The sequence below is a fragment of the Elaeis guineensis genome, chromosome 6 (genome assembly GCF_000442705.2).
Source record: "Elaeis guineensis isolate ETL-2024a chromosome 6, EG11, whole genome shotgun sequence".
In the NCBI taxonomy this organism is placed as follows: Eukaryota; Viridiplantae; Streptophyta; class Magnoliopsida; order Arecales; family Arecaceae; genus Elaeis; species Elaeis guineensis.
The window spans coordinates 116698623-116770711 of record NC_025998.2 but is presented as its reverse complement, the minus strand read 5'-3'; the positions used below and the strand labels follow the sequence as shown (position 1 = coordinate 116770711).

General features: G+C 37.6%; 1 non-coding gene and 1 pseudogene across 1 annotated transcript; both read left to right on the top strand.

Moving 5' to 3' along the window:
• Window positions 1-29058: 29058 nt before the first annotated feature.
• LOC105046727 (small ribosomal subunit protein eS12-like) lies at window positions 29059-69390 on the top strand (annotated as a pseudogene).
• LOC140858889 (small nucleolar RNA R71) lies at window positions 61588-61693 on the top strand. Its single transcript, XR_012142293.1, has one exon. It is a non-coding gene; the product is annotated as a small nucleolar RNA R71 (small nucleolar RNA).
• Window positions 69391-72089: the final 2699 nt, after the last annotated feature.

The window sequence follows — 72089 nt, the reverse complement described above, 5'->3', positions numbered from 1 at the left end:
GAATCCAGGAAAGAGCACTGGACTTCTGTGAAATGTATCATTAAGTACTTGAGAAGGACTAAGGATATGTTTCTAGTCTTTAGAATGGAGAACTCCAGGTTCAGAATTTACAGACTCAGACTTTATGTCTGATATAGATGATCGAAAGTCGACATCTGAAAGTTTATTCATTTGCAATGATGGTACAGTTAGCTGAAAAAGTTCAAGCAGACGGTAATTGCTGATTCCACCATAGAGGCAGAGTATATTGCTGCATCAGAAGCTGTGAAGGAGGTATTTTAGTACAAGAAGTTTACCGCAGAGCTTGGAGTGATGTCATCGGATGCCATCCCTCTTTACTATGACAATAATGGTGCCATAGCCCTAGCTAAGGAGCCAAGGTCTCACCAGAAATCCAAGCATATCGAGCGGCGATTCCATTTGATCCATGATTATCTCGAAAAAGATTATGTCGAGGTTAAGAGAGTCGACTCCATAGACAATGTGGCAGACCCACTGACAAAGCCATTAGGCCAGCAGAAGATCGAAGCCCACCTTGAGAAGATGGACTTAGATATGTAGCCAATTGACATTAGGTCAAGTGGAGTTTGTTAGATGTGTGCCTAGATGCCAGATTGGCTGACACGTTCCTCTACAAATGTAAAGGCAAATTTATAATTTTGACTATAAATAAATAAAAGGATTATTCTACTATCACATTGTGTACATTATGTCTGTGATACATCCTTTGAGTTAGTAGGAATGTTAATTCATATTTTCAAGAGCTGAAAATTTAAGACATGAATTTACATAACTAACTCATAAACAGCTCCTGACCATAGGATCATCACGAGGATGGTGATCAATCCAAAAGGTTGGTGTATGATCGTTTCCTAAAGTAGATGTGTCTTGAGTCTATGGTGTGGAGACACCGGAGCGAGAGTACAGATATTCATTGAGAACGAGAGTACTAAGCGTGACCACCTCGAGCAGTCATAAAGAAATCTACCTTCTCGTCGATGACTAGCTCGATGCTGCAGCTGTGTATCTAGTTTTTTGACCTGAGGTACATCGACAGTTCACCTTGAGTGTGTTATAGTTTGACTACATCATAACTCAATCTCCTACCATTCGAAACCCTGAGGTGTATGTTGGCTGTAGCATATTCATTGTAGGAACTAGATCGCACCAAGAAGGGATCTATCAACCTCGGTAAATGAGAAAAGTAGTCCTATGATGATCGAAAGATCGAGTCCTTAAGCCCATGGCCATGGAAGAGTGAAATAATGGAAAAGAATTTTCCATTGGGTTTCACATCGGACTCGGATCAATCAATTGATTCATATGACTGATGTTGGATTTGATGAGTTTACCTTAACCCTAATTCAGTCGGGACTCATGATAGAGGAACTCAATCACACAGGTAGCTGCATTGAGAGGTTCATCTTCATTTCTGATGGGTTGCCACCATACACTGCTAGGTGTCACTGATAGATTTTGGGAGTAATTAGAATGATTTTGTTGATCGATCATTCTAATTATCTGAATCAGAAGAGTTCTGATCCATCGAAAGGAGTTTCGATGATGTCGATGATGAGATCACGACATGTCTCATTACCATACAAAAATGAATCTAACTAGGTCACACAAACAAGAGTTAGAGTCTAGATGTCATCAATTGAACTAGCCCAGTTTGATTGATTTGGATTAGATCCAATTAGGTTTAAGAAAATCGTGTTAGCATACGATTGAGCCTAACTTTCTCCTCGTATAATCTTTTCTATCTCGACTGAGCCAAATATGATTTGACTCACCCAGAGAACCTTGAGAAGATTTTTCTCAGTCTGACTAGAGCTAGTCCAGCTCAAAAAAGTCTTATCTTAATTCATGAGATGAATTTAAGACAACACCTGCTAATTCCTGTCACCTGCCATTTTCGTTTTAGGTCATCGGTCAAACGTTGACCCATGGATCTTGGACTGAAGGCCACTTGACAAGAGGTCATTGGAGAGTTTTTATGGTGTGTCCACCTGCTAATTTTACCCTCAAAGTGGATGCCATAATCAGATATGACGTGTGCCCCAAGTGGATAAGGATAGAGTCCCATGAGATGAGGACTCTATGCCTTGATCGACTCAAACTGTTGGGTGCCAATCTCACTGTGTTTATCCAGTGTTGGCACCAACAGTAGGAGGGTTTGGTGGGATTCTTATCTGATATGATCAAATGACATCATTCCATCAATTAAAATTTTTTCAAAATTAATTAAAATTTTTTGATTGATCGAATGATGTGGCACTGTATGGCGCAGCAAGGTCTATTTAAATCCTGTCTGCGCCTAGGGTTGTGAGAATCTACTCAATACCCAGCAAAAATATGAAACCTCTCCACTTCTCTATGCCCCCTTTACTCCTCTCCCTCCCCTCTTCACATCCAAGAGGTTGGGCATCCATCTGGTGCTTGTCCAAGGCGTGGTGGCTCCTTGATCAGGAGGCTGCAGTAATCTGTCGAGAAACTGCTGCTCCAGCTTTAGAAGCTTTTTTGAAGAACTTTCAGATCAGATCCAGATCTAATTTTTGAAGTGAAGATTTGTAAGGAGAAGATGATCTAGATCCTACTCAAGTGGATACCGGTAGAGGTCAGGTGACTGCGTGGCTATTTTAGAACCTCGGGCATTGCTGCGATCATCTACAGGGTAATCTAGTTATCCTAGAGGTATTTCTCTATTGCTCATATTTTTATATTTAATTTTAGATTTAATATCAGATAATAAAAATTAGTTCTAATAGATCTTAGATCTGAAATAATCGTAGGATATTTTTTTTGTAATATTCCACCCCAGATCTCATTTGATCTAAAAGATCCTACAAGGAAAAAGCCAGTTTTTCCTTCACCATCAACTTACGAATGGGATCGAATTGACTTTCAACTTTGAATTTAAATCTATTTTAACTCTGTTTTTTATCCCATTTGATCTTTTTAAGCCTGCAGATTGGGCTCTTCATGTTGGTACACCTTTTTTCTGTAAAATATATGAAAAAATATTAATTTTAAAAGAATAAAAATAATTTAATCTATAAATTAATGTTTCTATGGATAAATTTATGCACTTATCATACCCCCCAAATTATTTATTGCTAGTCTCTTAGCAATGCAATATAATTTTTTTTTTTGGACAATATTTCATTAAGATCATCTTTTACAAAAGTAGACATAGGATTGAAAGTTAAAGAGTTTAAAAGTATCACTAACTAAATATTGAGTTTTAGAAGTAAATTTTATAGTTAGTACAATTAGTAACTTCTTTAGAATACATCTAAAAATCTATAGCACTTGTGTTTGTGATGACCAACTTAGCATTTGAGTGCTGGTTTATAAAAGACAAATGTATTTTTTCTTATCATCTTATTTTGATTAATTTTCTATACACCCCCAAATAAAGTTCATGAACTAAGATAGTTTTCATAATGCCTCTTTTTTTTTTAGTGCTGAGCATCCTGATCTTTCCTTCATCGTTTGATACGAACCTCCACACTTGACTTAGGTGTAAAAATCTGATTACTAAGCTTAGAGCAATCCACATATACTCAGTATTTTGTACTTTTATTTTAGATAGGTAGCTTTTTTCTTAAATTCAAATTTTTGGTTGGAGTGTATATTAATCATCAATTTTAAGTGATAATTGAATCCTCAGTTGGCCTTATAATCAGTATCTATTTTGCCTTGTTAGTATGCATGTGCAGTTAGAAGTGCTAATAGCCTTTAGGTGATCTAAGTAAATCGCTAAAAGTCTGTCCAACTATTTTACTCCTTAACTCGCTATAGTTATTTGCAAATACTTTCTAACTCTTATTATTCTTTTCCTACTCTATTTTGCTCATAATTCTCTTTCTTGGAATATATTTTATTCAAAATTAAATTTTTTTAATTTTAAATATTTTCAAGAGATATATTTTTTCAAAATTTTTTAAAAATATTTGTAGAAAATTTTTTCTACCTCTAAATTTAAATATCATTATCTCTAATGAAAGAAGAAAGAAAACACAATGTAAAAAAGAAAAAGAAAGATGTCACCTGATGAATATGTATTTTTTGTTGAAGGTGATCTGATGCGATGTTGGCTTGAAAGTCTGAAGCTTGAAGATTGATATCTCTATTTGTTCAATAAAAAAGATATTAGTTCAAAGAAATTGGGTTGCCTCCTAGAAGTGCTAAATTTAACATCTTCAGCTAGACTTTTATTAAGACGATGATTTTTATTAAGGCTATACCTAAGAGATTGGGTTGTCTCTCAAAAAATGCTAAGTTTAACGTCTTCAGTCAGACATTAAAAGAGTGTCTATCTTATTCCTATCCGAATCATAATATAGGTCTGTAATTTCCTATGTGATTTGGACTCTTCCTCAAGTTATTTTCTACTTGAGACCATTATGTGACTCATTCTCCTGATAACTAACAATTCTTCCTCTATAATTGGATCTAGATATAACTTAAGTATTAGTCGGGGTTTTAAGAAACCTAGATCTATGTACTCGATGTGCTGAGGGAGTATTTCTGGATCCCCTATTGTTGCCTCTTCCTTTTTAAAGAGAGGTTCAACCAGTGTCATGAGGGATTCAACAACTAATTTTAGTTTTAGCTGAGTGTAATGGTCACTAGGTGTGGATACCTCATTATTATTATCACTTCGGGTATCTCCTCCAATTCCTCAGACCTAAATGTTCTCAACTGATCGAACTGGGCTTTAAGTTTTAGACCATTTTGAGCTCTAGGGTCAATCTCTAGTTGGCTTGGTAATCTACCCTCTTCTAGTTTACTAACCGCTATAGCTGATTGGCCCAATTGTTTAAATAACTGGTCAGTGATTTGCATAAAATTATTGAGAGTATTTTTAATGTCTGAGGTTGATTACGCTAAGACATCTAAACTCTTTTCTAATGTGTTGACTCCTTTCTCAAGATCTAAACCTAGTTGATGATTTAGTGTTTGGTTGGGCCTTAGATAGGATTGATAAAAATTGTGGACTCCTAATGTTGCATCTTGTGACCATGTAAAATTGGGATGACTTTCTGATCTTGGATTATAGGTTGGTGTATAAGGTTCATTTATGTAGCTTTTATTGAATGCACTCTCCTGTATGAACTCAATTTGGGTTGGGTTCATCAAATAAGGACACTCCTCCACAACATGATCTGATGCATCGCATCCAATGCACATGGGTGCTAACACTTGATTAAATTGGATATGTCTTTCAAATTCTAAGGCTTCAATTCTATTGGTCAAAGTTACAATTCTAATGTCTTCAGACTCCTTTGAATAAATATATGCATCTTCAATTTCAGTGAATGTAGGATGCATGTTAATCGTTTGAGGGTCAATTATAAAATTATTAGCTGAGGATCTAATTCTAGATAGTTGGACAGAGCTAATCGAATAACACAGGTCCAGCAGGATTCTAGGTTGTCTATTAGAATCTATTTCTTCCTCAGTGACCTTATAGATTTATAGGCTTTAGATAGTGTCTGGCAATCGTTGTTTTGTCTTAGTAGAAATTTTTTAAATTTTTAATTTTTTTTATTTTAATATATGAGAGAAAAGGTGGAAAAGAAGAAGAGTCCTAGAGATAAGAGTCCTAAAGGGTCCTAGACTGATAGATGAGAGAGTTTTAGTTAGATTTAACTTTTAAAAGCAAGCAAGTTATCAAACAAATTAAAACTCTACATAGGGTTATTCTAATTCTAGACAACTCCTAACTGCCAAAATTGCCTTTGAACCCTCTAAATTCACAATCGACTAACAAAATCGGCCAGATAAGTGTAAGATCGGTGGGAGGCTCTCTATGCTTTCATAATGGATCTAATTAGATAACTACCTTTCTTCGAAACATAGTTCCTGAATCACTTTCCTAGATATCGACAGGCTAACCAACTTGAACTTGGTCCAACTCTGGGGTTTTCTTGTCCTAATGAGCTCGGATGTCCCTAGAGCTGGCGTCCAATCAATTTTATTTAAGGGTTAGGTTATGTAGATGCAAGGAAGTGATTTATGGGTTAAGAAAAAATGATCAAATTCCCACCTTATCTGATTAATGGGTGATGTCCTTAAAATATATTATGAAAATGTAATGCAAAGAAAGAAAGGTGACTAAATAAAGTGAAAGATTTTTAAAGTTTAGGTGTTTCTTTACATTAGTTAAATCTTATGTGATTAATATTTTTTATATTAATCTAATTATAGAAACTAAAGTAAATATTAAGTTTTGAATACATTAGTGAGTTATGAAAGAAACGAAGAGATCCAACTAAAAAGAAATTAAATTAACAAATAAGAAAAGAAAACTTATGCGATCTAAATATAATGTGAGAATTCTGATCTATGTTGGAGATAGAAAATTAACTAAGCAAATAAAGCAACAATTAAAGGAGAAATCTAAGAATTAAAAATAATAATTTTTTTTTATGCAAATCCAAATCTATCCTAGGACAATCATACAACGTAACTTTCTGTTACGCCAGGATAATCTTATGTCAAGGCAGATTTTAATTTGATTAAAATAACTAAAATAAGATAGAAAAAATTACTAAAACTAAAACTAAAAGTATGAAAAATAAGAATTTGAAATATAATTTAAACACACCAAATCTCTGACAACGATGCCAAAAACTTGATGTGTCTTAAATTTACCGCAAGAGCACGATGTACAATGTTGCACATCCGACGAGTATGGATCGATCTCATGAAGAATTGAATTTAAAAGTATATTCAAATACTTTCTCAGATGAGCTTTAAAGAAAATAGAGGAGAGATTGTTTGTTGAATTGCAAACTACCAAAGCAATAAATTAATCAAATATAAAGATAAATTATCTAAAAGCTCTAGGATTTTTGAATCTACTAGACCAATAAATTAGAGAACTTTCATATGGTTTCTCTTATAATGTCTCTTGATTAAAGTGTAAAATATGAACAAGCATGAATCATGAAGAGATTTAACTCAACTATGATTCATCAAGTATTTTACTTTCACCCTAATTAAGAGACTCTTTTTTTCTCCACTTTTCTTATATTATCCAAGTATGGACTATGAAGGAATTCTGACCCAACTATACTCCATCAAAGTTTTCATAAGGAAAGAGAAGAAAGAGTTTAAAATTTGTGAGCTTTCTACCAATCATCCCCTCTTGCACCGATCTAGCATGGCGTATGAAGGAATTCTGATCCAACGATAGTTCATTAAATCTCTTGACAAGAGAGATGAAAGGAGAAGGTCTCTAAAAATTAAAAGCTCAAAAAAAAATTCAAAAGAGAAGGCTTCTATTCATGATCTAGCTTCATCACAAACTCCAGAGGGATTGCTTAGCTAGACATAGTTGATTTCAAGCCAGAAATAAAATAAAATAAAATAAAATCTAATTCTACTTACTGAAATTTAACTTACGAAAATTAAAAATTACATAATTAAAAGGTACAAAAATTTAAACTACTCTATTACAGAAATTAAAATTGTAGAAATTAAATAGAACAAAAAGAACTCATTTATTGCTGAATAAAAATTTTGATACAATTTTTTTTTTAATTTCTAACCCATTAACGAGGCTTAGAATTGGAACAGAAAATAAAATAAAACTTTCTTACAGAACCTAGCTTTTTTCCCTCTCTTGGCTTGAGGCGGTGGAAGAAAGTGAGAATAAGATGGTTAAAAAAATTTAAAAGATGGGTATGCCTACCTATCACATAGCCCCTACAAGAATTTTGGTGTGGAGAGAGAGATTCTATGAATAGAGCTTTTAGACTTTATTAATAGATGTTAGGAGGAAAGAAGCTTTTGTTTGTTTAAGATGTGGAATTAAAAAAATTTTAAATATTTTTTTCATACGGCCCCATTCTTTCCTTGACGTGAACACTTGGTTCCTCGCTCGCATCTAGCATCTAGCTAGCCATTTCCTTGCGCGTAAGCCCATGACCCGTTCAAATCACACTCCAGCCAACTTCATGGACCTCACACACCCAGGTGAATTGAGTTTGAATTCTGATCACCCTCGTAAAGCCACCAACAGTGCAACTTGTGCAAGAGCTCAGCTTACCACCAACAGTCAACACCCGAAAGGACCTGCATAACTAGAACGATGGAAGACCGTTAGACTTAATATTTTTAAAGAGATTTAGATTTAGGTCTCATCTTTAATTAGTTATAATAGTTATGACTAACCTAGTGGCATGGGCTAGCTCAAATCATAAGGTAACCCAATTCAAAACTTAATCACCCAAGTTGGCTAGGCAACTGTGATCGTTGTGAGGATTCCAGATGCTTACCTCAGACACTATTTGTTCATGGCTAGGTAAGCATGATTCCAATTAAAAATCATGATCCAGACTTACCTTATACACCAATTAGTCAATAAGAATTGAATAGGTCAGCCTAGACTCGAGCTCGAACCACTAAGCCAAATTAGATCTTTAAGTTGATCAATAACATATGGCTGTTGATCGATCTGACCAAACTATAACTACTTGGGTTAATCATAAGCACACTTGATCCAGTCCTAATCAATTTTTGATTCGGTTTGATCAATCACTCAAACTAGACCTAATTGAGCTACCCACACCCATAATCCCATATTTTATGCAATGAAATTAAATCTTAAATTCTCAATTTTTGGATCTCTTCATTTCATATCTTAATTTTTAATTAAGTGCATTATGAATATGGGTTTAGTTTAGATGTCAAAATAATTTCAAATCTAAACTATATTTCATTGTATCTCATACAAATTTGCTATCTACAAAAATGAGTCGACTCACCTCGGACTTGAGTCGACTCATCACAGTGGGTCAACTCAACTTTGAGACTGAGTTGACTCATCGTGACGAATAAAAATCTGTAAGCCTCAGTCTACACAATTGAGTCGACTCATCAGCAAACTGAGTCGACTCATCAGTGTCTTGAGTTGACTCAACAAGGACTGAGCCAATCAACAGGCATACCAGCCGCAGATTTCAATATTTCACAACATCTATGCATCGTTAAAGTTCTAGTTTAAGCATGAAAATATTTTTTAGATCTAAACAACTTAAACATGCACCATAAAACAAAAGATCCTAGAATTTTTAGATTTAAAATTTTACAAAAAATTAAGTTTTTTCTCTTTTCATTATTCTTTTTCATGAGACATCATAAGCGACACCTCTACACGCCATAAGAGAATCCATCGATTGGGTAAGAGAAAGACTTTAATCCCTACTTTCTCTTATGATCAGACGGTCATGGTGATGTATCCAATCCAAGTACTAGGCTATTAAGAAAACAATCTAAATCTACATATCTCATATGCATCATTAGAACTATATATCTCATATGCAAAAACATGCTGATCCAATCTAAAACTCCTTTTAGATCTACATTCAACTTCAAATCTCATCTGAATAAGATCTAATTTTGATCTATGATCACATCAAATCTAACTCTGATACTAGTTAAAGGATCGAATCACACACCGGATGGATCAGAGTTAGAGGCAGCAAATTTTAAAACTTTTAATCTTGTGATGCTTAGATCTAAATCAAAACACAAGTAAAAAGACAGCATGCAAAAAGATTATTGTGATAAATCATTTATCACCTTGCACGGGTAGATGAACACTGTAATCCAAAAAAATATGGATCTGAAGGAGATTTGCTGTTGAGCCACGCACGTGCCCAGCCTCTATAGGTTTCTACCAGGATCAACCTTGGATCATCCTTCTTGATAGTCTTTTTTGACTTTCGATCAACACTTGATCTTCTTCCCTCGATCTCAATACTTGAAACTTTTTTGGCATAAGAGAAACTAGCCTAACAATCTTAAGCATGAGGAGATGTGGATGCTCAACTCTTTGGACATTGGACAGAGTAGAGAGAGAGAGGAGGCATGGACTCAGGGAGAGGTTATGAAAATCTGATTTTCATCTTTTTGCAAACCCTAAAGGCATCCCATTTTATAGACCCTTGATTCAAATTCGAAATTCAAACAAAATGAGATAAAATAGTTAGTTGTTATCTCATAATAATATATTCCCTTTATTCAGATTTTTTTCTCAAGAAAAACTCATTTAAAAGGGAATGTCATCTCTCTCAAACAGGTAGGTGAAGTGGGCGCCAACACTTGGCAACCACTTGTCCTCATCCAAGCAAGTTGAAATCACATGCCCCTCTCACTTCTCCATGCAATTCCATATGCCATGCACATGATGCGTGTTCTCCTCTTGATCTCATCCAAAGGTGGCATGCACCCTACTTGATTCTTTCCAAACAAATCTGCATCAAGTCATGGGAGAAAAAGACAAAATGAGCCAACTAATTGGCTCGACCCAATCCTATTAAGGCACCCAATATGATATCCCTCTTGACCCAAATAGATTAGGTAAGGATTAAGGCTGTTGATTTGATCTAAATCTTATCTAATAATGAATCAAGTCTAGAGAAAAATTTGGATTTAACCATATGCTAGCATGGTGCACATAAGTCCAATAGGATTTCACCAAATCCTAATCCAATTGTGACTTCACAAGCCTAATTGGATCAATCTAAGATTAAATCTCTTATTATGTGATCCCATAGGTTCAATTCTATCTGATAGTGAGATATACCAAGATCTCCATCATAGTATCATTGAAACTCCTTTCAATGAATGAAACAATTCCAACTCACACCCATCAAGGATCATCGATCCGAAATGATCCCAGCGAGCTCTCACAATCCACCAGTGACATCTAGCAATATGTAGTGGCAAGCCAATAAAACTAAAGGAATGAATCTCTAGATATAGTTACCGTATGATTCAGCTCTTCTATCATGAGTTCCAACAGGACAGATGTTAAGGATAACTCATCAAACCTCATTCCTACATATGTTAGAATCAATCGATTCGAGTTCGATGTAAAATCTTATGAAAATATCTTTTCATCATTCACACTACCATGGTCATGGGCTTTAGGATTCAATCTCATGATCTACATTCTTCTACCGAAGTTAATAGATCTCATCTTGATGCAATCCAATTCATACAATGAACATACTACAGCCAACATACATCTCCAGGCTTTATAGGACTAAGAGATCGAGTAATAATGTAGTCAAACTATAACACCATCAAGGTGAATTGCCGATGCACTTCAGGTCAGAGAACTAGACACACTACTGCAACTACAAGTAAGTCACCGATGAGAAGGTAGATATCCTTAGGACTACTTAAAATTGATCACGCTCTGTACCTTTATTTCTAACAAGTACTTATACTTTTGCTTCGATATCTCTATACCATAGATTCAAAACTCATTTATTCGAAAAAAACAATCATGCACCAAACTCACCATCTCCGTGATGGTCCTACGATCGAGAGCAATTTATGGTTAACTAATAATAACACATGTCTCAAATTCTCAACTCTTGAGAATATGTGTTATCATACTGATTCACCTAATGGATGATTCATAGACATAATAAACCCAAATATGAATGGATAATAACCTAAATTTTATTAATATAAAAGTTAATTTTATAAATCACGCTCTAAGAAAGTTTTACAAGTGTCGGTCAATTTGACTTCTAGGACATACATCTAAAACTTTCTATACTCAACTTATCCTTTGTGCTATATCTTTAACACTCGGCCTATGTTTTATAATACAAATAAGGTCTTCAAGTATTTGATACTTCTCATCCTTACCCCAAGTCATGACATCATATATAAGTACTTGATTGATCCATGACTCTTGACTATTGGCCTAGATGTGGTGTAAAAATGTCTCTTATATCTCATCAACTAAAAATTAAGAAGGTGATGGGATATACTTGGCACCATATCCATCCCTAATCCATTAGCTAAAGGGTTCCCTGCACGTGCTGAAATTTTATCAAGATGAATGTTTGTAGTTTTAGGAGGATGATGGGATATACCTTGTACCGTATCAATTATATTGATATTAAACTCCTTGTAGCTTATTTCATAGTCTAGTGTACCACCAATGCATTCCTATGAGGGGTAGCATCCTAATAATGAAAAGCTTCAAAGATATATGATGGTAGAACACACTATTTCTCTCGCTACAAGAAAAATTAAATGTTGCAACTGATATACTGATCGCAAAATACTCAAAATCGATCACAAATCAATTTTGCGATCAATTTGCGATCAATTTTTTTTAGTCACATAATTCTTTGTCACAAATATTTTGCGATTGATTTTTTCAGTCACAAAATTTTGTGGTCGATGTTGCAACTGACTAAATAAAAGATAATTGGTTGCTAAATTAAAAAAATAATAAAATCAATCATTTAGCGATCAATTTTGTGATCATTTTTTTATAATTTTTTATTTAAATAATTATTTTTTTTGTGATCAATTTTTTGGTCACAAAATTAATATAAATTTTTTTAATTACATTTATGATCGAATAATTGATCATAAAAAAAATATTTTTTTAAAAATATTTTATTATTTTTTTAATAAATCAACTGTAAAATCTTTGCAACTGATTTTTCGATCATAGAATCGAATTATAAATTTACAACCGAATAATCAATTGTAAAAAAGAATTATTAAAATATTTTTTATTATTAAAACATCAATAATAAAAGTGGTCATAAATTATTTTTAATATTTTAATCTAATAAATCAGTCATAAAATCAATCGTAAATTAAATTTAATACTTTTTATTTTCAAAAATAGATTGTAAAATATAGTTTTTGATATTAAAAAAATATTTATATTCATTTAATTTTCATCTATGAAAGAATCTGATATTTAGCAAATATTTAATGTACCAAATATAAATAATCTCATAAATGTCAAATATATTTCATAACTTAAATAGTCAACATAATTCAACATAATATCCATGCATATCCAAAACAAACCATAACAAACATAAATCTAGTAATGATCCTCCTCTTCCTCCTAATCAGCATTATCATCATGCTCCCTAGCTAGATCTGTAGGTTGAAACTATGGTCTTGATGCCTGAAAGGTCAGATATTGCTGAAAACCTGTAGATGCCTGGAAGTTCATCTTGACCATCTCATGCCGTAACTTGCTATTGATTTACAATTATTTTTTATTCTATTTCATCCTTCTTCTAAGTTCATCCCTTTCATGTTCTACAGATTCTACCTGAGCATTCCAATCAATTGCGTGTTACTAAAATTCTGGGCTTTGCATCCATTTTGATGATGATGATGAACATTGACCATGATAATGTGATGGGCCTGCCAATACAGTGGACTTCAATATTAGGCCATAAATTCATCCTTTCTTCTTTCTACCAACAGTTCGAATCCACACATCCAACTCTAATGAAGGAGGTTGCTATTCAGATGCTCTCTGAGATTGTGCATCTTCCATATTATGTGTAAATTCATCCTGCCATAGAAAATATTTCAAATTAGTAAGAAAACAATTAATATGATAATCATCTTGGAAATCAATATATCAAAACAACATGATTGTCCCAATCAGAAACCAAACCAATAGGAATTATCTAAAGATGTCAATGGGTTGGACCGGCATGGCATGGTTACTATACATTTCGGGCCCGGCACGGCCCAATAACATTGTGTGTGCCATGCTAGACCAAGGTTTTTAGGCCCATGCCATAGCATGGCACGACACGGTTGGTGAACATGGCATGGCATGGCATGATGATCCGTGGGCTGAAATGGCACAGTACCAACCAATAGGAATTATCTTTGCAAGGAACCTCAAATTAGAAACCAACCAATAGAATTTATCCTTGCAAGGAACCCCAAATTTGTGTCCAAATTTGTTTCCAAATTTGTATAGATTAAATATTGATATCAATATCTATTTTGTTATTTAATGGAACTAAAATAATCATAATTGTGATAAATTATTACTTACGCTTATATGCTCTGATCTCTTATCCGCCCAACTCTTATCCTTCTTCTGATGGGTGTGCACAAAACAGCTGAGATGGACTTGGCACAACACCAAACTGCAAGGCCTACAATATTTTAAAAGATACAAAACATCAACACTTATAAAAACTAATATTTATTGACTATTATAACTATGCGTGAAATATGAATTATAAAAATAAATGCTACACTTAACCATGTTCTGCCTGTGCTGAGATAAGGTAATGGAGCCACCAATATGAAGTGAAGCCCCAACCCTCCATAATCGGAAGCTCAATTTTGTTTAGCTTTTGCAGTACATTTCTCCTTATATTTGGTAGTACTCCAATATTGACATAATCTGTCCTACACAGAATCTCCAAGCCAAGGTGGTCTCTCCATATGCTTGCGAGCTACCAAAAATATTTTTCAATCGAGCTGCATCATGCATCTCAAAATTTCTTTTGGCCTGTCGATCATCCGATGGTATAAATCTATACTTCTTCTATAATAAATATGGTCAAATAAGTTAAATCTTAAAGAAAAGACATGGATAATAAAATAAAAATATAAATGTCATTACTTGCCTTGAACTCAGCAAACCACATATCTCTAACATGTTGAGGTATTCCTTTTCAAGTTGGCCAAGGCTCTCCAAAGTGACTCTTTATGACGTCAACAACAGCATGTGTGGCCGTGTGGGAGGGCAAGAAGCTGTAAATATCATAAATAATTAATTAGGATGTAATAATTAATCATTTTGATCAAGTAAATATGATATTCTAAAATAAATTTTTTATTTACCCATCTCCATCAAGGATGAAACTATCTTGCCATCACTAGTATGTGTCTCTTTCTCTGTAGCATCCTGAGAACAGCTAGATTCTGGATTAGTAGGATGGACAGAAGAAGATGCTGAGTGGACAGGAGGTAATCTAGAATGTACATAAGATGCTCCAAGACGAATAGGAGGTGCTTCGGTATATAAAAAAGGTGACTGTATAGAAGGCACCGCAGTGTGAGATGATGGGGTGAAAAGACTACGGTATGCATGCCACCCAGACTGTGGATACATGGCATCAAGTGGTGAATCAGCAAGAGGTGCTGAATAGATACCAGGCATCAAAGGTGGTGGGGTCAAGTGTGGTGCTCTAGGAGTGGTGGTCAGTGGTGGGATAGTCGCTGCTTCCTTGAGCGACCCTTACCAAAGGTGGTTCCTTTTCCATGATTTGCATCTAACATCTACAATAAAAGTATTATTAACAATTGCAATAAGTAAATAATCAAAAATTTTTATCATAAAAGTAATGAAATAGATGAAATCAAAATCATAGAATAACTAACCACAGTGACAAAGTTTCAAACTATTCATCATCATCTTCAAGATCATATTGGTCTTGATCTTCATTGTCATTTTTTGAATCATGATCATTGAAATCAAATTCTTCTTCCTCCACATCTTCTTCCTCATCTATATCTAACTATATCCCTCAACTTCCTTAAAACCACCTTCATTGTCTCTTAAATTTTCAAATGGATCATCATTTATTATGGTATTGATACGGGACACGGCATTATCTTGGTGAGCAACCTCCAATGTATATCGATCATCTACTGTACCTCTTGGTTTGATCTTGATGACAACCCACCATTCTACCTTATCCTTTATCTTTTCAGGATAAGGTACATAGTATACTTGAATTGTATTTTTTGCAAATATAAAGTGATCAAACTTTGCATACCTTCGAATATGTCGAATCTCTACAATTCTATATTATTTGTGCATCTTCATACCGCGATTCATTACCATATCAAACCATTCACAATTAAAAAGCACCAGCCATTTCATTGGTTCTCCTGGATACTCTAACTAGACCACCTCCTTAAGGATGCCATAATAATAATTTTCTTCCTCGCCGTGATCAGAACCCTTAACGCACACCCAATTATTAATAGTTTTTTTGCCCACACTCCATTCTTTTGTGTGAAATTTGTAACTATTGACAAAGTAAATAGGCCATGTATGAACATTTCTCTTAGGACCCTATGCTAAATCATGCAAATACTGACTTTGTACCAAGTTATCTCGATTGGGGACCTATTCATGATAAAGCAAACAAACCATTAATAAGTTAATAATTTAGGTGACATACACTGATATCACTCCTCAGGAGCATAAGTATACTTACATAAGGTCCAAACCAATATGGAAACTCAAATGCAATCCTGGCATTAATGTCTTTGGCACTGATATTTGGTGTGGACACTTATAAATATTAAACAAAATATCTAACAATAATAGTCTTATTAGCAATGTATTCATTAATAGGATATGAAGTTAGTTATCAAAGCTAAAATTTATACTTACTCAATATATGGTTAAACCTCATCATAATTAAGTAAGACATGTAAGTGTGCAACAGCTAGTTTTCTATCATTCAGATATCGACTTTTACAAGTTCCAGATAGGCATCCTGGTTGATTAAAAATTGATATAGTTGGTTGGATTATCTCATCTTCACCCCCATCATCATTTCGTCCAACTCTATTTCTTATTGATTATACATGAGAGTCAAAATAATAGGAACAAAAATGAAAAGTCTCTTGGCACAAGTATACCTCGCATATGGAGCCTTCCACACGAGCTTTGTTCTTAACCATTTGTTTTAACTTATCGAGAAACCTACAACCATTAAATTATATTGATTCTATTAATATCTAAATATTAATGCACCATATTAGTGTTATATAAAAATAAATTAATAATTGCCTCTCAAATGGGTACATCTATCGATATTGAACGGAGCCATCTACTCTTGCTTCATATGACAAATGAATAGGTAAGTGCTCCATTAAGTCAAAGAATCTAGATGGAAAGATACGTTTCAATTTGTATAGTATAACAACAATATTTTATTCCATCTGCAACAAGTCATTCTTCCATAATACTATTGAGCACAAGTTCTTAAAGAACTGACTTAACTCAGTTATGAGCTTCCACACCCGTTCTGGTAGTGCACTAAAGGCAATTGGTAGCAAACGCTCCATAAACGCATAACAATCATGACTTTTCATCCCAAATAACTTTTTTTTCTCTCAAATTTACACATCTACTCAAGTTGGAGGCATAGCCATTAGGCATTTTTAACTCACTGACCCATTTGCATATAGTCCTTTTCTGCTCCATGGTGAAGGTAAATTTTGCTTTCAGTTTTGTTGGTGCAAAAATCTGCTTGCGCCGGAGAAGCTGGAGTCGGAGAAGCCGCGGTCGCCGCCGGGACCTGCAAGGGAAGTCTAAACCGGAGGTGGGGTTGCTCCGGCAAGACCCTCCGACGCTCAAGTCAGTTCTCTGCCTCAACAAGAATGGAGTGCTCGAACAGAAAATTTAGCAGAGTTTTGGGATAAGAAAATGAGCTTAGAGAATAACGTATCTGAGTCTCCCTTTTATAGGCGGAGGGGGCAACGGATTGATGGCGACATTTGTAACCGTCTGGTAGTGGGCCGCCCATGGTCAGGAGAATTTATTGCGAAAGGTAGTGGGGTAGACCCGTGGCTATTGTCATAGCCTGCCACGTAGGGCCTGTTACAGGTAGTGGAGCGGCGTCCGTTGCCGCTAGTTGTCAGCGAGTAGTGGGATCGTGCAGCACCTGCCGCAGGGAGCGGAGCAGAATCGTGGCCGTTGACACAGCCTGTCAGAGGGTAATGGAGCCGCGCGGAATCCACTACAGGAAGTGGAACAGGATCATGGTTGTTATTGTGATCTGCCAAGGGGTGCGGATCTGTTGATCGAGGCTCGGCAGCGGTCGGAGTCCGGCCTCTGTAGAAGTCCGGGAAGGGTCCTCCTTTCGGTTGGGGTCGTAGGTGGAGTCCGGCTCCCGTAGGAGTCTGGACGGAGCTTACCTGTAGTGGATACTGAAAGCGAAACCCGGCTCCCGTAGGAGTCCGGGCGGAGCATTCTGCAATCAAAGTTAAAGATGAAGTCCGGCTCCCGTAGGAGTCCGGACGGAGCTTACCAGTAGCTGATACTGAGGGCGGAGCCCGGCTCCCGTAGGAGTCCGGGCGGAGCCGAGCTGCTCGAAGTCGAAGGCGGAGCCCGGCTCCCGTAGGAGTCCGGGCGGAGCCGAGCTGCTCGAAGTCGAAGGCGGAGCCCGGCTCCCGTAGGAGTCCGGGCGGAGCTGAGCTGCTCGAAGTCAAAGGCGGAGCCCGGCTCCCGTAGGAGTCCGGGCGGAGCTGAGCTGCTGTTGATATCGAAGGCGGAGCCCGGCTCCCGTAGGAGTCCGGACGGAGCTGAGCTGCTCGAAGTCGAAGGCAGAGCCCGGCTCCTGTAGGAGTCCGGGCGGAGCCGAGCTGCTCGAAGTCGAAGGCGGAGCCCGGCTCCCGTAGGAGTCCGGGCGGAGCCGAGCTGCTCGAAGTCGAAGGCGGAGCCTGGCTCCCGTAGGAGTCCGGGCAGAGCTGAGCTGCTGTCGATGTCGGTGGTGGAGCCCGGCTCCCGTAGGAGTCCGGGCGGAGCTGTTCTGTTCCGTCGTCGATTCTGCTGGGGGTTTCGGCTGTGGGTATTTTATACCCAACACTAGTCCCCCTACTTCCGAGTTTGAATTTCAGATGAAGGAAGTACAGAGAGAGAGAGATGGGTACGGCCGAAACCATCCCTTCGAATCTTGCGCACTGCCGCCTCCAGATATTTTGGCACTTAATGTGCATACGTCAGAGCCTGCTTTTTGGTGAAGGTGACCTGAAGAGTCTTTTTGAAACCCCTGTTGAAGCGCGATCCCAAGCGCCGTGCCACGGGAATTTACGAGCGATCAACCCTCGATAGCAATGAAGCGGATAAGCGTGACACGTGGCACACACCAGCTGGCCCAGGAATACACGCCGCCATAACTGCGTCAGGATTCGTCTGCTATTTAAACCCCTCAGTCCTTTCATGGCCTCATCCTGGCGCTTTTCTTTCCCCTGAGAGTCTTGCCTCCCTCGCACCAGTCCTTGCCTCCTTTAGCCCCCCAATTCTTCTCTGAGGGTTTCCACACCATGTCCTCTACTCTGGAGGCTATTCTTGAGGGGATTTTTAGGGCTTGGAGGAAGGTGAGGAGGAGAATGGCGGCCGGTGAGAATCTCCGTCGTTTTAAAAGGGGCCCGGGGAAGAATTCCTTCAACAACAGGGGTTTAGTAACGGGGGCTGTCGGTGAAGTTGTTCTGCCCGTGAATTTTGGAGCAGCAAGGTGGGGTGATACCGATCAAGAGGGCAGAGCTGCCGTCATAAGCCATGACGGGATCCTTGACGCCGTCGGGGCCGAGGGACCGGAGGCGGTCGGCATCGATGGCGAGGCAGTGGAACTTGTTGCGGGGACGGTGGAAGTAGCGCATGCCGACCTTGCCGGAGCAATTTGGGTGGCGGCTGTTGTGGGGCGTTCGGAGATGAGGCACATCTCTGGCGTCGCTACCGCTTCCGAGGTGACTCCGGTTCTTCTTGAAACAGGTCTTCGCTACTGCCGCCGTTGCCCTTACCGTCTCCGGAGATCTATCCCACCCCTTCCCGCTAGGGTTGGGACTTCGGAAATAGAATGAGGCAAGATGGGGCGAGAGCTGTTACACGCACTGGAGAACGCGACTGAGAAGGATAGAGACGGAGAGAGGAGTTCGTAGCGGCCTCCGATTCGTCCTGCCCGAACCGTGCTTGCGAGACTTGTAATGACGTGTATCTTCTTTTTCTCTCTTTTTTTTTTCTGACCCACCGGATCCTGTAACGTATACTCTTGTTAAATGAAAAAGAGATTTTGGTACCTCGTCCGCGTCTCGCATTAAATAGTTGTCTGTCGAACTTCTTCATTTTCCTTTCCTTCCCTTCGTCTGTGTCACGTCGTCCCAAGGTCGTCGGCGGCCTCTTCAGTTCATGTGGGGTTATCGTTTGTCGAGCTATTTTTTCAGTTCTTACGCCGTTCGAAGATACCCAATTGTGATTCCGTTGACGGCTGCAGGCTCGCTTGGGGCCCTTCGGGCCCGAAGTCCCCCCTAGGGCTTGAATTTGGGGGTCCAGGCTTCCGTTGCCTTCGGGCACTGTTTGCTTTCTTTTTTGCTTGGGTTTCTTCTCTGTTGATGTCGGAGCTGAGTCCGGCTCCCTTGGGAGTCCGAGCGGAGAAGTCCTCCTGAAGTTGGAGTAGCTTGGTTCTCGTAGGGGCCAGGGCAAAGCTTTCGTTTTCCTGCAACCAAAGTCCTAGGCAAAGTCTGGCTTCCGTAGAAGTCCGGGCGGGGTTGTCCCGTAGTCGATGTCGTCGATGGAGCCCGGCTCCTGTAGGAGTCCGGGTGAAATCTTTTTTGTCGTTGGAACCCGGCTCCCATAGGAGTCCGGGTGGAGCCTTTCGTTTCCCTCGGAGCTGTTCTGCAGCTGATGTTGGAGGCATTCCCCGGCTCCCGTAGGAGTCCGGGCGGGGTCCTCTGCGATCAAAGTTAAAGATGAAGTCCGGCTCCCGTAGGAGTCCGGACGGAGCTTACCAGCGGCTGATACTGAGAGCGAAACCCGGCTCCCGTAGGAGTCCGGGTGAAGTCTTCTTTGTCGCTGGGACCCGACTCTCGTAGGAGTCCGGGCCTTTCGTTTTGCTCGGGCCAGCGTGAGGTCCTCCTCGCGTTATTAGCCTGGCTTGCGGGGGCGCTTTAGGGCGCTGTGGGGTCTCTCCCCCATCCGGTCTAGAAGAACCGGGTTTCTGGGTTTGCTCAAGTTAGGACGAGGTTCTCCTCCTGTCCCTAATAGGGCTGTGGGGGCACATATGGGCGTTGTGAGGTCTCTCCCCCCATCCGGTCTAAAAGAACCGGGCCTTTGACTTTGCTCAAGTTAGGGCGAGGTTCTCCTCCTGTCCCTAACAGGGCTGTGGGGGCACATATGGGCGTTGTAAGGCCTCTCCCCCCATCCGGTCTAAAAGAACCGGGCCTTCGACTTTGCTCAAGTTAAGGCGAGGTTCTCCTCCTGTCCCTAACAGGGCTGTGGGGGCACATATGGGCGTTGTAAGGCCTCTCCCCCCATCCGGTCTAAAAGAACCGGGCCTTCGATTTTGCTCAAGTTAGGGCGAGATTCTCCTCCTGTCCCTAACAGGGCTGTGGGGGCACATATGGGCATTGTAAGGCCTCTCCCCCCATCCGGTCTAAAAGAATCGGGCCTTCGACTTTAAGAGGTTGTCCTCTTGTTTTTGATACAGTTTGCTTGAATTGTCCCAAGACATATGGGCACGCATTTTTTGATTAGGACGAAATTACTGATAGTACATCCGTAAGTTTTCTGAGTTCCATGGTCGCGGGAGGTCGGCTCCTCCGAGCTCCTTAAGATAATAAGTTCCGGGCCGAACTACCTCCTTGACCTCGTAAGGTCCCTCCCAGTTTGGGGCAAGTTTCCCCTGGCCCTGTGGCTGCGAGACAGCAGCTCGTCGGAGCACTAGATCTCCTGCTTTAAATGCCTTGTTCTTGATCCGGGTGTTGTAATATCGGGCAACTTTCTGTCTGTAGGCTGCCATTCGAACCTGAGCAATCTCCCACCTTTCTTCCAGCAGGTCGAGGTTGGCTCTGAGACTTTGTGCGTTTTGGGGTTCGTCGAATGCCACGACTCGTGCCGACGGGAGTTTAAGCTCGATCGGGATGATGGCTTCCGTTCCAAAGGTTAAAGCAAAGGGAGTCTCCCCTGTAGGCAACCTCTGGGTAGTTTGGTACGCCCATAGTACATGATAAAGCTCGTCCGCCCAAGTTCCCTTCGCTCTTTCAAGCCTTGTCTTAATTCCCTGCAAAAAGGTTCTGTTAGTTACCTCAGCTTCGCCATTTGCCTGAGGATGGGCCACTGATGTGAAGTTGTGGGAGATGTTTAGATCTTCACAGAATTCAGCGAATCTGGCTCCTGCGAATTACCGTCCATTATCAGTGATTAGGGTTCTAGGCAAACCGAACCTGCATACGATTGATTTCCAGACGAAATCCTGCACTTTCGCTTCTGTGATTTTTGCTAGTGGCTCGGCCTCGACCCATTTGGTGAAGTAGTCGATCGCTACAAGGAGAAACTTTCTTTGACCGGATGCCATGGGAAAGGGGCCTAGAATGTCCATCCCCCACTGTGCAAAAGGCCATGGGACACTCAAGGGCATGAGCTCGGTGGCGGGTTGTCTCTGGATGTTGGCGTATCTCTGGCATCGATCACATTTCTTGACATATTCGATCGAATCATGATGCATTGTTGGCCAGTAATACCCTTGGCGGAGTAGCTTGTGGGATAAAGATCTGGCACCCAAATGGTTTCCGCAAGCTCCCTCGTGTACTTCCCATAGAGCGTAGTCAGCTTCTGAGGGTCGGAGACATCTTAAGAGGGGCAAGGAGTATGATCTTTTGTACAATTTGCCCTCATAAAGGATGTACCGGGAGGCTTGATTTCGGAGCTTCCGGGCCTCTTTCGCATCCTGGGGGAGGATCCCATCTTTAAGATAGGTTGTTAGTGGGTCGACCCAGCTGGGCTCGTGGTTGATCTCCATTACGGGCCGCGGTTTTTCCGTACTCGGATGTTTTAAAACTTCAAAGAGGACACCTTTGGGCAATTCGGCCGGAGCCGATGTCGCCAGTTTGGAGAGAAGATCGGCTCTGGTATTCTCCGACCTTGAAATTTGCCTGATGTCGAAACTGCTAAAGGCGGGGGTGAACTCCTTCACTTTCTCAAGATATTTGGCCATACTGTCCTCCCGTGCTTCATAGCTTCCGCTGACTTGCCCCACCACAAGTTGGGAGTCGCTGTGCACCCGGAGTCGACCTATTCCAAGCTCTTTGGCGACCCTTAATCTTGTGATCAGAGCTTCATATTCCACTCCATTGTTCGTTGCGGGGAACTCGAAATGCAGAGCGTACTTCACGACGACTCCCTCCGGACTAACCAAGATTAGTCCCGCACCTGCACCTGCCATGTTGGAAGATCCATCCACATGGATGGTCCAAAAGCAATGGGAGGGGCTGGCTTCTTCGTTGGGGGAGTTCGGTCGAGCCTTCGGGTCGTCAACTTTGCTTTGCTCAGGTTCGGCCTCCTCGGGGATGGTGCATTCTACTATGAAATCTGCCAATATTTGGGCCTTTATTGCTGGTCTAGGTTTGTAGTTGATGTCGAATTCTATGAGCTCGATTGCCCATTTTGCCATTCTTCCAGAGGTATCAGCTCGGTGCAAAACCACCTTGATCGGTTGATCGGTGAGTAGTGTCACCGTGTGCCCTTGAAAGTAAGGTCGGAGTCTCCGAGCTGCAATCAACAAGGCGTAGGTCAGTTTTTCTAATTTAGTATACCTGGTCTCGGCATCCCTCAGCGCACGACTAATGTAGTAGACCGACCGCTGGGCTTTCATTTCTTCTTTGACAAGGACCGCTGTGAGGGCTGTGGGAGAGACTGCCAGGTACAAAAATAATTCCTCCCCAGGTTCGGGCTTCGCCAGCAGTGGAGGTGAGCTAAGGTAGCCTTTTAATTCTTCGAATGCCTGTTGGCATTCAGGGGTCCAACAGAAGTTCTTCGGCTGCTTGAGGGTTTGGAAGAAGGGCAAACATCATTCGGCCGACCTCGCGACAAAGCGATTAAGAGCTGCAATCCTTCCCATGAGGCACTGGACCTCCTTGATCGACCTTGGGGCGATCATCTCTTGGATGGCGCGAATTTTCTCTAGATTGGCCTCAATCCCGCGTCCCGATACCATGAAGCCCAGGAACTTTCCTGAGGTTACCCCAAAGGCGCATTTGGTCGGGTTCAGCTTCATTCTGTATTTTCGAAGAGCGCCAAAAGTTTCCTCGAGGTCGGCGACATGATCTCCGAAAGATCTGCTTTTTACAAGCATATCGTCTACGTAAACCTCCATGTTTCGACCGATCTGCTCTTTGAAGATTTTGTTCACCAGTCGTTGATAGGTGGCGCCCACGTTCTTGAGGCCGAACGGCATGACCCTGTAGCAGTAAAGGCCGCGATTAGTGATGAAAGCTGTCTTTTCTTCATCTTCCGATGCCATTCTAATCTGGTTATAGTCGGAGAACGCGTCCATAAAAGTGAGGAGCTCATGGCCCGAGGTGGCGTCCACCAGTTGGTCGATCCTGGGAAGGGGGTAGCTGTCTTTTGGGCAAGCCTTATTCAGCTTTTTGAAGTCGATACACATCCTTCACTTGCCGTTTGCTTTCTTGACCAAAACAACATTGGAGATCCACTCAGGATAATTGATTTCCTTGATAAATCCGGCCTTGAGAAGCTTATCCACTTCCTCGGCTATCGCCTTCTGCCTCTCCGGGGCATGACTCCGGATTTTTTCTTTCATCGGTCGATGCTTAGGGTCGATCGCCAGATGATGTTCCATGACCTCTGTGTCGATCTCCGGCATATCCGCCGGGACCCATGCGAAAACGTCCGCATTCCTTCGGAGGAAATCCACAAGATGCGTCCGCACCTCCTCCTCCAGGTTGGAGCCAATTAACACCACATGCCCCGCATTCCCATCGTTCAAAGGAATTGGTATTAAGTCTTCGATTGGACTGCCCCTCTCTTCAGTGAGGTCATCGCGCGCATCCAATCCGTCGACCGGACAGAGGTCCGCTTGATCGCTTCTTTGCAAGGCAATGTTGTAGCAATGCCTGGCCAGTGCTTGGTCTCCCCGGACTTCTCCGATCCCCTGACTGGTGGGGAACTTCAATTTCAAATGGTAGGTTGAAACAACAGCTCTGAGGGCATTGAGGCCGGGCCGACCAAGGATTGCATTGTAGGCAGATGGCGCCTTTACCACCAGGAAATTTACTAGAGCTCTGGACTGCTTTGGATGCTGACCCGCGGTCACAGTTAGAGCTATCATTCCTTCCGTCGGAACGGCGTCACCGGTAAACCCTATTAAGGGGGAGCAAATCGGCCTTAGATGACCGCCAAGAGTGGCCATTCTTGAAAAGGCGTTGTAGAACAAGATGTCGGCCGAACTCCTGTTGTCGACGAGAATGCGACGGACATCGTAATTTGCTATGTTCAAGGAAACCACGACCGCGTCGTTATGAGGGAATTGGACTCCCTGGGCGTCTTCTTCAGTGAAGGCTATGGGCTCTTCAACTTTTTGCCGCTTGAGGGACGCGGCTGGTGTGCTGATTGCCTCCCGCCAGGATTCCCCCGAGATGACGTTGACGGAATCCGGCGGAGACCGGTCATCCGGCCACCCTTTATTGGTGACCATAGTCGGAGGTAATTGTGCAGAGACCTCGTGAGAGGGCATCAAATGAGGGAAGGAGGATTGGGCACCGGAAAAGATGGCCGGAAGCGGATCCGTTGAGCACTCCTTCAAGAACAAGGGTGCTGCGAAGGCACAGCACCCTTCCTCTAGTGCCAATCCTGTTGGTGCAAAAATCTGCTTGCGCCGGAGAAGCTGGAGTCGGGGAAGTCGCGGTCGCCGCCGGGACCTGCAAGGGAAGTCTAAACCGGAGGTGGGGTTGCTCCGGCAAGACCCTCCGACGCTCAAGTCAGTTCTCTGTCTCAACAAGAATGGAGTACTCGAACGGAGAATTTAGCAGAGTTTTGGGATAAAAAAATGAGCTTAGAGAATAACGTATCTGAGTCCCCCTTTTATAAGCGGAGGGGGCAACGGATTGATGGCGACATTTGTAACCGTCTGGTAGTGGGCCGCCCATGGTCAGGGGAATTTATTGCGAAAGGTAGTGGGGTAGACCCGTGGCTATTGTCATAGCCTGCCACGTAGGGCCTGTTGCAGGTAGTGGAGCGGCGTCCGTTGCCGTTAGTTGTCAGCGAGTAGTGGGATCGTGCAGCACCTGCCGCAGGGAGCGGAGCAGAATCGTGGCCGTTGACACAGCCTGTCAGAGGGTAATGGAGCCGTGCGGAATCCGCTACAGGAAGTGGAACAGGATCATGGTTGTTATTGTGATCTGCCAAGGGGTGCGGATCTGTTGATCGAGGCTCGGCAGCGGTCGGAGTCCGGCCTCTGTAGAAGTCCGGGAAGGGTCCTCCTTTCGGTTGGGGTCGTAGGTGGAGTCCGACTCCCATAGGAGTCCGGACGGAGCTTACCTGCAGTGGATACTGAAAGCGGAACCCGGCTCCCGTAGGAGTCCGGGCGGAGCATTCTGCAATCAAAGTTAAAGATGAAGTCCGGCTCCCGTAGGAGTCCGGACGGAGCTTACCAGCAGCTGATACTGAGGGCGGTGCCCGGCTCCCGTAGGAGTCCGGGCGGAGCCGAGCTGCTCGAAGTCGAAGGCGAAGCCCGGCTCCCGTAGGAGTCCGGGCGGAGCTGAGCTGCTCGAAGTCGAAGGCGGAGCCCGGCTCCCGTAGGAGTCCGGGCGGAGCCGAGCTGCTCGAAGTCGAAGGCGGAGCCGGGCTCCCGTAGGAGTCCGGGCGGAGCTGAGCTGCTCGAAGTCGAAGGTGGAGCCCGACTCCCGTAGGAGTCCGGGCGGAGCTGAGCTGCTGTTGATATCGAAGGCGGAGCCCGGCTCCCGTAGGAGTCCGGGCGGAGCTGAGCTGCTCGAAGTTGAAGGCGGAGCCCGGCTCCTGTAGGAGTCCGGACGGAGCCGAGCTGCTCGAAGTCGAAGGCGGAGCCCGGCTCCCGTAGGAGTCCGGGCGGAGCTGAGCTGCTGTCGATGCCGGTGGTGGAGCCCGGCTCCCGTAGGAGTCCGGGCGGAGCTATTCTGTTCCGTCGTCGATTCCGCTGGGGGTTTCGGCTGTGGGTATTTTATACCCAACAAGTTTTATCACATTTCCATTAGCTCTAATTCTTGCAACTACAGATCCCTTTGCTTACAGTGCTCTTTCAAATCCATTCTTGCTTTTACATTGTCTTTAGTTTTGCCTTTAATGTCCATAATTATGTTGAACATATTATCAAACACATTCTTTTCAATATGCATCACATCTAGATGGTGTCTGATCAAATTAGTTTTCCAATATGGCAACTCCCAAAATATACTTTACTTTATCCAATTATGCATAACCTCATATCCATCACATCTACATGGACCCTCCTTAGTTATCTTTGGAAGAGAGCAAACTGCTTCCCACACTTCATCTCCAGTCAACCTAGGGGGAGGTTGATCTTTTTGAACCCGATTTTTATAGAATGCACCTTTATTTCTTCTAAACACATGATCAATAGGCAAAAATTGATGATGACAATCAAACTAAGAATTTTTACCATCATATTTCAAAGTGAATGCCTTTGATCACTCTATACAATATGGACATGCTAATTTTTCTACTATGCTCCATCCTGACAACATACCATATGCAGGCAAGTCATTGATTGTCCATATTAATACAGCCCTCATTATGAAATTTTGCTTTCTTGAGATATCATAAGTTAGCACACCTTCTTCCAACAATAGTTTCAGCTCATCTATCAAAGGCTATAAATACACATCTATCCTACTCTTTAGATTATGCGGGCTAGGGATAATCAAAGTTAAGAATATATAAGGAGTAGTCATGCATAGCTCTAGAGGAAGATTGTATGGAGTAACAATTACTGGCCAACAAGAGTATGGTGCTACTGATTGATTATAAAGAGTAAAACCATCAGCATATAAGCTTAGCCTAACATTTCATGGTTCAACTGTAAAATTGGGATATGTTTGATCAAAGTGTTTTCAAACTTCTCCATTTGATGGATGACACAAAACACCTGACTCCCATCTACTCTCATAGTGTCGTCTCATTTATACAGCAGAACCATAAAGGCATACAATCTCTTTAACCTAGGAATGAGCAGTAAATAATACATTCTCTTTATAAGGATCTCTTTATATTGTCCATTGTCAATCTTCTGTATTTTATATCGAGCTGCACCACAAAATTTGCATTTTCTCTCCTCTTTGTGTTCATCAAAATACAACATGCAACCATTAATGTAACAGTCTATTTTTTCAATAGTGAGACCAAGTTTAGATACCAATTTCTTTATCCTATAAAAATCTTGGGGTATAAGATTATTGAGCGAATGTATCTCTTTCATAAGCCCACCATTTGATCAAATGATCATTGAAAAATATTCTCCTTAGATTTGATGCTCAATAATCTAATAGCAACAGACAACTCAGAGTGGTCATTACATTCCAACCATAATGGTTGGTGGGCAACATATAGCATATCATAAAACTTTTGAGCATCCCTATTGAGAGGCTTCTTCATATTTTGTTCATAATGAAACCCAAACTCTAAGCCAGCAGCATCAAAAATTATGGTTTGATATCTATTCAATTGTTCATTATTATCTAACTGCGTACTATTTAAAGTACTTGAATGTATATCAAACCCCCCACCCAAATGAAGGTCGCTCTCTCCATGTGATGTCCAATACCAATAATCAGATACAAATTCCTTTTTATAAAGATCGACCTTCACTTCATCAGGGGTTAAGTACTTATGGTTTTTACGCTTGGAATAAGGACATCTAATTTTTTCATCACTCAAAAACATCAGTTATTGGCATGCAAAAGAAACAAACTCTTCCATCCCCCTAAAAAAATTATTAGTATATCCCTTTCAGTCCGCCAAAAATCTATTATACATCAACTACAATAATAACAGATATCCATATTCTATCTAAAAAATAATACATAATTAAATAATTATAACTATGTTAAATCAACCATAATTTATAGGAAGATTCGTATTAGATTCATATAATTATCTTATATCAGCTACCTCATAGATGAGATCAACTCCAAGAAACATCCTTACTAACTAAATTACACCTAAAATAATTTCAAATAACAGAATTTTATATTCAATACATCAGCCTCAACTCAATCCACATAAATAAATTATAGATTTTAGCTTTATTATCAAATTATTTTTAGATTTTAAGAAAAAAATAAGAAAACTTAACCAAATTAAAGCCTAATAAATTACAATTTAGGTCACAAACAAATAGATTACATACAATGCACAATAACCCCAAGTCAATTGGCATAAATAAATTTCAAATTTTAGCCAATTTATTATATTATTTTTGAATTTAAAGATAAAAATTAAAATAAATAACTAAAACTCTATTTCTTACAAAATGATCCACAAACAAATAGAATATCATAGTACAAACAATAACCCTACATCAATTGACATGAATGTAGCTTAGATTTTAACTAATTAGTGTTATTATTTTTTGATTTAAAAATAAAAATAAAATAAATAATGAAAAACCATAAAAAAAAGTTGGATGGGACTGGCTGGCGATGGCCCATAGTGGCGGTGTCGATTCCGATGATGGGGACTGGTCGGTGGTGGCGAGCAGACCTCGTCGGAGCTGGATGGCGGCGGCGCCGCACAGGGGACACATTGGAGAGAAGAGGGGAAGAGAAAAAGAGAAAAAAAAGGAGAAGGCCGGACTTATTTGGGGGGCATCAATTCTGGCACCAAAGACTAGCCGGCGGTGGGCTAGAGCTGGACGGTGGTGGTGCAACACAGGGGATACCTCGAAGAGAAGTGGGGAAGAGGAAAAGAAAAAAGAAGAAGCCCAATATGTCGGGCGGAGGGGAGTGGGGCATCAGATTCGATGATGGGGACTGACTAATGGTGGCGAGCAGACCTCATCGGAGTTGGACAATGACGGCGCGACATAGGAGACATGTCAGAGAGAAGAGGGGTAGATGAAAAGAGAAAAAAAGGAGAATGCCATATTTGGGGGGAGGTGGGGTGTTGGTTCCGATGATGGGGACTGGTCGATGGTGGGTTGGAGCTGGATGGCGGTGGCGCTGCATAGGAAGATGTCAGAGAGGGGAAGAGGGGAAGAAGAAAAGATAAAAGATGAAATCTAGATCCATCGCCTATGTAGGGGGTATTTATTTTTGAATTGCAACCAATATATCGATTGTAAATTTAAAATAATTTTTTTTAACAATAATTTTGCAACCAATATATCTGTTGCTAATTAATTTACATATTTTTCTTATTTCAAAAAAATATATTTTTAACTAAAAATATATTTTTTGAAAAATGATTTTGCAATCAATATTTCGATCACAAATTCAAAAATAAACTAAATTTTATTTTTATTTTTCAAAAAGTTTACCATACAATTTTTTTTGAGGGTTTGCGATCGAAAAAGTGGTTGCACAAAAATTGAAATATTTTCAAAATAAATTATATTTTTTTGCGATCGATTAATCAGTTGTAAAGTTTGACAAAAATTACAAAAATTTTATGATCGATTTATTGATTGCAAAGGTATTTAAAAAATAGTTTTTTAAAAAATAATTTTAAAATTTAGAAATCAATCGCAAAATATTTTACTGGGTCAAGGGGGAAAGATTTGCAACCAATTAGAAATTGATCATAAATATTTTATTTTATCATAAATCAATCTTAAAATCAGTTGTAGAAGTGACCAAAATAAATTGGTCATAAATTTTTTTTTCTTATAGTGTCTATCATTTCTGATGGAAACTTGTGGCATGCCCAACCACTATCCAGATAATTAATTTATTGCTCACTCTCTTATACCCAGAAAAGAGAATAAGTTTTCAAGCATGTCCAATAGGACATGGGTAACTACTTAAATACTATCCAATAGAAGTAATAATGCATAGCCATTAGGCTTCACTCAAAGTTAGAGCTCTACTAGTAGCATCATTGATGATCAATAGGTGCTACAAGTCGAACCATTGAGATGCAACCCATGAGCTCAGTAAGAACAAATGATTGCTTTTTGTGGGCAAGCTGGTTCTAGTCTACTAAAAGTTTATAGACCTAAAAATGATATTATTTTAGTGTCGGTTCCACCTAGAGAAGAGTCAATGAGATTTGCTATAAATAGTCATAGTCAAGTGGCCATTGTATTGTAACCATGTCCGACCTATAAGAGGATTGCTCGATTATAATTGCAAAGCAAGTCAAGAAGCTTATTAATGTGTTTGTTGAAATGTACCATCCTTAATAGAGTCCCTTAGTTGGTCTTTCTATAGCAAGTCTGGTGGACAACAACTTGCATATAGGTAGTAGATTGATTAACCTTGACTTTTAACAGAGAGTGTTAGAATATTAGAGAAGCTTGACCTCCAAAAACATGTGAATTATGCTACAATTAAGGTTAAGGTTTGTATTAGGGAGTCTTCAATATCCAAGGGCCAAGATGTTCAAGAAAATGGCTTACTAACACTACAAAAAAATTATTTTTCCGACTTAAGATTGCCAACGCTAGGGGGACGTGTCGGCAATTTTGAAATAGGTCATTCATTTGCCGACACATTTTATGCACATCAGCATTTTGCGGCATATTTTTGCATTGAAAATTTGCGACATATATTAGCATCGATAGAAATCATTCTGCATTGTTAAAATTCAAGTCCCCCCGATATCATCCAACCTCCATCCTCACTTGGAAACCCTAGCCGGATCTCTCCCGATAACCAACTCCATGTCATTACTGTTGATCCTGAGCAGACTTTTTAGCCTCCCATCACTTGCCAATATAAATCCACCTTTCCTTTCGCTCTCACGCCTCCATCCCAAACCCCAATCCAACCTCTCATCGTCTGTGCCTCTTTTTCTTCCATGCCATCGCTGTCGACCTTGCTGATTGGCCTAAGATATGCCTTCTCCTCCTCCTTCTCTATCCATACACTGTCCATCATTACCTCTAGCTTTTTTCGATCGAAACCCTAATCTTCTCCTCTAATCGCCCTCCTCCTCTAATGCCTGCAACTTTCGTGCTTAGATTAGAGTCTTCAATTCAAAATTATTAAAGTTCTTAGTGGTTGGATTGAATGACTGGGATTGAGTCCCACATTTATTAGGGTTTATTGCTTGTGGTTTTAGGCCTAATATTTAGACTTAGATCCAGCTTATTGCTTGTAGTGGGTATAAATTGATCCTAAGCCTAATTAATGTATATGGGCACATTAGGTTAGGTCAATCAAATACATACTAATAATTCGATTGATCCTAGGCCATTTTTCGTAGTCTAAAAGGACTTTGAATATACAAAACTAGGGTTAAATGGAAGAAGAGATAGTATCGCTCAGGGAGTTACGGTTAGAGGCAAGCCATTGCTCCAACTACCAACTAGTTACCCATCAATATGGGAGCTAGGGGAGTAAGCCTTTATCCCATCGTTGGGATCTATCCTTTTTTTTTTTAAGATGAAATGCTTATACACATCTAGTATGGATACATTTAACAAAATCAAAAAATAAAATATCATGAAGAGTAACTGGGGCAACCACCACCTTTATTTATAGAGCCCCTTCTAAATGTCCAACCATAAAAGAGGCGATCTAGTCTGTAGCTTTGTTCACCTCTCAATGGACATGCCTAACATTTAGAGAGATAATCCCTTACAATCCTCCAAATGTCATGTAACAGAAGGTGAGACACTGCCACCTCCACCAAGTAGGATCTATCCTTCAGAATCTACGGGTTGGAGGATATATGATGTGGTAGGTCTTGCCTCCACTAGATGGAGGATATATAATGTGGTTGTTCCTACTTCCACTATATCAAGCACATCCACCAAGCCTATGTGCTAGGGTAATGTAGCCAAGGCCACATTTTACTAGAAATGGAGGAAGAAAGTGCACGAAACAAAAAAAATAGTAAATATAAGAGAAAACTCTTTTCTAGAGTTTTAATTCAATATCAAAATAAACTGACAATAATGTTGGTCAAAAGCTTATTTATAAAAGAAAAATTCTAACTTGACGCAAAGCTATCTGAAATATTTTAGATTTATTTTAAATATAAAATAGATAAAAATTTAAAACTTTCAACTCGTCCAGGATCTTCTGGGCTCCCATTGATCTGTTAAACGAGAAAATTTGGCCCCAAAATTGGGCTTGATGGCAAAGCTTTAGGCATGTAGAGCATAGAAAGAGCTTTTCAAATTTGGATCTTATAGGTAATTTTGACTTTGGATGAGAAATTTATGCTCATTTTAGCATGGCAGGGTTACAGGCCTAATCAGCCTGATTTCTTATCTTTTCAGTCTAGTGGATCAAATCAAGATATTTACCAGCTAAGACATTTATGTCATAGAGACAAGCATAATCATAGATCTTTCCTTCACTAGATCCTCTATAGTTTCGACCCATTGCCCAAGTTCTTCTCTTAAAGATGACCTTATTAGCCTCCTTGGTAAGTGAAGCGAGTGTGTGTGGGCCTACAAGATCTTGGTCAGCTTTTCCTTCATATTGATCAGGTTAGTTGATTAATTGATAATTAAGTCTATTGCATAGAACAAAATATAGGCAATAGCTATGCTCTTATTATTTTGGAGGAACTTATAACATCTTCAATCTCAGCCCCCACTGAGCTCAAAGGTATCTTCTTATCTTTTTGAACCCCAACTGAGATCTTACATGTAGAAATTGGTTATAGATGAAGATTGCTTGATTGAATAAATAACAAGCCTAGCTTTCAAGGTAGCCACTAAGCTGAAGAGACATCAAAAAACTAGAGCATTAATGAGGATAAAGACAAAATTTTAATATGCATGGAAACCACCTAAGTCCAAAATCAGGCCAATAGATATACTAGATGCATCCCATCACTCTTCTAACCATTTTTTAGGGACCATTGGTTATACCATACCCCGATCTATGGCTAAAATTTATAGATGGACCAATAGCAAGCCTAAGAAAGTCATCCTGTATAGGCTAAGTAATGATGGATCCTTAGAAGAGATATCTTGTGTAGGCCGAATAATAAGAGGTTTTGAAGAGATATCAATCTCATATCAAGAACCTTGTCAGATCTATTCTTAGTTTACAATATTAATACTTGATCCATAGATTAAATTCTCGATTTACAGATCTAGACTTAGTTAATAGGCCAAGACAGTCTCAGTCTACAAACCAAATACCAAGGTGCGGACTAAGTGTTAGAAGTGTGGACTAAGTATCAAGCATGCATACCAAATATCAAGATGTGGACCACTCTCCAAGGAGACTATTGAGATAAAGATTAAGGGGAGCAAGAGCTCAGTCTAGGATAAGGCATGGTTGAGCAAAATTTAAGAGGAGTTGTTAGCTAGTAATTACCATCACCTAGAATATGAGAAGAATGGTAATACTATCTAAAACGTCGTAGTAATAAAAAAATGTTAACCACCATGCACAGCAATAAGAATCTATATGATGTAAATAATTAAGGATGTGTCAAAGCTGAATAGTGATGCCTCATCTAATAGTTAAAAGGTGCCACTTTTAAGTATCAAGTTGTAACGATAATGAAGATCCATATCTTTTTTATCATTGACATCTATGAAACTTTTAACCTTATTTTCCAATTAAATTTTATCCTTATCTTAAATTCCCTAGAGCTTAGTTCATATAATCTAATTTAATATCGATACCTTTCTTGAACGAACAGCATCCTAATAGTAAGAGTCCTTAAAGATTTAAGGTGATAGAATCTATGATATATCTATCCTTTCCTACAAGAATTGATGGCACACCTGGATATTTATCCAGCCAATTTATTTTTAGTTCCCTCTTTTATACCTAGAAAAGAGGCCAATATCACTACTTCCCCTAATCTTTGGGTTCAAATGGGAGAGGTCAAGCTCTTGTAGCTCATTAGCTTGCAACTGAATTTGTGTTGCGCGTAACTTGAGCTATAGTAGAACTTCAACTATAGAGCTCCAAACATCACCGAAGTGAAAATGGAAGAACTATATATTTTCTAACCCTATGAGCCCCATATTCTCCTACATGAACACTATCTTTCATTCTTTAGCATAAATATGCTCAAATTTTATTGATTATTACTATATTATTTTAATATTGCTATTTGAGTCATATTATATAAACTAAAGCAATTGCCCAACATGTAACAAAATTGAGCATTCTTGAGGTCATGTTTGTAAATCGCAAGAGTAGTATTTGTGGCAACACATATTTAGTTTTCATGCTTTTTTTTGTTTGAATCATCACATTTATTATAGATAAGATCAAATATTTCATGAAGGTAAGAATTTTATTTTCTATCTATCTTTTCTAGTGTTATATAATATTTATTTCTTTTGATCTTACGTATAGTGTGTTGCCATCCAAAATTTAATTTTGGGAACAATAAATGTGGATATTCTAAATGATCATAATAACTATAAGATCAATTCACTTGCCAAAAGTCATATTTTTCATAATATGCAAAATCACTGTCAACCAGTATTGCAACAATTTCATATAATATTCAGACAAATCTTGTTGAACATGGACTACTAGCAAGGGAGCGACAAGTATTTTGGTCCTTTCACCTACATAATTTAAAACAGAAGTATCAAGTTTTGTATTGTTAATGAAATTGATGAAAATCTTCCTTGTAGTTCTATAAAAACAACAAAATTATAGGTAAATTCTCATCTGTTGGAGCCTCTTGTTGTAAATCTGTGCCATTTCTCCTCTTGTAATATTCAATGATCATGAATATGCAACTTAGGGGATGAAATTAAGCATCCATAAATAAAGTACTAGTCAATAAAGTTTTTGACAATCAAGAGAAAAGATGCATAACCCAAAGCTTAATTCAATCCCACCATTCCTAAAAATATTCTCTGAACTACTATATTAGAGTCTAGAACATACTTTAGGACTTTAAATTTGCATATTTTAATATATTCTTTATATTAAAAAGGCATTAATCTTAAATTACTAATTTAAAATCTATACTAATTATTTGATGTTACCTAACTAATCATGCATCTTGTATTTCATTATTTAGTGTTGTGTCTTCCAAAGATCGATCAGTGTTGGGTACAATTGAGAGATGGAAAAGTTGGAGAGTTTAGATTAGAATGACCTTATTCTTCCGTCTTTCAAATCTAACCAACCAAAATATGATTCTCCAATGAAAGCCAATATTAAAGAGGAATGAGGCATGCACACAAAAACTTAATTCTTATTTCCTTTCGTTATATATAGATATATAATAAACTATAACAATTACAAGGCAAGGGAGAGAGTATTGATGGATGGAGGTTAGTGTTAAGATGCCCTTGATATCGGGCCTTTTTTTATTAGATAGTCATCTTACAAAGCTCTTAAGTAAAAACATCTAGTTGCATCGGTCACTAGCATGTTCGAAAGATGGCCTAGTAGAGAAGAAGAGGTCTCCCATAACTCTAAGCCAGTATGCTTCACCATATGGGAAGCTACACAATTGGTTATCTTTTTTGCTTTCTGAAAGATATACTTCATAGTGCAACAAGTAATGCTTGATTTGAGTTTCTATATATCCATCATTAAGGATAATTATACCTTTGAAATTACGAATTTGTAGTGCCTTCCAAAAAATATGATGCTAGCCTCCTATGCACTGTTGGATTCATAACTGTATATCGCACCAAACCTTAACTATCATATCATTTGAATGAAGTAGTAAATGGATGGATGTTTGGTAGTATCAATAAAGCAATGTTTAGCCTTTCTTTTTAAAGCAAAAAAAAAGCCCTTTCCTTTTAGAGCTGATCATGAGCTAGGTTGAGCGCAAAAAAAAAAAAAAAAAATCAAATTGTAAATAGGCTCAGCTTAATATTCAATTAAAAATGAATAGAGTTTAGGCCTAAGACTTGACCCATGATCAGCTCCATTCCTTCCCATGACTTTCTAAAGATTAGTAAGATTACTTCCTAACTAAAGAAAAAAGAGGATTCATGCTGAAGGATTGTTAGGGAATATCTAAAAATTTTTCTATAATAATATAACAAAGATTTTATCTTTAACCTGTTATGCAGCAAAATAAAGATCAAATCTCTAAAGGATTCTAAATCCAAAGCCTCGCAAAAGTTTAAACATATAAACCCTCTACTTCATGCGTATATCAGACTTCGCAGGAAAGCATGATGAAGCTTCGGATTATTGTACCTTCACAAGACAGTAAGGAGGGGAGGGAGAAGATCTTTGGTGTGATGCCTCACACTTAAATTTTGGGATGCCTAGACCTCTTCATGCCATGGAGAAGATGGACGCCCAAAACAACATGCCAAGGAGAAGATACCTTTTTCTTCTCTTGCACGCCACCTCTCTCTCTCTTTTTCACCTTAGCACACAATCTAATTGTTATGTTTTGATAGTTAGAGGTCCTCTCTATTTATAGGTAATTTTCTATGACCTAATAGACTAGGAGTCCTAATTCAAATCAGCTTTGAATTAATCTTTCCCTTATCTAACTAGGAAAATTCTATTTGAGATAAGATGGGCACCTAACTAGGCACTCTCATGCATCCATGCCAACACCCAAGTTTGGAGCGGCAACAACCAGCACCCCACCCCCTTTACGTCATCCATGAGGAGAGAGAGAGTCCCAGCAAAAGTGGATTCTAAGAATTCAATCCAAATATGAATCAATTCAAATTCAATTCGAACCTAATTCGAACCAATTTTAAATAGGCTGTCAATCCTAAACTATTTAGGATTTAGAACCAAGTCTAACTTAAATTTTTTAATCCAATTAAATCTAATTAAATCAGATCTAATTTAAAATTAATTAGCACTTAAATTCAACCTTTCATAGACTCTTTGTATAATAGATCAAATCTTGTTCATCCCCAGAATTGAACCTGAACCTCATGTCTAGTGCTAGCTAGACATAGTCAACTATTTAATCCCGTATGACCCATAACATAATACTCAATCAAGTTAATCTATTTATTCAATCAAATCATTTACTTCTGAATTCAACATATAGACTTAGGTCAATTCTTTCCTACGTAGCTGGACTTTGTGCGTGACTCCATAGGTTCGAACACTAAATCAGCAGTGCAGAAACTATTTTCTGTACTAATCGAAGTTACCATCTAGCAATAGTTCCCAACATTTGGATAAGTCAAATATTTATAAAATAATATTCAAGAATCTATGCATATGGTTACCACATAATTCATCCTTTTGATCCTGAATGCTCTAGGACGATCTAGGATTAAACTGTCAACCCTAAAAAATCATCCTCATTGTATTTCAACCTTTCAAATCTATCACATGAATTATCCTGATTAAGATTTTACTAAATTAAAATACAGTGATGCATCAGCTCCTATAATCCAGAGGGGTCAATTCTATCTGGATCCACACACAGACTTTATAAGTATTTGACTGTATCCAGTAGCCTTCCATCATTGCATTAGAAATGTAGATAGTCTGACATCAAAGCATAGTGAGTTACTTGCAAGTCACTATAGTGATCTCAGATCTGAAAGATACTTATACCCATATGCTTCGCAAGCTACTTTCGACAGTAAAGTACTCAGTAGGTGAGTTACTTGTTCAGTGACAATGTACTCCTACATCTCATCTATATGCCATACCAGTGTCTTCACACCCCTTGGTTAAGAGGACAACCAACTTATATGGCATGACCTTCACTCGATAAGTATCATCATCCTTTAATAATATATCATTTGGTCACGAACATATTTGAGAATGATACGATAAATCTTCTTTTATCGATTACTTTATAGTTCTAAGGACTTCATCACAACATAAGAGTTCTAGTAAGAAAAATATAACTTTGTGATGAATGATGCTAAAATAATTTTTATTCATTGATAAATAATATATATACATATTATAAAATGAGCACAATCATCCAAACGATTGACTTTAGGATATATTTTTCAATAACTCTCATTTGAACTAAAACTAATTGGGATAGTATCTTATACCCACCTTCCACTTATGATGATCGTACTCTTTGATCCTGAGAGCTTTAGTGAAGGGATTGGTTATATTTTTCTTTCTGTCGATCTTCTAAAGCTCGATGTCACCTCAATCCATGATCTCTCAGACAAGGTGATAGCGATACAAAATATGCTTGTACGTTGATGTGACTTTGATTCTTTTGCTTGAGCTATGGCTCCAGTACTATCACAGTATAGCAGAATAGAGCCATCAACTGAGGATGTTACTCCAAGCTCGATCATAAATTTTCACAACCACATCACCTTCTTTACAGCATCGGATGCAACAACGTATTCTGCTTCGCATATAGAATCAGCCACAATATGTTGCTTGGAATACTTCCAGCATATTACTTCTTCATTTAAGGTAAATACATAGTCTGACATATTTCTACTATCATCATGGTCTAATTAAAAATTAGAATCAGTGTATCCTACAAGTTTCAAATCAGTATCTCCATAGATAAGCCATTGGTCTTTAGTATTTTTCAAATACTCAAAGATTATCTTCACAATCTTTTAATAGTTTTTATTCAGATCAGACTGATACCTACTCACTATCCCGAGTGAACGATCATGTTTGGTCTCATACACGTCATGACGTACATGATAGATCTCACTGTCGAAATATATGAGATCCTACTCATACACTCTCTCTTTTGAGGGGTTGTCGGACATCCTTCTTGGAGAGAGTAATCCCATAGCCTATCGAAAGATAGCCTTTCTTGAAATTTTTCATATTGAACCATTTCAATATAGTATCGATATAGGTGGATTGGGATAATCCAAATAACCTTCTAGATCTATCTCTATAGATCTTCATCTCTAGGATGTAGGATGCTTCTCTCAAATCTTTCATGGAGAACTATGATGAGAGCCATAGCTTTACACTTTACAAAGCTGGGATATCATTTCCTATTAAGAGTATGTCATTTACATACAATACAAGAAAGATGACTATAAAATCGTTAGCCTATTTGTAGACATAAGACTCTTCTTTGTTCCTAACGAAGCCATACATTTTGATTACCTTATCAAAACATATGTTCCAACTTCTAGATGCCTGCTTTAGTCCATAGATGGTCTATTTAGTTTGCAAATCTTAGATTCATCTGTGGATGTGAATCTTTCAGGTTGTATCATATACACCTCTTCTTCCAACTCCCCATTAAGAAAAGTAGTTTTGACATCTATTTACCAGATCTCTAATCTAAGTGTGCTACTATTACAAGTATAATCTGAATGGACTTGAGTATTATCACAGGTGAAAATGTCTCATCATAGTCAATACCATAACGTTGATTGTAACCTTTGGTAACTAAACGGGTTTTATAGGTCTCCATCTTCCTGTCCGCTCCTCTTTTGCTTTTGAAAATTCACTTGCACCCTATAGATTTTATCCCTTCGGATGGATCATCTAGTGTCCACACGCTATTGATCTCCTTGGACTCTATCTCAGATTTCATGGCCTCAAGCCACTTCTGGGAGTCGGGCCTTTGCATGCCTTCCACATAGGTGATCAAATCTTCATTATTCTTATCTAGTTCGATAGGATCATCATTCTGGATCAAGAAATCGAAGTATCTGTCTGGTTGATACGGTACTCTATCGGATCTCCTTAATAGTGCCTCGACAGGTTCTGGATTCGATTCTCTAATTAAATCCAATTTTATGTGTGTCGATTCTTCTGCCTCATAAACTTCACTAAGTTCAATTTTGCTGGCATTAGTTTCTTCTCCAAAGAATTTTTTTCCAAAAAGATTATCCTATTGCTGACGAACACTTTTTATTCTTCAACGAGATAGAAGTAGTACCCTTTAGTTTCTTTTAGGTGCCCTACGAACAAGTATTTATCAGACTTTAGTCCAAGCTTATCTATCTTTAAATGCTTGATATAAGCTGGACACCCTTAAATCCTAAGGTGTGAAAGCACCAGTCTGTGTCCTATTCATATCTCATATGGAGTTTTATAGACAGACTTACTCGAAACCTTATTTAGTATATAACAGGTAGTTTCAAAAGCGTATCCCTAAAAGGAGATTAATATTTGCAAATCCTATCATGGACTGAATCATATATAATAGGATTCAATTCCTCCTTTCAAACACTCTATTATGTTGTGGTGTTCCAGAAGGGGTCCACTATGAAAGAATCTCATTCTCCTCTAGATATGTCAGAAAATCACTGATGAGGTATTCACTGTTAGAATTCGAGATTTGAGGCATGCATGCATATTTTAAAATTTTATTTTCTAAACACCACAGTAGAATACAAGATTAAAATACTTTTAATCTGAATCATGCATGCATAAAACATAAAACCACAAGGATCTAGTTCATGTACTAAAATTGACATATGCTGAAATTCAGATTGTGATCAAAATGCAAACCTATTTCGTAATCCTTTTCTTCAGATCTGGATCTGAAAGAAAAAAATTTTTTTTTTAGCCACACAAGTATCTGGCCTCTATGGATATGCACTCAGGATCAGCCTGGAATAGTCCTCTTCAAATTAAATTTTTTTCTCTAAAAAAATTCAGCTTGCTGAATATGAACGAAGTTTGGATCACAATCAACACTTGATCTCTTTTCTTGATCTTCTTCTTCTCTTACTTTTCTTCCTTGTATTATGCTACTACTAATAAATAGAAACCAGCACACAAGAGGGGATGCCAAGGCCCATTTGGGCGTGAAGGATGGGACGCCCAAAGATGGGGCGTGTGGGATGCCCAAAGGAGAAGGAGAAGGGAGAGGAAGAGAGGGCGTGGGGGGATCTATGAGGCATGGAGGGCTGCTGATTTTGATGGTCTAGGGATCTTGGAGGAGGTCCCTTTAAATAGGCATGAGGATTGAATCCTATTCAATCTCATAATACAAGTCCTACTTGCATTAGGTTTCTTAATAACTTAAGTTATTCAACTTATATTAGGAATCTTATTAGGTGCCAACTCTTGGAGCCCTTGCACCTAATTAAACACACCCTTTTTTTGCACCCAAGAGATGCCCCATATGAAATTAAAAGGCCCTTTAATCATAGGACACGCCCAACTTGATCCAATCAAGGTGGCGCCCCATAATAACTATCAAGAAAATTAATTAAAAATTTACACCCTTAATTCATATGATCTAAAACCTAAGACACCCAACAATTGGAGTCTAATGAATCTAATTCATTTAGGTTATTATCAGATAATTAAATTTGAATTATCTTATCAAATAAAAAATTCAAATAGAAAGAAGAATTGGGTCCAACCATGTGCTAGCAAGGTTATCTTGAACCCAATCAGATTTTTTTAAACCTAATTGACACTTCATAAGCTCAATTGCTAATTCTAGACCTAATTCTTTTATTGTGTGACCCCATAGATTTAATTCTATCCAGTAGTGAGATATACAATGATCTCTATCAAAATATCATTGAAACTCTCTTCAATAGATCAGAACAGTTCTACTCTAACTCATCAAGGATTGTCAATCTAGAACAACCCTAGTGAGCTCTCACAATCCATCAGTAACATCTAGCAGAATATAGTGACAACCCAGTAGAATTGAAATGAACCTCTAGGTGTAGTTAACGTGTAATTCAGTTCCTCTATCATGAGTCCCGACTAGATGGCAAATCATAGATAAATCATCAAACCTCAACATCAGTCATATGATAGATTCAATTAGCTCAAGTCCAGTTATGATTTTTATGAAAACTCCTTTCCATCAATCACACTACTGTGGCCACAGATTCTCGAACTTAGCTTCTCAAATCTTATAGGACTACTTTTTTCTATCAAGGTTGATAGATTCCATCTTGATGCACACCCTACTCTCACAATGGACTAACTATCGTCAATATCCACTACAAAGGCTCATTGAGACCCATGTTTATGTATCAATCAAACTCCAGCAGTCTCACTGTGAGCAGTAGTGCCATCTCAGATCAAAATATCAGTCATACAACTACAGCATCGAGATGATCTCTGATGATCGAGTAGAAATCCAAGTGATCTTCGTATGGTCACGCTCAGTACTAGTTGTTCTCTAACAACTACCTACACTCATCGTCCAGTGTCTCTATACTGTAGACTAGAGATCATCTATCCTGAAAGAAATGATCTGTGCATCAATCTATTCGGATCGATCACCATCCTCATGATGATCCTATGATCGAAAGTATTTAGGAATTAAATACATGTCTCTAATTCTCAATACCTTGAGAATATATATCAAAAATTAATTTCATGAAAGATTCAAGGACACATCACATTTGAATGAAAAATAAACTTATCCTTTTATTGATCAAATCAATGTATTAAGTATAAAATAGTATCCTAGATTTATTACAATGTGTCAGCCTTATTGGCTTCTAGGACATACATCTAACAATCTTCCACTTGGACTAAAGCCAATTGACTATAAATCTAAGTCCCATCTTCTCAAGGTGGACTTCCATTTTCGATTGGTTTAACTACATTGTCAGCGAGTTTGCCACATTATCCGCAGAGTCTACTCTTCGTACCTCGACATATTTCTTTTCGAGGTAGTCGCATATGATATGGTACCATCATTCAATGTGCTTTGATTTCTGATGAGATCTCGGTTCCTTAGCAAGTGCTATGGCTCCATTATTATCAATAGAGTGGTATGGCATCTGATGTCATAATCTCAAATTCTACGACAAACTTCTTGAATCAGAAGCCTTTCTTTGCAGCATCTGAGGCAGTGACATACTCAGCCTCCATGGTCGAATCCACTATGATAGGTTGCTTGAAACTCTTCCAGCTAACTGCACCACCATTGCAAATGAACATATATCCTGATGTAAACTTTCTATCATCAAGATCAGATATGAAATCTGAGTCAGTATATCCCTCGATTTGCAACTCAGAACCTCCTCCAAAGATCAAGAACAAATCCTTAGTTCTTCTCAAGTACTTAAGGATGTTCTTCATAGCTATCCAATACTCCTCATCTGAATTAGACAAATACCTGCTCGTGACACTCACAGAAAGGACAATATCAGGTTGAGTATATAGCATGGCATACACGAGACTTCCTATAGCCGAGGTATAAGGAATCCTACTGATGCATTGCACTTCCTCAGATGTGGTCGGACATATCGCCTTGAAAAGATTAATACCATGCCTAACAGGTAAAAATCCTCTTTTAGAGTTTTTCATGCTGAACCTCTTCAGTACTTTCTTTATGTACAGCTTTTGTGATAGGTCTAGCATCCATTTAGATCTATCCCTATAGACTTTTATTCTGAGAGTATAGAATGCTTCCCCTAGATCTTTCATGGAGAATTTCTTGGACAACCATCTTTTGACCATGGTCAGCATGAGAATATCATTCCCAATGAGGAGAATATCATCTACGTACAATACGAAGAATGTTATTACACTTTCACTAACTTTTTTGTATACACATGGTTCCTCTTCATTTTTTATGAAATCAAACGATTTGATTGCCTTATCAAAATGATGGTTCCAACTTTGAGAAGCTTGCTTTAATCCATATATGGACCTTTACAGCTTGCAGACTTTGTGATCACTATCACCAGATGTGAAACCTATAGGCTGCTCTATGTAGATATCTTTCTCAAGATATCTATTCAGGAAAGCAGTTTTCACATCCATCTGTCAGATTTCATAATCATAGTAAGCTGCAATAGCAAGCGGTGTGCGGATGGATTTCAGCATAGCTACGGACGAGAAGATTTTCAAATAGTTAATGCCCTTATGATGACTATAATCTTTAGCCACAAGCCTAGCTTTATAGGTCTCTACCTTACCATTGGTATCTATTTTTTTTTGTAGATCCATTTACACCTAATGGGTACGATATTCTCAGATGGATCCACTAAGATTCAGACTTGATTCGAGTGCATTGAGTCAATTTTTGACTTCATCACATCTAACCATTTTTCAGAATCGATGTCAGACATCGTCTCGTCAAAGGTATTAGGATCATCACCATAACTCCTTTCTCCCATAAGAAATATTTTCTTTACTTCCTCCGTAAGCATACCCATATACCTTTCAGGAGGTCGGCAGACCCTGCTAAATCTACGAGGGTAGAGTAACGTCTACTACTGGCTCATGGACAATGGGTTTCTGAGGATCTATAGCTCTTGACTCTTCAGAGACCTTCTCTTCGAGCTCAATAAACCTCCCACTGCCATCATCCTAGATGAATTATTTTTTTAAGAATATGGCATTCTGACTTACAATCACATTGTGATCTTGTGGAAAGTAGAAGTAGTATCCCATGGATTTCTTAGGATACCTTATAAAATGAGCTATAATGGATCTATCCTTTAGTTTATCAGCCATCTATCTCTTGACATAGACTGGACATCCTCATGTCTTAAGATAACCTAGACTCAACTTCTTATCGAACTATATATCTCATATGGTGTGGTAGGAATAGATTTTGATGAAACCTTATTCAACAGATGAATGATGGTTAACAAGGTATGTTTCTAAAGATATAAGAGTAGATCAGTGAAGCTCATTATGGACCTGACCATATCCAATAGGATCCTGTTCCTCCTTTCAAATACTCCGTTGAATTGAGATATACCGGGAGGAGACCATTGAGAGACTATGCCGTTGTCATTAAGATATCTCAAAAATTTCTGACTAAGATATTCATCTCCTCGATCAAATCGAAGAACCTTAATCGATTTGCTTGTTTGCTTTTCTACTTCATGTCTAAATTTTTTGAACATTTCAAAGGCTTCAGACTTGTGTTTCATCATATATACATACTTGTACCTAGATAAATCATCGATAAAGATAATGAAGTAGCTATAACCATTCTTGATCTGCACCTCAAATGGCCCACACACATCGGTGTGTATCAGGGCAAGTAACTCAGTGGCCCTCTCCTCATATCCTACAAAGGGTAACTTGGCCATTTTTTCTTGAAGGCAAGACTCGCAAGCTGGATACAACTCTAGGTTAAGAGAGCCAAGGATCTCATCTTTTTTTAGTTTGTTTATCCTATCCTCTCCAATATGACCTAGTCTATGGTGCCACAAGTACTTCTGATTAATTTCATCTCTCGATCTCTTTTAGCCTACAATACTCACTATTTACTCATTTAAGTTCACATTCGCATCAACATACAAGTGATAAAGACTGTCAATTAAAAGATTGAAGAAAAAATAGGTAGTTCAAAGCATGTATTTTTAAAATTTTATAGTGAAATAATAAAAGATTAAACACTTTAATCTTCTAAACATACCTTAGATCAGATCTAAACTACCATTAAGGATCTATGACATAAAAAATTTACATATAAAATATGATATAAAATAGAAAACTGCATCAATCATATCGATACCCTGAATCTGATCCAAACTTTAAATCATATTGGTTGAGTTCAGAACTCATCCTCTTTTCATGGGTTGATGATATTTATTGCTGGTAAGCATGGTACAAAACTCTCACTGATGTCGAGCAGCCGCACAGGTCGTTCGACCTCTACAGATTGTCCACTCAAAGCCCTGATCGGATCTTCCTTTATGAGAGTGCTAACTCGCATCGAAGGCTCTAGATGGCTGATCCAAGCTCCATTCTTTGGATCTTCCAGACTCTTCCAGATCAGAAGATGAAGCTTTATAAAAAGATGGTAGTGTGAAAGATTGGACAAGACTCACTCTTATATTTTTTTCTCACAAAATCTAGAGTTGAGACCTAAGAACCCACAGCTCACGCCCGAGAGGAAGAATACTTCCTCTGTTTCGCATACACGGAAGCCTAACCCACTCTCAACTTTTCACATCCCCACACTCAGATTTTGTATGCCAAAAATCACTCTTAATCTTGCATAAAACTGATCCCCTTTTAAGATTGGCATCCCATAAAAGATAAAGATAAGAAAGAGGTAGTTTCAGTTCAAATTCAAACGTTGGTTGATCCTTATCATCAATTCAAATCAAATTTGAATTAAATTTTGAACCAAACTTTATTCTCATCTTATAAACTTAGAGAGGGGTCAACCAGCATCAGAAGGGTGCAAAAAATCTCATGCAAAAATACTTTATGCATGGAGAAAAGTGGAGGCTTGAAGAGGAGAGTCTAACTCAATTTGGACTCTAGATTTTTATTCAAATTCAAACCCATTTGAATTCAAATTTAAACCAACCATTTTATAATTCAAAAAAAATCAGATGAGGATATGAAAAAAAATTTTGGGCATGAGAAAAATCATGTAAAAATATTTCTCACGTGAAGAATAAGAGGGCACAGAGAAAGGAGGTGCAAGAGATTCGAATTCGAATTATTTTCTCATCTAATTAGATTCTTAACTCAACCAAATTAGGTTAAACCTAATTAGACTACTAAATTTAATCTAATTAAATAATAAATAACTTTAATTAAATTTTAATCAAATCAAAAATTAATCGAGCTCAAGTCGTGATCATATCAGGAATCGAACACCCTTAGCGATTAGATCATTTCATAACCTAATCGGGTCAAACCAAATTGAATCCAATTCAATTATGTTTGATCCAAAACTCAATGCTCAATTAAATTGATTTAATTAGCAATCTAATTACTAATCAATTCTCTTATAATTTACCAATAATTAATTTATTGTAATTTTTGTATAGGGCTAATCATCAATCGAATTGACTATTTTATCCTAGAATGATTCTTAATCATTTATCAACTATATGATCAGTCAGAAACTTCTTTTAAGTGTGATCCTATAGGTTCAAACCTAAGCTAGTAGTATAAGAATAATCTTTTTATACCAATCAAAATGACCATCTAGCAATGATACCCAATATCTGGATAGATCGAAAGATTGTAAAGCATCATTCAAGAATCTATTGGTATATGATTATCGTATAATTCATTCCTTTGACTCAAATGCTCAAGATGACCTAGAATTTAACTGTCAACCCTAGTATGGTCATCCAAATTATATTTTAATTTTTAAAATCTATCACATTGATTATCTCGATCAAAATTTTACTGAATTGAAACACACTGATACATTAACTCCTACTTATTCGGAGGGGTCAATTCCATCTTGACTCACACAACGACTTTGTAAGTACTTGACTGTGTCAAAAAAATTTTCATCACTGAATTAAAAATTCAGATAATCTAGCACCAAAGCACAGTGAGTTGCTTGCAAGTCATCGTAGTGATTTCAGATCGGAGGGACACTTATACCTATATCCTTTGCGAGCTACTCTTGACAGCAGAGTGCTCAGCAATTAGTTACATTTAGTGAGATATACTCCTACGTCTCACTTGTATGCCATGTCAGTGTCTCCATACTTCTTGGTTAAGAGGATAACCAACGTACATGACACACAATGATCTATACTTGATATAGCTATCATTCTAATAATAGTATATCATTTGATCGTGAACTTAAAGTTTAAGAATAAAATGATATATCCTCCTATATCGAATGAAATAGTCCTAAGAAGTTCATCACATAACAGAAGTTCAAAATAAGATGTACACAATGATGAAAAAATCAAATAATATTTATTAATTTAATAATTTATATATAATTATAATAATAAGCTCAACCGTCAACAGACTGACGATTGACTTTGGGACATAATTTCCAACAAAGACCTCATGCAACTAATTTATTTCATAAATAAATAGAATAAAAATCTTTACTGAAACTAATTTCAAAACCTTTCTGTGCTAGCACAGACATGAAAATCAAATTTCGACTAGCTACAGAAACATAATAATAGTCCTTTAAATCGAATCTAACACCAGATGGTAATTGAAGAGGATAAGTGTCAATGGCCTCTGCAGTAATTTTTGCTCCATTGTCGATCTGAAGGATCATGTCACCTTCCCTCAACTTTCTACTTTCTATCAGATCCTGTATTGAGGTACATATATGAGCACTCGAGTCAAAGTCTAATACCCACCTGGAGGTAGAAAAAATCATAAGATTAGATTCAATTACAAGTATACCTTCGAAAGGTTTATCATCCTTTTTGATCTTTAGGCTCTCTAGGTATTTTGAACAGTTCCTCCTCCAATGGCCTTAGCATGACAGTAGAAATATTTTTCTTTTGCTTCAGCCTTATTAGGAACTTCCTTCTTTAGCCTGCTCTCCTTTTTTTGCTTCTTAGTGGATTTTGCCTTGTTCTTCCCCATAGACTTTCTCTTGAAAGAAGTCCGCTCCACAGCGAGAATAGAGTCTCTTGAACTCTTCAAGGTTTCTTCCGTAGTGACCAACATGTTGACCAGTTCAGGTATAGTGCAGTCAAATTTGTTCATATGAAAATTTACAATAAATTGACTATATAAACTCATAAAGAATTGAAGGATCAGATCCATCTGTAATTCTTTTTGTATTTCAAGCCTGAGTTTTTCAAGCTCCTCAATATCCTTGATCACTGTCATACAGTACTCATGGACAGACTGCCCTTCACGCATCTTCAGATTGAAGAGTCTTTTGAACATCTCGAAGCACGCAGTAGGACTCTGCTCACCATACAACTCTTATAGGTGAGTGATCATAGCCCTAACAGTGGGCATATGCTCATGCTAGCTTTGCAACTTGTTTGACATAGAAGTCAGTATATAGCACTTGATCTGACTGTCTTCATCCGTCCACTTGTCAAAAGCAACCATTTGCTTAGTAGTAGAATGGTTTGATAACACTATGGATTCCTGATCGAGTACATGATCTAGTTTTTTTGAGATCAGGATAATCTTGAGGTTTCTGAGCCAGTTTTTGTAATTTGTTTTGATCAAACGATTGGTTTCAAGGATATGGGCTAGAGGGTTTGAGGCTGACATTGTTTAACTGCAAGAGTAGAGATTCAAATTAGACTTTTGTACTAAATTATTATATTTGCTTTTAGAGACTTTAAGATGTAAATAATGACTCTCACTAATTTATCGGATCCCTCCACTCTTCAGGAAGGAAACGAAAATCCTAACGCGACAAAAGATTCTTAATGGGTGCTGCAGTCCCACTGATGACATGTACCTCACCTAACAGTTATTGATAACATGCACATCGATGCATAGGTAATTCTTTGCCCAGATACCTCTTTAAGCATGTTGCAGTGACTTTATTTCTAGGTCAGTAGGCTCACCTAACAGGTATTGCCCACACTCCTTAGTTAAGCTAGATCCACCGTTCACAAGCAGGTGCAAGGCCATCATTGGGTTTCTCACCTAACAGTTATTGAGCCCAACCCCATCCTTATCCTGGAGTAACTTTTTGCTAATAGAGTGGTTGCGTGTTTCTGATGCAACTGAACTACTGTGACAAGCCGAGAACAATCAACGTCGGTAGCATGTCTGCACATCTACAACGATGGAAGACCTATGGACTTAATATTTATGGAAAAGTTTAGGTTTAGGTCTCATCTAATCCATCATCATATGACCAACCTAATTGGCATGGGTTAAACCAAATCACTAAGCAACTTTATTCAAGACCCAATCTTTCAAATTGATCAGGTAAGTGGAGATCGGTAGGGGTCCCCCCGTTGCTTTACTTAGACACCAATAAAGTGATCAGATAAGCGAATGGAACCAATTAAATAACCATGTTTCAATTACTTGCCTTAGACACCAATAGGTCAATTGGTCTAAATGGGTTAGCTCAAGTAAATCAGACTTAAACCATCGAGCCAAATTAGATCCTTAGGTTAATCGATTCTACATATGGGACTCGATCAATTTGATCAACAATAACTGCATGATCATTTAACTTAATTGATCTAACCATAATCCATACTTGACACAGTTTGATCATTTACTTAATCGAATTAGACCCATATGGTTCAAATCATAAACTCTAGATGCAATCCTATTACATGACCTAACTTTTAATTTTCTCATAACCAAAACCCTCATGCATAAATATAAATTTCAGATTCTAAAATCAAATTTCAGATCTAAATTTTTTGTATGAAAGTAAGTTTTAAATTATGAAAATATATAAAAATAATTTTCAGATTTAACATACAAACATATATCACATATATGCATATAAAATTCAGATCTAAATAAAATTCAGATTTACAATATGATATCATATATCTCATATACTAATCATAGATCAGATTGAAAGTAATTTTATGATCTAAATATATAATCATATATCTCATACATGAATTATAAATCAGATCATAAAAATTTCAGGTTTATGTATGAATCTACATATCATGTGAACATGAACTAGAAACCGTTCTAGATCAAAATTCAGATCTATGCATGCTTTTATATATCATCTGTATATTCTAAAATCTAATTCAAAATTAAAGTTTAGATTCAAAGATTCATCTATACATCTCATATATTAAGAAAAAAATAGATTTTGAAACTCTTTTCAAAACATATATAATAATTTTAGCAATATGAACCCCGTGGCTCTGATATCACTATTGAAATTTGAGGTTTGGGATATGCATATGTGTTTTAAAATTTTATTTTTTAAACACCGTAGTGAAATATAAGATTAAAATACTTTTAATCTGAATCATGCATGCATAAAACATAAAACCACAAGGATCTAGTTTATGTGCTGAAATTGATATATGTTGAAATTCAGATTGTGATCAAATCGCATACTTGTTTCATAATTTTTTTCTTTGAATCTGGATCTAGAAGAGAAGAGATTTTCTTGTAGCCGTATAAATATCCAACCTCTACAGGTATCCACTCAGGATCAGCCTCAAACAGCCCTCTTCAAATTGAATTTTTTGCTTTAAAAAAATTCAGCGTGCTGAATCTGAACAAAGCTTGGATCACGATCAACACTTGATATCTTTCCTTGTTCTTCTTCTTCTCTTCTTCTTTTGCTTTTCTCCCTTGTATTATGCTACTATCAGCAGGTGGAAACCAATACATAGGAGGAGATGCCAAGGCCCTTTTGGGCGTGAAGGATGGGATGACCAAAGGGAGAAGGAGAAGGGAGAGGAAGAGAGGGTGTGGGGGGATCTATGAGGTGTGGAGAGCTGCTGGTTTTGATGCTCTAGAGATCATAGGGGAGATCTCTTTAAATAGGCATGAGGATTGAATCCTATTCGATCTCATAATATAAGTCTTACTTGCATTAGGTTTCCTAATAACTTAAGTTATTCAACTTACATTAGGAATCCTATTAGGTGCCAACTCTAGGAGCCCTTGCATCCAATTAAACATACCCTCTTTTGCACCCAAAGGATGCCCCATATGAAATCAAAAGGCCCTTTAATCATGGGACATACCCAATTTGATCCAATCAAGGTGGCGTCCCATAATAACTATCAAGAAAATTAATTAGAGACTTGCACCCTTAATTTATATGATCCAAAATCCAAGACATCTAATAATTGGAGTCCCATAAATCTAATTCATTTAGGTTATTAGCAAGTAATTAAGTTTGAATATCTTATCAAATAAAAAATCTAAATGGAAAGAGAAATTGGATCCAACCATGTGCTAGCAAGGTTATCTTGAATCCAATCGAGTTTCTCTAAACCCAATTGATACTTCATAAGCTTAATTGCTAATTCTAAGCCTAATCTCTTTGTTGTGTGACCCCATAGATTCAATTCTATCTAATAGTGAGATATACAATAAACTCTATCAAAATATCATTAAAACTCTTTTCAATGGATCGAAACAATTTCACTCTAACTCATCAAGGATTGTCAATCCAAAACAATCCTAGTGAGCTCTCACAATCTACCAGTGACACCTAGCAGTATGTAGTGGCAACCCAATAGAACTGAAATGAACCTCTAGGTGTAGTTGATGTGTGATTCAGTCCCTCTATTGTGAGTCCCGACTAGATGGTAGGTCATGGATAAATCATCAAACCTCAACATCAGTCATATGATAGATTCGATTAGTTCAAGTTCAGTTATGATTTCTAAGAAATTTTTTTTCATCAATCACACTACTGTGGTCACAGATTTTCGAACTTAACCTCTCAAATCTCATAGGACAGTTTCTTTCTACCAAGATTGATAGATCCCATCTTGATGCACATCCTACTCCTACAATGGATCAATTGTCATCAATATCCACTACAAGAGCTCATTGAGATCCATGTTTATGTGTCAATCATGCTCTAACAGCCTCACTGCAAGCAGCAGTGTCATCTCAGGTCTAAAGACCAGTCATACAACTACAGCATCGAGATGATCACTGACGATCGAATAGAAATTCAAGTGATCTCTCGTATGATCATGCTTAGTACTAGTTGTTCTCTAACAACTATCCACACTCGTCACCCAGTGTCTCCACACTGTAGACTAAAGATCCATCTATCCTGAAGAAAGTGATCTGTGCGTCGGTCTATCTGGATCGATCACTGTTCTCATGATGATCTTATGATCGAAAGTATTTAAAAATTAAATACATATCTTTAATTCTTAATACTTTGAGAATATGTATCGAAAATTAATTTCATAGATGATTCAAAGACACATCACACTTGAATGAAAAATGAACTTTCCATTTTATTGATCAAATCAATGTATTAAGTATAAAATTATGTTCTAGATTTATTACAATACGTCAGTCATATTGGCTTCTAGGACATACATCTAACATTCACCTCTTCGATCTGATCAAAGAATTTTAATACTCTTCTTAGTCTATTTTTCTACTTCACTACAAAATCGTTTGAATATTTCAAATGATTCAGATTTATACTTCATAAGGTAGACGTACCCATACCTCGATAAACTACCTATAAATGTAATGAAGTAATAGTATCCTCCTCTAACGTCTATATTCATGGGTCCACATGTATGTATTAGATCTAGAATATCATTGGCTCGTTCATCTTTTTTTTAAAAAGGTGACTTGATCATCTTACCAAGTAGACAAGATTTACAGGTCGGTAATACTTCACAATCATTAATTTCAACGACACTCCCCTTAATTAACCTGTCTATCTTATTCTTATTCACATGACCTAGCCTACAATGTCAAAGGTAGGAATTACTGACATTATCTATCCTAAGATATTTGTTCAATGTATACATTACACTAATAGGCTGTGATAATATATATGCCATATTTTAATTATCCATGCATAATTGTAGTATCATTCATAATGATATCATAAAAATTATCTTTTATTAAAAACTTAAAATCAAGTTTGGCCTAAAAGCCTACAAAGATGATATTTATCAAAAAGGATGGACAATAATGATACTCATCTAATATGACACTATTAGACTTGAAAACAAACTGCATAGTTTCTAAAGCTAGAACTGGAACATGACTTCCATCTCCAACGTTCAGAAATCGTCCATCTTCTCTAAATTTTTTACTGATCTGCAGTTTCTGCAATGAATTATAAATATTAATTGAATTTTCAGTATTCAATACCCAGGTAGTAATATCACAAATAGAGAAATTACAAGGAGTTATTATATAAGTACCTTGCGAAGCAACTGATTGCTTGTTTCTCTTAATTTTTGACCCGTTTAGATCAAGAAAAGATATGTATGCCGGATAATTTCTTTTTCAATGATTTGACTTCTTCCAAAATAAGTATTCTGACTGATTCTTATTGACTTTCGATTTTTTGCTCCACTTTGGCTTAGGATCGGCGGCATAATTTTTTTGCACATTTTTCTTCTTTCTTCTCTTAGAGAAATGATGACCTACAGATGAACATCCCACTACATGCACTGGCTCCTTTTGGAGCTAATGATCCTTCTTGAATGTCTGCAGTAATTCTAGCAAACCATGATAATTCACTGTAGGCTTGGTCATTCTGTAATGACTTAAGAAGGGTATATAAGATTTCAGTAGCAGTTCAGGATAGCATCCTTGCCCAACCATTCATGTAACAGAAAGCCAAGTTTACTTAAGCGTTCAATATGCTTGATAATATACAATACATGATCAATCATTGACGTCCCCTCTCGCATATGGACATTAAACATAGCGCAAAAGGTTTTATGTCTCTCTATATCCTCAGGGGTACCAAAGGACTCATTCAATATTTGAATCATAACCTTTGGCTGCACATCCTTGAATTTATGGCTAAGTTCGTCATTCATTGTTGCCCTCATGATACAACGCACAATCGTATAGTCACTGAGCCACTTCAAATAAGTATCTCTCATAGCACGGGGTGTATTGGTAGCAAGTTCTTCGGGTGCTAAATCCGTAAGCATGTAAAAGATCCTTTCATATTCCAGAACGATCTTCAACTTTTGAAACTAGCTATTGAAGTTGAGTCCGATAAGCTTGTCGCTATCTAATAGCAAATAGAGCGATAGTATGTTGGCCATAGCTGAAAAGAAGAAACATCAACCTATTAGTATATGAAATATTTTAATCCTAAAGATATGGACTTTAGTCTAAAGATACTCCCACTATTTTATACAAATTGATAGCATTTATCTCCAATTCAAGGAATTATATTAATTTTTTAGTGGGTACTAGAATCCACACAGACTGCATTCGGGCCTGAGTGTGGCTCGACCAACCATAGTGCATCTATGTATAGATTTCTAATCAATTATTTCTCTAAAAAACTTTTAGTAATTAGGTTTCACCCTAGGCTTCTCTTCAACAGGCGTGTGGTGCCTCCACTGAAAATCTTGATTAAGTCCAACTATTAACATGACTACACCAAGCATATCCAACAAATGAATATCCAGATCCGAGTGTGGCTTGGCCAATCTAAGCATTGATCTAAAAGGCACAACAAGATGGTCATATGATGAATGATAATTTCAAAATCCAATAGATACCAAGCGTGTGGCGCCTCCAATGCCTATTTAGAATATTGGACTCATTATCACATACCTTAATAAAAGGCTATGAACTAGTTATCCTCATAATTGTATCATTTTAAGGACCTAATAATTTAGAGAATTTGATTTAGTGATTTGAGAATAAGAAAACAATTGATCTACAAGTCGTAAATCCTTCTACGAACTTCATCAAGTCATGATGAAGACTTTATACAAGTTGATCTAAAAATATCTAAATCAATCATACTAATTTATCTTAATAGTCAGGATTAGCTCGAATTAATTAACGATCTAATCAAAATATAATCTACCATATTGGCTAAGTAAGTGAGATCGATGGGAGAAATATGCCATTAACTCGTCACAGACGCCATCTAGGTGAGTAGCTCCCAATTAATGACCATCGATCAAAACTGTCAAACTTGTCTTAAATACTAACTGGTTAATTAGTTTTGATTTGATCTATCAGAAGATTCAGGCTCCACCACTGAGCCATGATCATGGTCCATTTAATAGGATAAAAAATATGAACTTAATCTAGCTTTAACTATTGAGATTGATCTAGAGAAATTCTGACCTAATCTAATTCAACTTTTGATTAGATTTAATCAATTTTTTTATTTAGTCTATATATATTTCTAACCCTAGGTCTAACCCAGTAGAAGAATCTGATTCATGCAACCCATTACCCATTAATTTATGTGGTGTCTTAAAATTCTTTAATTCTCAAAGTTAGATCGTTTTAAAACTTAATTCCAAATTAAGTATCTAAAATATATGTTTCAATTTGTAGAACTATTCTACTAAGATTTCAAGTGAAGCACACCATATATTTTATATCATAAAAATTAATTTTTATATCAATATTTAATAATTAAATATGCATAAGTATGATCTAAACTTCATATATACATCACATATATCATGACTACTTTTAGATCACTACCAATTACATCTAATGTAACATGCTATTCTGATTTTAAAATAATTTTATATCTTATTGTAATAAGTTATAAATCACTTTAGATCTAATCCAAATTTATTTATGATCAAAATTATTTATAAAAATTTATTTACTTTTTTTCTTCATGATACTGGATCACAATGACACTCTTACACGTCATAAGAGAACCCATCGAATGGGTAAGAGAGGGACTTGAATCTTTTTCTTCTCTTATGATCGGACGGTCTGATGATCTCATCAATCCAAGTACTAGGTTACTAAGATCTAAAATCTAATTTCAAATAAAATTATATCTACATGTAATTTATCAAAACAAAGTAGGCATGTACGTGATTTTGATCATATCAATAATATTCTTCATTTAATCTAATTAGATTCAATGCATCACATACATCATATCAGATCTGAAACTTAATTTTTATAGGATATAAAATATTAAATTTAGATCTAAAATCATATATAAAAATAATTAAATACGCATATAAACACATAAAGATTAAATTTTTGGTTAGATCTGTTTCAATATTGTATAGATTTTTGATAGAAATCAGATCTGAAAATCTGTTAAAACAGATTCAATTTAGATATGAAATAAGTCTAACTTTCAATCCGAAATAATAATAAAAAAATTTTATTAAAATTATTTTAAAATAAATTTTAAAATAGATTGTTATTCTAATAAAAATCTATAATAATAAAATTCTATTATAATAGATTTGTAACAAACTTTAACTAACCATTGATTAGGATCATGTAATCTAATCAAAATTAGATCATAAATTTTATTTAAATAGATCTAAAACTGATTTAATGTCTAACATAAAATTCTAATCATATACCATAAATAAATCAATAAAAAAAATTAGTTATACATCTGTATATCAAAATCTGGCTCTGATACCAGTTGAAGAAAAAAAAGGATTCACGCTGAAGGATTGCCAGGGGACATCTAAAAATTTTTTGATAATAATCTAATAAAAAATTTTTATCTTTTACCTATTATGCAGTGGAATAGAAATTAAATCTCTAAAGGATTTTGAATCCAAAGCCTCGTAAATATTTGAACGTACAAATCCTCTACTTCGCACGTACGTTAGACTTCACAGGAAAGTAAGATGAAATCTCGGATTATTGTACCTTCACAAGACAACAAAGAGGAGAGGGAAAAGATCTTTGGTGTGATGCCTCACACCTAAATTTTAGGATGCCTAGGCCTCTTCATGCCATGGAGAAGATGGACGTCCAAAACAACACACCAAGGAGAAGAGACCCTTCTCTTCTCTTGCACGCCACCTCTCTCTCTCTTTTTCACCTTAGCACACAATCTAATTGTTATGCTTTGATAGTTAGTGGTCCTCCCTATTTATAAATAATTTTTTATGACCCAATGACCAAGAGTCCTAATTCAAATCAGCTTTAAATTAATCTTTCGCTTATCTAACTAGGAATCCTGTTTGAGATAAGATAGGTGCCTAAATAGGCACCCTCATGCACCCACGCCAACATCCAAGTGTGGGGCAGCAACAACCAGCACCCCATTTCCTTTAGGTCGGCCATGAGGGGAGAGAGAGTCCCAGCAAAAATGGACTCCAAGGATCCAATCTAAATATGGATCAATTCGAATCTAATTCAAACCTGATTCAAACCAATTTCGATTAGGCTGTCAATCTCAAACTGTTTAGGAATTAGAACTAAGTCTCACTTAAATTTTTTAATCTAATTAAATCTAATTAAATTAGATCTAATTTAAAATTAATTAGCACATAAATTCAATCTCTTATAAACTTCTTGGATCATAGATCAAATCTTGTTTATCTCCGAAATTGAATCTGAACCTCACGTCTCGTGCTAGCTAGACATCGTCAACTGTTTAATCCCATATAATCCATAACTTAATTCTCAATCAAGTTAATATATTTTTTCAATCAAGTCATGTCTTCTAAATTGAACATATAGACTTAGATCAATTCTTTCCTACGTCACTTAGCTTTATACGTCATTCCATAGATTCAAATACTAAGTCGGTAGCACAGGAATTATTTTCTGTACTAATCAAAGTTATCATCTAGTAATGGTTTCCAACATCTGGATAGGTCAAATATTTACAAGATAATATTCAAGAACCAATGTATATGATTACCGCATAATTTATCTCTTTGATCCTAAATATGCTCTAGGATTATCTAATATTAAACTGTCAATCCTGAAGGATCATCCTCATTATATTCCAATCTTTCAAATCTATCATATGGATTATCCTGATTAAGATTTTACTAAATTGAAATATAGTAATGCATCAGCTCCTATAATTTGAAGGGGTCAATTTTATCTTGATCTACATGCAGACTTCACAAGTACTTGACTGTACCCAGTAGCCTTCCATCACTGCATTAGAAATGCAGATAGTCCAGCATCAAAGCATAGTGAGTTGCTTGCCCTAACTTGAATTTTGCTCGTCCTCGAGTAAAATAGATATATCAGCATTGTGTACCGACTTGGTCTTGAATAAAAAGTTAGGTTAGGCATTCCAAAAGATAGATGATACTTGATCAGACCATTAAAGAGATACTTCATTGGATTATCAATTTGACCCAATTAGTGGCTGAGTATTAACTAAAAAAATTTCAAGAGCTTTTCTTTCACCAACTCCCCACTTTACTCTTTAAATCCTCTAACTTAATGTGAGAGGGGTTTATTATCTTCTTGCAATTTAGTCTCCTTATTATCTACTATTTTTTAACATTGTCCACCTTTTTACGCGAACTATAACACTTACTTAGGCGAAGAGGCCCGGTTACTCAGTAGGAAATCAATATTTTTTTTTAAATAAAAAATATATTTTAAAGAGAATTTTTGCATACCTCGATCTTTCCACCCAATCTCTCATGAAGCAGATTCTTTATTGAGATCAGTAAGAAGAGGGTTGTAGAATCACTCCTAAAATTTGATCTAATCCAAACCCTACCATTCATTGGGTTTTCTTAATAATTTATTCCTCAGTATCTCTAAAATTCTCTTGACCGTTAATCATTCATTGATTAGGATGTCTAATTGACTCTTAATCAAAATAAAATTCAGATACATAAAACTAATTATTTCTGACCATACTCGAGGATTTGATTAATTTCTTTTCCCCCCAACTTAATCTACATTGTCCTCAATGGAGTAGGAAAGCAAAGAAAATAAAAGGAGAGAATGCACCTAGGATAATTTTGCTTCGAAAGTTGAAGATAGCTTCATTGATTAATAAGCTCTTGTTCTAAATTCCTGTAGCTGCAGTAAAGTAAAAACAATATGAAATCGTTGGGTTGCCTCCCAACAAGCGCTAAGTTTTACGTCTTCAGCCAGACGTCAAGTTTATTGACAGACTCTTCCATACAGAGCGGTCCTTTATTTTTAAAAAAAATGAAGATCAGTTAAAACAAAATAAAAAAAATTTGAGTTGCCTCCCAAAAAGTGCTAAGTTTAACGTATTCAGCCAAACGTCATATGCAATAAAACCAACAAAAAGTGGGCAATGGCTCATACTTGATTGTCCATGGAGGAGTGGTTTTATCGTGTGGTGTATCTAACAAGGTGTTAACTTCTTTCATATATCCCTCAAAGTCATACACTCCAAAGTGAGCCAAGCAAGTATCTAAGGGGTCTGGTGCTAGAATTATGGGTGTTGCATCTTCTATCATGTCTTCTAGTGTATCTACTTCGAAGCAACTATCCATTAATGATCCTTGGGAAGCACCAAACACATTCAGTCTCAGTTTCTTATTCCCAAACGATACATCCATGACTCCTGTCCTACAATTAATGCATGCATTTGCTGTAGCTAGAAAGGGTCGTCCTAAGATAATGAAAATTTGTCTTGGGTTGCCACTTAATTTCATGTCGAGAACCAGAAAATCAACTGGAAAGTAAAACTCATCTACCTTGACCAAGACATCCTCAAGCATTCCATGTGGTTTCTTAATTGATCTGTCGGCTAATTACAGTGTGACTGATGTGAATTTCTGTTCTCTGAATCCAAAAAGTTCATACACTGAACTAGGTAAAAGATTCACACTTGCCCCTAAGTCCAGAAGAGCTTTTTCAATGTGATAATTTCCTATAACACAGGAAATGATGGGGGCTCCTGGGTCCTTAAGCTTTGGAGGAGTGGCATGCTGGAAGACAGAACTAGACTGTTCAGTGAGTTGTACTTTCTTTGGAATTTGTGATCTAGATTTACGTTTTGGGGTGCATAAATTCTTCAAAAATTTGGTATAAGCAGAGACCTGTTTGATTGCGTCTAAAAGGAGAAGATTAATTTGGACTTGCTTAAACAATTCCAACATCTCATCGAGTTTTTCTCCCTTCTTATCTGTAGGAATAGGGGCTTTCAGGGCATCCGAAAATGGGGCTTTAGGCAAGTAAGATGATTCCGGTGCAGGTGCTGGGTTAACAGGTTCTTTTCTCTCTTCAGATTTTTTCTTTTCTGTTGTAGCTGGAATTGGTTGCTCTTATTGTTGGATTACTTCAGGTTGATTTAAGATTTTTTCGCTTCTAAGGGTCATGATCGATTTGGCATGTTCAGAAAAAGTTTCAAGACCAATGGAGCTTTCAGCTATGTATTGACCTTTTGGGTTATTAATAGGCTGACTAAGTAATTTGCCTTCTTCCCTCCTACTGAAAGCTATTGCTAGCTGACCTATCTGGGTCTCTAGCTTTGCTATTGATTGCATATGGGAGTGAAGGAGTTGGGTATTCATTTCTAGTCCTTTAAGTACTTGCAGTACTTTTTCTTTGAAAGCCGAGCTATGAGTACTCGAAGTGGGTTGAGGAGGGTTCTGGTATTGTGGCTGGGATGGATTCCTAAAAGTTACATCCGGATAACATGATCTTTGTTGCACCGGAGGAACCACTAGTTGTGATTTTCAGGAAAAATTTGGATGATTTCTTCAGCCGGGGTTATAAGTATTCGAATATGGATCGTTTCCTGGTTTGCGAGCTTGTTGGACTTGAGCTTGCTGAACCTGCTCATGCACAAACTCAGAAAATTGAGGTGCGGCTGGGCATTCACTAACAAAATGGTTCAGACTTGCACACAATGCACAAACTTCTTGGATTGGGTTAGGTGGAATCGGGGCTTGTCCAGTATTTAGAAGACGGTCTAATTTTTTGGATAGTTCATCTACCTTACTGTGGATATCCATGACGTTTCCAATCTGATAAATTCTACTTCTTTTTTGTTGAAGCATGGGTTGTTCTCTAGAAGTGGCAGACATATGATGTAAGGAATTCTCACTAAGTGTTTCAAAGAGCTGCCAGGCTTCATCCTCACTCTTTAGCATGAATATCCCACCACATGATGTATCAACCATTTGTCGGTGTTTCTCCGATAGACCATCATAAAAATACTGACAAAGTTGCCATTTAGGGACAGCATGGTGTGGACATTTACGAATAAGGTCCCTTAACCTTTCCCATGTCTCATGAAAAAGTTCACCCTCCAATTGAGAAAAACTGGTGATAGCTTTTCTAATTTGATTTGTTTTTCCAATTGAAATGTATTTCTTGAGAAATTCTCTCTGAAAATGATCCCAAGTTGAAATGGTTATAGAGTCTAAGGAGTTTAACTAATACTTGACTTTGTCCTTAAGTGAGAAAGGGAACAGTTTCAACCTAAGGGCATCATCAGAGAAGTTTTGGATTTTTACTATGGAACAAATTTCAAAAAATTCATCCAAGTATTTGTATGGGTCCTCATTACTAAGTTCATAGAATAATGGCAATATTTGAATAATGCTAGACTTAATCTCATATTGGGTAGCTTCTATTGGAGGTGCTTGAATACATAGAGAGTAGGTATACGAGGATGGAGTGAAATATTCTCTCAATGAGCGTGGAGGATTAGCCTCACCAGGTGCAGCCATGTTTCTAACTCGGATAGTCCTAAGAGTCTTTTCTAATTCTTCGTCTAATGGTTGCAAGTCAGGTTTTAGTGATCGTCGACCTAACATGCAACTAAAAGGTCTATGTAGGACTATCCTAGTCTGTTAAGGATTTTTTTTTTTTATTAAGAGGAGAAGAGAAGAGAGAAAAGAGTTCTAAAGAAGAGATCCTAAGAAGTCCTAAAACTAATAGAAGAATTAGTTGTGGTTAAATTTTAATTACAATCAAGTTAGCACGCAGTAGACTCTCTATCCTAAAGTTATCCTAGTTCTAGATAGCTCCTAACTGTAGTTAGCCTTCAAGCCCTCCAAGTCAGAGTTTGACCAACCAACTGGCCAGGTAAGTGTAAGGTTGGTGGGAGTCCCCCCGTTGCTTTTCTTAGACACCAATTAAATTGGTCAGGTCAGCGAACGGAACCAATTAAAAATCACCTTCCTTCGGGCCCAGTCGTCCCGCAAACCACTTGCTTAGACACCAGCTAGCTGACCAAGTCTAACCTGGTTCAACTTTTAGGGTCACTTGTCTTAATGAGCTCAAAATTCTTAGGGTCAACGTCTAATTAATTTTAGATTAAGGTCTAGGTTATGCAAATGCAAGAGAGTGATTTGTGGGCCAAGGAAGGGTGATCAAATCTCCACCTTATCTTAGTTAATGGGTTGCGCCCTTAAAATTAATTATGGAGATGCAATGCAAAGAAACAAGGTGTCCAATCAAGTTAAAAATTTTTATATTTGAGGTTACGCTATTTTAGTTAAGTGTTATGAAATGTCAGTGGCTTTTTTTTTTCAACCGTGCCAAGGTCCCCGGCAACGGCGCCAAACTTTGATGCGTAGTCGTCGATAGCATCAAAAATAACTCTACTCACTACGTAGGTAGAATGAGTCGAGATCGTATCCTCAGGGATCTTGGGCTAAGTTGAGATTACAAAATAAAAGAAAGAAGCATTGTTTTGATTTAGAAAATAAATTATCTTAAAATTGATGTAATTAAAAAATAAAGAGCTCGAAAGTTTTGAATTAATTTTATACTAGCAGAGTTGTATCTCTTTTTTAATTAAATAGATGCGATTAATCTTAGAAAAAATATCTATCTTTCCTCGGCACACTCCGTACTCGTAGATCACGGCGTGTCTCCGAAAAGTAATAGGTAAACAACTCTTCTTTCCTCGACATGCCCCATACCCGTAGATCACGGCGCGTCTCCAGAAAGTAAAAGTTGTTCCTAATATTAATCTAACAGGAAAGCATAAATAAAAATATATGAAAAAGAGCAAATAAAGAACTCATGATGATTTAAATAAGAAGCATAATCTTTATTGCATATAAAGAAATACAAGAAAGTTTAGAACAATAAACCCGCTCTGTGTCGTTACAAAATTTTTTCTCCACTCTCGAGATTGCTAGCTTAGCTGCTCATGGATTAGTCCCTTTCTATTCCTCTATGCAAGGCTCTAGAAGAATTTCTGGGCTCCCCCTCCAATGGGAGTACAAAAGCCTTTTTATAGGTGTTAGGAGGGAGGAGTTTTACATGATTTTTCGATGTGGGACTAAAGAAAATACTAATGACTAAAAAATAGATGGATGAGATGAAAAGATCACAAGCAGATCAAAAAAATACAAATTCTTCCTCTTGAAGTATTTCCAAAAATTAATTTTTTTCCTTTAATTTGCTCGCTGCTGTGTCTGCCATGCCAAATTCTCCCCGCGAACCTGATGCCGCGCGAACCCACGATGCCGCGCGAACCCACCGTCCACTGCCGCGCACCCGCCCGCACGTCTGCCCGCCTAGCACTCGCGTGTTCACCACGCGCTCGCACATCGCGCACGTTAGCTATTAGGAAGCAAGCGCTCCCTTTTGTTTTGATTACCAAAAAGAAACTTTTATTTCTTTACAATTACATCTGTATCTTTTTGGTTCTTTGCATAGTATCTTCATTTTCTATAATACCGTATGCATCTTTCTTTTATTTTAATTTTATTTTAAATCTAATTTTCTTCAAACTTGAGTCTTTTTGATCTGTGTATCGGACTCTTTGTATCGGCGATCACCTTTCCTATAAAACATAAAAAAAAGTATCAAATTCTTAATAAATAAAATAAATTAAATATAATTTTTTGCTTTAAATGACTTAAATTAAGTGTTTATCACATGCCCATACGCTTCGTGAGCTCCTCTCGATAGCAGAATACTCAGCAGGTGAGTCACTTGTTCAGTGATGATGTACTCCTACATTTCACCTATATGCCATACCAGTATCTTTACACTTCTTGGTTAAGAGAACAACCAACTTATATGGCACACAACGACCTTCACTCGATAAGTATCATTGTCCTTTAATGATATATCATTTGATCATGAACATGTTTGAGAGCTATACGATAAATTATTTTTATCAATTTATCGATTATTTTATAGTTTTAAGGACTTCATCACAACACAAGAGTTCTAGCAAGAAAGATGTAATTTTGTGATGAACGATGCCAAAATAACTTTTATTCATTGATAAATAATTCATATATATATTACAAAATGAACACAATCGTCCAAATGATTGACTTTAGGACATATTTCGCAATACTAACCCCATCAACTTCAAACTTATTTCACCTATACACCTCCATTTTAAATTTTTTTTAAATCAAGTCTTGTTATATTTCATTGCAATGTGATCATTTTGTCCATCACTAACAGCCAATGGCCAAATCATTCATCAGATGGCTATAAAATTATATCTCATCTATTCATCGATCAATGTACATATATGATGTACAAGAAATAGAAAATAGAGGATCACTATAAAATAAAACTCAGTGGAATTCTGATGAATTTATAGCTTATGTATGAATCTATCCCTTTGCCACTGGTTCTTCCTTTTGTCTGAAACTCTAAATGCTAGCCCTACTCTCCAAGGTGTGCCACTCTCCCTCCCTCTCCTATTCTCTTCTTCTTTTCTCAATCCAAGCTCTTCTAAAATCTCCACTTTTTTCTCATGTTTGCGGTGTTGGTGGATGTTGTTTCAGATCTCTTTCAGTTCTATTGTAAAAGATATAATTACATAACTATTTCGATCTTCTCTAATGTTCTTTTCTTTCGATATATTATTTTTCTCAAAAATTTTTATGAAGATTTGATGTTTGCTGCATGATTAGAAATACTTGTTATGTTAAAATGTGAGATGATTTGCTTGGTTGTCAATATTAGTGATGGTTCTTCTTCATTTCTTTTATTGCGTCATTCTCTTTTGGTGGGATCATATCATTGTTTCTTTTATTTATTTATCTATTATTAAGTTGAGATCTCATATATCTCATCGTGATTGAACTTAGATAAATCTTATATTAAAGAATTAATGTTTAAAACTTCATCTTTTTAAGCTGGTTTTGGATAAGATCCCATCCAAAGTTGTGAACTTAGTTCAAGATGATATTTTTGATACTTCAATATTATGTGTTCCTTTTCTTCTCATGCAATGACTACGATTTATTTTTTTGTAAGCTATAATTTTATTGGTGCCTCCCACAAAAATGTAGTCTTGGAGACTAGTTGACGTCATGCATGGATTGTTTATTGGTATAAAATAGATGCAAGCTTTAAGAATAAAAGTTTCTAAGAGTCTCTTCTGAATTGCTAGTCCTTTGTTATTTTTTAATTTATCAAATTGTATAATCTAATCATCCAAGCTATTTGATCAATCATTTCATTTATCATGATCTTTGTAGATATATAGTGAACTTAAATCTTCCCTCGTTCCAATAGAAATAGAGTTGGTATTTTGAGATTGGCTACATCTATGCGCAGATAAGAACCTGATTATGTTGCTGTTGATTGCACAAGATAATTTATTAGGAAGATAAAGATTTTCTGATAAGATGCTCATAGGATGGGGATTGGCTTTTGCTAAGATACTGCAGAATACATTATTTTAAACTTTTGGAGGAGTACAGCAAGAGAAAGTTAAATCTCAATATACATGGCAAGTATTAAATTAGTGGGGTTTTTCCTTAAAAAAAGAAGCAAATATGTCATTGAGGGTGAGTCTTAATTTAGAGTTCTTTCGAAACATAATTTCTTTTCTATTCTCATTTTATTTCCAATAAACACCTGGAGTATGGTTATCTATTACCTTTGTTCAATTAGTTTGATGAAAAGGGGATGTAGATATCAAACTTCTCTATGAGAGTTAGTGCTAGGGATGGCAACAGATCATATTTAGATCGATCAATATCTATACCCATCCTATCATGAAAAAATTCATATCCATACCTACCCCATACTCATTTTGGGTCAGATCAGACTGGATGAAATAGAGGGTACAAATTAATAAAATCAAATTATATATAGCCGCCTTATCTCAGATCAGATAGGGTTGGATCTCACAAAAATCCCCCAAACCCTCCAAGATTCAACTCTCAAAATCTGAAGCAACCAATTCACACCACCACAACTTGCATGAAATCCCATGTGTTTGAGAAGAAGACCCAACCAGAACTTAGGCAACCATACGACCACCCTCAAGTGCCCATTTTTCCCATAGATCTCCCAAAAAGGAAATGAAATAAAAAGAAATGGAAGTGAAAAGAGAAAAAACGAGTGCAAAAACTCCAATCTCCCTTAGGTACTCTCCTACCCCACAAATCTCCATGAAATGAAGAGAAAAAAGAAGCAAGAAAATGAAAAAAAAAAGATGGGATAAGGTCTTACCTTTAAATTTTTGCTGTCTTTCCCTTATTTTTGTTGATTTTTCTTATTTTTTCTATATTTTTTTCCCACTCTTAGGAGCCTCAATTGGGAGGGAGGCTTGGAGTGACTGAATAGAAAAGCTTCCTTCTTCAGAAGTCTCAATCGGGTGGGAGGCTTGGAGCAGCCGAATAGGGAGGCTTAGACGATGGCTAAGGTTTTGTGTTGGGTGTTTATCTGTAAGAGTTTAAATGGTATAAATAAATAACTAAATAAAATATATACATTGGGTTGATTTGGGACAAGATATTTCATTATCCGTATCTGATCCAAATTCACTTTAGATATTTTTTCTACAACCCATACCTATCCTGGATTTCAATCAAGTCGGATACCTAATTCAGTGGATCGGATGAAATTGCCATCTCTAATTAGTGCTAGGCCAATAAAGCAGTGATATAGTACTGGTGTAGGAATATAGTGTGATCACCATTGCCTTTTGGACTTGAGAATATTTTGGATAACAACTATAAGGCTGTTATGTTGCAAAAGGTAAGCATATGAAAGATAAGAAAAAAGTGAGGTATGGAATAACTTAGTATTAGAACATATAACTGAGTGCAATACGAGAAGTGAAGAGTTGTTCCAGATTTCCACTAAAGCGTAGAGTAAGGAAATAGGTTTGAAAAGCTTGTGAACTGGGAAATTATAGTCCTTCACAATTTGAATTGACTGGAATAGTTAAAATGGGATGGGGATGCCTTGTAGTATCTAAATAGAACTTGAAAACTGAAAATTGTAGACGATTCAAAACCACATCCATATAATCAAAGAATAAATTGCACAAGCTCAACTGAAATTTATGGATGATCCTTCTTTGTCTAGCATAATATTTTTGTTTATCGCATTTGGCTAGATCTGTAATGTCTTAAAGTATCAGGCAAATTAATCATTTTGTGTTAGAAATGACTAAATTGTAAATTTTGATCCAGTAAATCCTAGAAATTGAAGATTTAGTGTCTATAGTTTCTTCTCAAGCAATTGAACAAACAACCTTTGCGTGTCCAATACCCAATATGAAATCACCTTTTGTTCTATAACTTGGTATTCAATTGTTAATAGCACTTCATTGTTAGTGCAGTTTCTGATAATGACCTTCAATCTTCATATATCAGCAATGAGCTCGTTCTTATTTTATTTTTGCTTTTTTGGTAGACAAGACATTGTAGCTGGAACAGCAGCTCCAGCTCTTGGAGAGCCCATGGACTTGGTGACAACCTACATCTTATGATGAAGAAATCATTGGCCCATGATGGGCTTGTTCGTGGTCTTCATGAAGCTGCCAAGGTCATCAAGAAGCATGCAACGCAACTTTGTGTACTGGTTGAGGATATATCAAGCTTGTCAAAGCACTTTGTGCTGGACATAATGTGCACTTGGTTACAGTTCCAGCTGCTAAGCCTCTTGGCGATTGGGCAGGGGTTAGTAGCATTCTTTCATGTGCTGTCCTAACATACGTTTCTCACAGGGGCCAGCCCATGGGCCTGGTAATCTGCAGAAAGAAAAAGATTCATAGGGGTCTTCTTTCTTTCGTTGACACAGGATTCGGCTCGGGGTGTCGAGTTGATATGGGCTATGCCTAAATAAGTTGCCCAACCTCCAAATCTAGTAGGAAATCCAGCCCAATCTTTCTGGATTACCTACACATGCTCTAATATTTTTTTTAAATCCAACACTTCTGACCAATTTTAGATTCAGTAGATACAAGTAACATAAAATGTCTGTGGTCTTTCCAGCCTGATTACACATCAGTACAAGGGCAGGGCTTTGTTGGGGAATGAGCAAGCATAGGATTGGAGTATGCTTTCATAAAAACAGATATGAGCAAGGAATGATTATTCTAATCATCTGTCTATGCTAAGAAAAGCTGTCAGAAGTTATTCCTTGCATATACATTCATTTATGCTTACCTCCTTTTTTTTTCCTTGTTTCCTTCTAGTTGGGTTTTTTTTGGTCGCCTTATAAAATAGTTTTGACGAGCAAATAATTGCACTTTAGTGCTTTTTTTTTTTTTTTTGATGGAAAAATTGCTCTGTAGTGTTACTCGTCTCTTCAAGACCATATGTACAATCCTAATTTGCTAAACCATCATCTATTCATGTTGTAAAATTTGCCTCGTATATGCTGTGCTAGAATTCTGGTATTGGTCTACCTTTTTTGTTGGTATCAATCTTAAAAACGTTGTGGCCGGCCAAAATTGAGGACAAAGTGACAAATGTGCTGCCCGACGGTGGATTCCAAATTTAGAACTGCAAAGTTTATGTTCATTGTATGCAAAGTAGCATAGCTGACAACTTTTAGTCTGCCTGTGATTTTTGAGTTAATGTAGCTTTGTAAGATTGATTCAGAGGGGAAGGCAAGGAAAGTGGTATGCTGCTCATGTGTGGTTATCAAGGTAGAGGAATCAAGCATTTTCTGTTCTTTCTATCCAACGGTGCAAACAAATTTTTAATTGTTTTATTTTAATGAACTGCATTTTTTACATTTTTGCAGGATTATGGAGAAGAATCGAAGGGCCTTGATATAGTTCAGGAGTATCTGAAATCCCACTGAAAGTTGATTTATTATTTTCAGAACGATAAGCAGTAATAATTTAAGATATCATATGCTTCCAGTTTACTTTTGGGCAATATATGTGCAGTTCTGCAGCTCATTAGATTATGAACTTCTGTTTCCTAAAATTCTCAGTTTTATCAGATATTTTGTTTTGTAATCTTGTACCTTAATTTTTTGCACAATGTGCCAGGCAGCAACTGTTGGGGAATGTGAGGATTTTGTTTAAAATCATTAGTTGCACAGGTCATCCTAGTGTTTAATGGTTATTTGTGCAATCCAATCCAACATAGTTCGCTAATGGGTTTAAGAATCCCAATCTCGCAAGGCACCCTGGTCAAACGCCATGATTGTTTGAGTCATTGCACATATCATCATTCTTCATCACGACTGAAGCTTATCTTTATGAGAGCTTTGAAGTGGATGGCTTGCCCAAGTTCTAATTTTTTAGTCTCCAAAAGTAAGTACCGTAGTAGTGAATGGTTTTTTGTGTATCTCTGCTGTTTACTGGAGCGTAATCCCATAGCAGACGGGCCGAATGACGATCTAATCGCATTTTTGCCCATCCCAAGGTGTTCCGTTCACGATGTCTGGGCCTCTTTACAGCATTGCATAAATGTCTGTTGTTGCGGATCAAATCCACCTTAAGCCGAAGGCGCTAGAACTGCAAGACATCCAGTATGTCGACGGTAATCGAATCTACAAAAAAAAAATTTATCGAAAGTGGCTCCGATGGAGAACCCTCTGATACTCAGAATGGATTTCATCCATAACAGATTTACGCTAGAGGAAGGATGGGCTCCCTCGTGCTAGCGTCGGGCGCCCGCATGACTGTTCGTTTTTGAAAAAGAGTACCTTATCTACCGTTATGCCGCTGCGGAGAGTTTCCTCGCCGGTGAAATTTTTAGTTATAAACTATACTCTACGCTGGCTACCGGAGGTGTCCCCATAACCTCCTCAGCTGGCTTCTAGCAAAAACAAAGATAGAAAGGGACTTCTCAAAGAAAGCTCCTTAGGTGATCTGTGAGCTTGTAAATGGTGACAAATCCAACTGTTCAGGAGCTTCTTTTCCCACGGCCACAAATCCAGTGGATTAAGAAAATGCCCCTTCAAGCACTCCTGGTTGAGTCGAATAAATGGGGCACATACAACCCATACAGGAAGGGGAAGCACGCTTCAAAAGATTTGCACAAAACCTTTTTGGTTAGAGGTCCCTAAGCCCTCACCTTTTACTTCATTTTCTTTCTTTTTAAAAAAATTACAAGCCTATGAGCATTAAAAGTAAGGTTGAATCTGAACCCCATAATCATGGTCGATCCGAATCCCTGATCATAGCCGATCCAAACCCTTGATCATAGCCGATCCGAACCTCTGATCATGGCCGATCCGAAGCCAGATTATGGCCGATCCGAAGTCAGATCTAGACTGATCCGAAGTCCAAAATAGGGCCGACCTAAAAAGGAAATAAGCCTCAAAGCTCAACTACAAGCCGAAGCAAATAATGTGATAATCCGGCCTGATGAGCCAAAAAGCCCACAAAGCCCAAAAAAAAAAAAAAATAGAGGATGAAGACTCCCAACGGGAGTCTTCTTCTTCCCTAAGTCCGATCAGGAGAAGAACTCTCCGAGGCCATCGAAAACCCATAGGAAGAACCCTATAAATTCCCCTTCTTCCCCTCAAAAGTCAGCCTCGACCAGCCGTGAGATCTCCCTCTTCCTTCTCCCGAAATTCTCCGTTGAAGCTCCCGACCCTGTGTTCACCTCAATTTCTCGCCGGAGACCTTACCGAAGTCGAAGGTAAGCTCCGACCCTCCTTCCTAGGCCTTGCACACCCTCGTCGGCCGTCGGGATCGACGGAAAACTTATGAATAGGGGTGGTCCTGTTCTTCCCTTGTTCGGTCGAGCCTTTCTTTCTCTTTTCCGGCACCGACGGTCACGCCGACCGCCGACTCTGGCCTCTCCGAACCCGAGAGAGTCACCCGTTGCCGCCGGCCACCGTCGGGCATGATACGGCCGTGATCGGCCGGTCAAGGCACGGGGACCTCTAGGTCCCCTGTTTCGGCCCAATGAAAGCCCGGGAAGAAGAAGAAGAAAAGAAAAGAAAAGAGAAAGGAAAAAGAAAAAGAAAAGAAAAAAGAAAAAAAAAAGAAAAAAAAAGAAAAGAAAAGAAAATGCAAAATAGAAAAAAAAATAAGAAAAGAGAAAATTTCCTCTCTCCCCTCTTTCTCCCTCTTTCTCTCTCTTTCTCTCTCTATTGTCTCTCTCTAAAAAGAAAAGAAAAAGAAAAAGAAAAAGAAAATATATATATATAATAATAATAATAATAATAATAATAATAATAAATACATGTGAGAGAAAGTTTCTCTCATTTCTCTCTTAAATCTTTCTCTCTCTAGAATTGAACTTTCTCTCTCTACCTTCTCTCTATTTTCTCTCTCTAAATTTTCTTCCTATTTTCTCTCTCTAGATCTTTTATCTCTTTTTATGGATTTCGTCTCTCTAGGGTCATTCTCTCTCTGATTGCATCACAGATCGTAGGATAAATTTGAGATGAAAATATGATGATCTGAGACTGCTCCGAAATTCGTACAGTAGATTAGATCCTGATCCGATCCTTCTTCGAAATTGATAACATCGATCATGGTAAATCCATATTAAGTCATCCTGATATAACCTCTGATGATCTCAATCATGATTGCC